Source organism: Triticum aestivum, chromosome 7A (genome assembly GCF_018294505.1).
Source record: "Triticum aestivum cultivar Chinese Spring chromosome 7A, IWGSC CS RefSeq v2.1, whole genome shotgun sequence".
Classification (NCBI taxonomy): Eukaryota; Viridiplantae; Streptophyta; class Magnoliopsida; order Poales; family Poaceae; genus Triticum; species Triticum aestivum.
This window is the reverse complement of record NC_057812.1, coordinates 320,768,250-320,840,338: the sequence shown is the minus strand read 5'-3', so window position 1 is coordinate 320,840,338 and position 72,089 is coordinate 320,768,250.

Below are 72,089 nucleotides of genomic sequence, written 5' to 3'. Positions count from 1 at the left end.
CCATGGGTGTTAGAATCATTACTATGTAATCTAGATTACTGACTCTAGTGCAAGTGGGAGACTGAAGGAAATATGCCCTAGAGGCAATAATAAAGTTGTTATTTATATCTCCTTATATCATGATAAATGTTTATTATTCATGCTAGAATTGTATTAACCGGAAAACTTAGTACATGTGTGAATACATAGACAAAATAGAGTGTCCTTAGTATGCCTCTACTTGACTAGCTCGTTAATCAAAGATGGTTAAGTTTCCTGACCATAGACATGCGTTGTCATTTGATGAACGGGATCACATCATTAGAATGATGTGATGGACAAGACCCATCCGTTAGCTTAGCAGAATGATCGTTAAGTTTTATTGCTATTGCTTTCTTCATGACTTATACATATTCCTCTGACTATGAGATTATGCAACTCCCGGATACCGGAGGAACACCTTGTGTGCTATCAAACGTCACAACGTAAATGGGTGATTATAAAGATGCTCTACTGATACGTCTCGAACGTATCTATAATTTTTGATTGCTCCATGCTATATTATCTACTGTTTTGGACATTATTGGGCTTTATTATCCACTTTTATATTATTTTTGGGACTAACCTATTAACCGGAGGCCCAGCCCAGAATTACAGTTTTTGCCTATTTCAGAGTTTCACAGAAAAGGAATATCAAACGGAGTCCAAATGGAATGAAACATTCGGGAACGTGATTTTCGGAACGAACATGACCCAGGATACTTGGACCCTACATCAAGAAATAAAGGAGGAAGCCACGAGGTAGGGGAGCGCACCTACCCCCCCAGGCGCGCCCTCCACCCTCGTGGGCCCTCTGTTGCTCCACTGACGTACTCCTTCCTCCTATATATACCTACGTACCCCCAAACGATCAGATACGGAGCCAAAAACCTAATTCCATCGCCGCAACCTTCTGTATCCATGAGATCCCATCTCGGGGCATGTTCCGGAGCTCTACCGGAGGGGGCATCCATCACGGAGGGCTTCTACATCAACTCCATAGCCTCTCCAATGAAGTGTGAGTAGTTTACCTTAGACCTTCGGGTCCATAGTTATTAGCTAGATGGCTTCTTATCTCTTTTTGGATCTCAGTACAATGTTCTCCCCCTCTCTTGTGGAGATCTATTCGATGTAATCTTCTTTTTGCGGTGTGTTTGTTGAGACCGATGAATTGTGGATTTATGATCAAGATTATCTATGAACAATATTTGAATCTTCTCTGAATTCTTTTATGTATGATTGGTTATCTTTGCAAGTCTCTTCGAATTATCGAATTATCAGTTTGGTTTGGCCTACTAGATTGATCTTTCTTGCAATGGGAGAAGTGCTTAGCTTTGGGTTCAATCTTGCGGTGTCCTTTCCCAGTGACAGTAGGGGCAGCAAGGCACATATTGTATTATTGCCATCGAGGATAACAAGATGGGTTTTTATCATATTGCATGAATTTATCCCTCTACATCATGTCATCTTGCTTAAGGCGTTACTCTGTTTTCATGAACTTAATACTCTAGATGTGTGCTGGATTGCAGTCGATGAGTGGAGTAATAGTAGTAGATGCAGGCAGGAGTCGGTCTACTTGTCTCAGACGTGATGCCTATACACATGATCATACCTAGATATTCTCATAACTATGCTCAATTCTGTCAATTGCTCAACAGTAATTCGTTCACCCATCATAAAATACTTATGCTCTTGAGAGAAGCCACTAGTGAAACCTATGGCCCCCGGGTCTATCTTCATCATATTAATCTTCCAATACTTAGTTATTTCCTTTGCTTTTTACTTTGCTTTTATTTTACTTTGCATCTTTATCACAAAAATACCAAAAATATTATCTTATCATAACTATCAGATCTCACTCTCGTAAGTGACCGTGAAGGGATTGACAACCCCTTATTGCGTTGGTTGCGAGGAGTTATTTGTTTTGTGCAGGTACGAGGGACTCGCGCATAGCCTCCTACTGGATTGATACCTTGGTTCTCAAAAACTGAGGGAAATACTTACGCTACTTTGCTGCATCATCCTTTCCTCTTCAAGGAAATCCAACACAGTGCTCAAGAGGTAGCAAGAAGATTTCTGGCACCGTTGCCAAGGAGGTTCGTGCAAGTCAAGATTTGACTCCCGACAACGAGCCATTTCTGGCTCCGTTGCCGGGGAGTCTACGCAAAAGTCAACATACCAAGTACCCATCACAACCCTTATCTCCTGCATTACATTATTTGCCATTTGCTTCTCGTTTTGCTCTCCCCCACTTCACCCTTGCTGTTTTATTCGCCCTCTCTCTCTATCCTCCCTCTCTTTCTCTATTTGCCTCTTTTCGCTCGCTTTTCCCTCACCATGTCGGAACCAAAAAGAATTGGGGGTTCTCTCCCAAGTTCTAGTGCTTTAGACAATCCCGCTATCTTATCTAAACACATAAATCGGAATGCTATGGAAAAACTTGCCGGAGTTATCAATGAGAACCTTAGTAATTTTGATGAAGATGATTCTGGATTTTCTCGTTGTTTACTTGATGAATCTTTGATAGATGCTTGGGATAGGCTGTTAAGGATCCGGGCTAGCTATGTACCCCAATATCAAATTGAGGTTTACTTAAAAGGCTTTTATGTTGGGATGCCCGCTTCGTTCAAACAAGTTTTAGATTCTATTTTCGAGGAGGGTTTTCTTGAAGGGGACCCCATAGATACCTATGAGAGGATGAAAACTATATTTGGGCACCCCATTAACGAGAAAGCTGAAATCACATCTCTTTTGCTTTCTTACCAAAACAAATCTATTAAAGAGATAAAAGCTAGCCTAGATGCCAATTTCCGCAACATTCTTAATCTTTCTTCTACCATTAATGGACATGTACTTTGTCAAAATAAAAAGATTAATTCCATATATAACAAGTTTTCTCTCTTTTTCCCTAAAACCAAAGATGGCAATACCTAGATCTATCCTTGCTTTTTTATGCCTAGCTAGGGGCGTTAAATGATAGCGCTTGTTGGGAGGCAACCCAATTTTTTTATTCCTTGCTTTTTTCTCCTGTTTAGTAATAAATAATTTACCTAGCCTCTGTTTTGGTTGTGATTTTTGTGTTTAATTAGTGTTTGTGCCAAGTAGAACCGTTGGGAAGACATGGGGAAAGTCTTGTTATCTCGCTGTAAAAAATAGAAACTTTAGCGTTCACGAGAACTGCTGCCATTTTTACTTGGAAAGTAATATTTAGATAATTCTTTTTGAAGATGATTAATAGATAAATTCCACACGTCCAGCAATTTATTTTAGAATTTTTGGGGTTCCAGATCTTGCGCTAGTTACAGATTAACTATTCTGTTTTAGACAGATTCTGTTTTTCGTGTGTTGTTTGCTTATTTTGATGAAACTATGGCTAGTAAAATAGTTTATAAACCATAGAGAAGTTGGAATAAAGTAGGTTTAACACCAATATAAATAAATAATGAGTTCATTACAGTACCTTGAGGTGGTATTTTCTTTCGCTAACGGAGCTCACGAGATTTTCTACTATAAGTTTTGTGTTGTGAAGTTTTCAAGTTTTGGGTAAAGATTTGATGGATTATGGAACAAGGAATGGCAAGAGCCTAAGCTTGGGGATGCCCATGGCACCCCCAAGATAATCTAAGGACACCTAAAAGCCAAAGCTTGGGGATTCCCCGGAAGGCATCCCCTCTTTCATCTACTTCCATCGGTAACTTTACTTGGAGCTATATTTTTATTCACCACATGATATGTGTTTTGCTTGGAGCGTCTTATATGATTTGAGTCTTTGCCTTTTAGTTTACCACAATCATACTTTCTGTACACACCTTTTGAGAGAGCCATACATGATTTGGAATTTGTTAGAATACTCTATGTGCTTCACTTATATCTTTTGAGTTATATAGTTTTGCTCTAGTACTTCACTTATATCTTTTAGAGCACGATGGTGGATTTGTTTTATAGAAACTATTGATCTCTCATGCTTCACTTAGATTATTTTGAGAGTCTTAAATAGCATGGTAAATTTGCTTAAATAATCCTAATATGCTAGGTATTCAAGATTAGTCAGAAATTTCTTATGAGTGTTTTGAATACTAAGAGAAGTTTGATGCTTGATGATTGTTTTGAGATATGGAGGTAATAATATCAAAGTCATGATAGTTGAGTAGTTGTGAATTTTAGAAATGCTTGTGTTGAAGTTTGCAAGTCCCGTAGCATGCACGTATGGTAAACGTTATGTAACAAATTTGAAACATGAGGTGTTCTTTGATTGTCCTCCTTATGAGTGGTGGTCGGGGACGAGCGATGGTCTTTTCCTACCAATCTATCCCCCTAGGAGCATGCGCGTAGTGCTTGGTTTTTGATGACTTGTAGATTTTTGCAATAAGTATGTGAGTTCTTTATGACTAATGTTGAGTCCATGGATTATACGCACTCTCACCCTTCCATCATTGCTAGCCTCTTCGGTACCGTGCATTGCCCTGTCTCACATTGAGAGTTGGTGCAAACTTCGCCGGTGCATCCAAACCCCGTGATATGATACGCTCTTTCACACATAAACCTCCTTATATCTTCCTCAAAACAGCCACCATACCTACCTATTATGGCATTTCCATAGCCATTCCGAGATATATTGCCATGCAACTTTCCACCATTCCGTTTATCATGACACATTCATCATTGTCATATTGCTTAGCATGATCATGTAGTGGACATATTATTTGTGGCAAAGCCACCGTTCATAATTCTTTCATACATGTCACTCTTGGTTCATTGCATATCCCGGTACACTGCCGGAGGCATTCATATAGAGTCATCTTTTGTTCTAGCATCGAGTTGTAATCATTGAGTTGTAAATAAATAGAAGTGTGATGATCATCATTTTCTAGAGCATTGTCCCAAGTGAGGAACTAAAAAAAGGAGAGAAAGTCCATAAAAAGAAGAAGAGAAGGCCCAAAAAAGGAGAAGAGAGAAAAAGAGAGAAGGGACAATGCTACTATCCTTTTCCACACTTGTGCTTCAAAGTAGCACCATAATCTTCATGATAGAGAGTCTTTTGTTTTGTCACTTTCATATACTAGTGGGAATTTTTCATTATAGAACTTGGCTTGTATATTCCAACAATGGGCCTCCTCAAGTGCCCTAGGTCTTCGTGAGCAAGCAAGTTGGATGCACACCCACTTAGTTTCTTTTGTTGAGCTTTCATACATTTATAGCTCTAGTGCATCCGTTGCATGGCAATCCCTACTCCTTGCATTAACATCAATCGATGGGCATCTCCATAGCCCATTGATTAGCCTCGTTGATGTGAGACTTTCTCCTTTTTTGTCTTGTCCACATAACCCCCATCATTCTATTCCACCCATAGTGTTATGTCCATGGCTCGCGCTCATATATTGCGTGAAAGTTTATAGGTTTGAGATTACTAAAGTATGAAACAATTGCTTGGCTTGTCATCGGGTTGTGCATGATGAGAGCATACTTGTGTGACGAAAATGGAGCATGACTAAACTATATGATTTTGTAGGGATGAACTTTCTTTGGCCATGTTATTTTGAGAAGACATAATTGCTTAGTTAGTATGCTTGAAGTATTATTATTTTTATGTCAATATGAACTTTTATCTTGAATCTTTCGGATCTGAATATTCATACCACAATTAAGAAGAATTACATTAAAATTATGCCAAGTAGCACTCCGCATCAAAATTATCTTTTTTATCATTTACCTACTCGAGGACGAGCAGGAATTAAGCTTGGGGATGCTTGATACATCTCCAACATATCTATAATTTTTGATTGCTCCATGCTATATTATCTACTGTTTTGGACATTATTGGGCTTTATTATCCACTTTTATATTATTTTTGGGACTAACCTATTAACCGGAGGCCCAGCCCAGAATTGCTGTTTTTTTGCCTATTTCAGAGTTTCGCAGAAAAGGAATATCAAACGGAGTCCAAATGGAATGAAACCTTCGGGAACGTGATTTTCGGAACGAACATGATCCAGCAGACTTGGACCCTATGTCAAGAAATAAAGGAGGAAGCCACGAGGTAGGGGGCGCGCCTACCCCCCAGGCGCGCCCTCCACCCTCGTGGGCCCCCTGTTGCTCCACCGACGTACTCCTTCCTCCTATATATACCTACGTACCCCCAAGCGATCAGATACGGAGCCAAAAACCTAATTCTACCACCGCAACCTTCTATATCCACGAGATCCCATCTTGGGGCCTGTTCCGGAGCTCCGCCAGAGGGGGCATCCATCATGGAGGGCTTCTACATCAACACCATAGCCTCTTCGATGAAGTGTGAGTAGTTTACCTCAGACCTTCGGGTCCATAGTTATTAGCTAGATGGCTTCTTCTCTCTTTTTGGATCTCAATACAATGTTCTCCCCCTCTCTTGTGGAGATCTATTCGATGTAATCTTCTTTTTGCGGTGTGTTTGTTGAGACCGATGAATTGTGGGTTTATGATCAAGATTATCTATGAACAATATTTGAATCTTCTCTGAATTCTTTTATGTATAATTGGTTATCTTTGCAAGTCTCTTCGAATTATCAGTTTGGTTTGGCCTACTAGATTGATCTTTCTTGCAATGGGAGAAGTGCTTAGCTTTGGGTTCAATCTTGTGGTGTCCTTTCCCAGTGACAGTAGGGGCAGCAAGGCACGTATTGTATTGTTGCCATCGAGGATAACAAGATGGGTTTTTATCATATTGCATGAATTTATCCCTCTACATCATGTCATCTTGCTTAAGGCGTTACTCTGTTTTCATGAACTTAATACTCTAGATGCATGCTGGATAGCGGTCGATGAGTGGAGTAATAGTAGTAGATGCAGGCAGGAGTCAGTCTATTTGTCTCGGACATGATGCCTATACACATGATCATACCTAGATATTCTCATAACTATGCTCACTTCTGTCAATTGCTCAACAGTAATTTGTTCACCCATCGTAAAATACTTATGTTCTTGAGAGAAGCCACTAGTGAAACCTATGGCCCCCGGGTCTATCTTCATCATATTAATCTTCCAATACTTAGTTATTTCCTTTGCTTTTTTCCTTTGCTTTTATTTTACTTTGCATCTTTATCACAAAAATACCAAAAATATTATCTTATCATATCTATCAGATCTCACTCTCGTAAGGGACCGTGAAGGGATTGACAACCCCTTATCGCGTTGGTTGCGAGGAGTTATTTGTTTTGTGCAGGTACGAGGGACTCGCGCGTAGCCTCCTACTGGATTGATACCTTGGTTCTCAAAAACTGAGGGAAATACTTACACTACTTTGCTGCATCATCCTTTCCTCTTCAAGGAAATCCAACACAGTGCTCAAGAGGTAGCATCTACAGGTGTCTCCGAAGGTGTTTGTTGGGTTGGCATACATCAAGATTAGGATTTGTCACTCCAAGTATCAGAGAGGTATCTCTGGGCCCTCTCGGTAATGCACATCACTATAATCCTAGCAAGCAATGTGACTAATGAGTTAGTTGTGGGATGATGCATTACAGAACGAGTAAAGAGACTTGCCGGTAACAAGATTGAACTAGGTATGGTGATACCGACGATCAAATCTCAGGCAAGTAACATACCGATGACAACGGGAATATCGTATGTTGTTATTGCGGTTTGACCGATAAAGATCATCATAGAATTTGTAGGAACCAATATGAGCATTAAGGTTCCACTATTGGTTATTGACCGGAGATGTGTCTCGGTCATGTCTACATTGTTCTCGAACCTGTAGGGTCCGCACGCTTAACGTTCGATGACGATTTGTATTATGAGTTATGTGTTTTGGTGACCGAAGTTTGTTCGGAGTCCCGGATGAGATCACGGACATGACGAGGAGTCTCAAAATGGTTGAGAGGTAAAGATTCATATATTGGAAGGTAGTATTCAGACATCGGAATGGTTTCGAGTGGTTCGGGTATTTTACCGGAGTACCGAGGGGTTACCGGAACCCCCCGGGGAAGTATTGGGCCTACATGGGCCTTAGTGGAGAGAGAGGAGGGCCATAAGGGGTGGCCTCATGCCCCCCATGGCAGTCCGGATTGGACTAGGGGAGGGCGCGGCGCCCCTTTCCCTCTCCCTCTCCCTCTCCTTCCTTTTCCCCTCTGGTAAGAAAGGAAAGGGGGGGGGGGCGAATCCTACTAGGAGTGGAGTCCTAGTAGGACCCCCTTCCCCCATGGCGCGCGCCTCCTGGCCGGCCGCCTCCTCCTCCTCTCCTTTATATACGGGGGCAGGGGCACCCATTGCATGTCAATTTTTCTCTTAGCCGTGTGTGGTGCCCCCTCCACAGTTTACTCCTCCGGTCATAGCATCATAGTACTTAGGTGAAGCCCTGCGCGGATCACATCACCATCACCATGCCGTCATGCTGACGGAACTCTCCCTCGACCCTCTGCTGGATCAAGAGTCCGAGGGACGTCATCGAGCTGAATGTGTGCTAACTCGGAGCTGTCGTACGTTCAGTACTTGATCGGTTGGATCGCGAAGTCGTTCGACTACATCAACCGCGTTAACCTAACGCTTCTGCTTTCGATCTACGAGGGTACGTGGACACACTCTCCCCCTCTCGTTGCTATGCATATCCTAGATATATCTTGCATGATCATAGGATTTTTTTTTTGAAATTGCACGCTACGTTCCCCAACAGGTTTCACTAGAGGCTTCTCTCAAGATAGAAAATATTATGATGGGTAAACAAATTACTGCCGAGCAATTGATAGAAAAGCGCAAAGTTATGACGATATCTAAGGCAATGATCATGAATATAGGCATCACGTCCGTATCAAGTAGACCGACTCCTGCCTGCATCTAACACTATTACTCCACACATCGACCGACTCATGCCTGCATCTAGAGTATTAAATTCATAAGAACAGAGTAACGCTTTAAGCAAGATGACATGATGTAGCGGGATAAACTCAAGCAATATGATGAAAACCCCATCTTGTTATCCTCGATGGCAACAATACAATATGTGCCTTGCTGCCCCTACTGTCACTGGGAAAGGACACCGCAAGATTGAACCCAAAGCTAAGCACTTCTCCCATTGCAAGAAAAACCAATCTAGTTGGCCAAACTAGACCGATAGTTCAAAGATAATTGCAAAGATATCAAATCAAGCATATAAGAATTCAGATAAGATTCATATAATATTCATAGACAAGCTGATCATAAATCCACAATTCATCAGATCTCGACAAACACACCGCAAAACAAGATTACATCGGATAGATCTCCAAGAACATCGAGGAGAACATGGTATTGAGAATCAAAGAGAGAGAAGAAGCCATCTAGCTACTAGCTATGGACCTGTAGGTCTGTGGTAAACTACTCACGCTTCATCGGAGAGGCAATAGTGTTGATGTAGAAGCCCTCCATGATCAAACCCCCCTCCAGCAGGACACCGAAAAAGGCCCCTAGATGGGATCTCACGGGTATAGAAGGTTGCGGCGGGGGAAAAGTGTTTTCGTGGCTCTCCTCATAGGTTTTGGAATATTTGAGAATATATAGGCGGAAGAAATAGGTCAGTGGAGTCACGAGGGGACCACAAGGGTGGGAGCGCGCACTCCGTCCTTGTGGCCGCCTCATGGCTTTCCTGACATGCACTCCAAGTCCTCTCGATGTCTTCTGGTCCAAGAAGAATCATCGCGAAAGTTTCATTCCGTTTGGACTCCGTTTGGTATTCCTTTTCTATGAAACTCTAAAACAAGGGAAAAAACAGAAACTGGCACTGGGATCTAGGTTAATAGGTTAGGTCCAAAAATCATATAAAATAGCATATTAATTGATGAGGACATCAATACCATTGTTACACCCACAACCCCTGCTGCTATACATACTGGACCAATTACTAGAGCTTGCACATGCCAATTAAATTATCAGGTACTTTCGTTTCTTGGTAATGATCCTAATGTTCAAGAGAATATGATGCTGCCTAAATTGGATACATTTGTTTTGCTTACAAATGAAGGGCCTGGCATGGATAAGAGGGATGAACACTGGAGCAAGACCAAGCATGGAGATGATGGCATGTGCAAGGGGATCCAGAATAGAGTTACAAGTGATGATTTCAGGACTTTGAAGGCACCATAAGGAGTGCATGAAGCCTTGGACGAAATATACAAGATGCCACTTCATAAATTTCGTCCATAGGCTATTCTAGGTGCTGCGTCACCTTATTATTGGGCCAGGCCCATGTATTTTCGAAATACTTAAGTACAGGCTGTTTTTAGAGTCCGTATGTGTGGGGAAACAAGAGTTAGGGTTGGTTTCGGACCCCTCCTCCAAGGGCCACGAAATTCCCCCCTCTTCCTCCATATATACAGCCCTTAAGGCATCGTTTAGACTTTGGGTTTTGTTTAGATTAAAGTTCGCCATAGCTGGAACTTCGTGTACTTCGTTTGAGTTCAACGACCAGACAAAGGCGTCACAGAACCCCACCTTGATCAATAAAGCTTTCCTCTTATATTCGCAATATCCAGATTGCAATCTCAATTTCTTGCTCGTTCTTTGTTTGCCTGCAGGAAACAGACCTTCGTGGTCAGGTTGATCGTGCTCTGGCGTGGTCAATAACCTCTCGGAGTTGGTTTAGCGATTGCTAAGGCGTGACGTCCTCGCACGTTCGTAGTCAGATCGTCAAAGTCGACTTCCTCCAAAACGATAGCCACCATCTCATTGAAAGGCAGAACACCTTTGGCTCTATCAAGTGGTATCATATTTCCAGGTTGCTCGGTGAGATTTTACAATTTTTCATAGTTTAGATTGAGTCTGTTCTTCATACCTACAGTCCATGAAAAAGCCAAAAAAATTAGGGTTAGTTCATCATATCCGAACCAATCTGAGCCTTTGCATAATATTTTTAGGGTTTTGCATTGTTGAATTTGTGGTTGCATCGTCGTGTCTAGTTGCTGGTCTTAGTGTCTAGTCCTTTAGAGTTTCGAGTTCTGTTCACAAGTTGTCACTCCGCCACTGCATCATCATCGTCACCGCTGCCATATACCACCATCATTGTCACCGTTGCCATATACCACCATCGTCATCACCGCTGCCATATATCACCATCGTCATCACCGCTGCCATATACCACATATCCACCGCCTTCACGATAATCCAAGTCCACCTCCATCACAGATTCGCCACCAGTCCATGTTCTAGCGCCCTACATATATCCGCCACCAGTTTGAGTTTTCACCAGATTCATCTCCGCCACCAGTCCTAGTCCGAGTCTAGTATTTGTTGCTTTGTTTTTGGTTTCTAGATCGCGCGATACTTCGAGTCGTGACCAAGTTGGACTCCCCAACTTTCATGCTACCCGCAGTAGAAAAATAGTTCCAAACTAAAAAAATGAAGTCTGGGAAATTCTGGCTAGGCAGTTTGTAGACCATTTGTAGACTTTTTCGAAAACAATTTGTTGCGGAGCAAAAAAACGAGGAAAAAGTGCAAAAAAGTAAAAAATAAAAAAATTCAGAGCGTGCTCCTCCCTTGTTTACGTGTAGCGTCGTGATTTTGTTAGTGTTCTAGACTCGCGTCTCTAGCACGGTCTAGCCTAGGACCAGCACAGTACCGTCGTTGAGCGTTTATTCAACTTTGCATCTCTGAATTGATTATTGCTGACCCTTTTTGCTACCATATTATAAGCCTTCCCAGCTCCACATACATGTACGTCGTGCGTTGGACTCTCCCTGGTAATCGCTCTATCCAAGCTTTGAGAGTTTTGACTAAGACGGTTGCCGATCACCGCCTGCTGCTGGGTAAGAACTGGTAAGAATTTGAGATTTGCTTGACGGATTTGTGACACCCACCACCACCTCTTATTAGTAGTTTGTAGGATCATATTCTTGTGTGTTTCTATTGTTGCTAACCATGGCAGCCTCACAAGACGACGAGACTGACTGGGAGAACATGATGAATAAGGAGTTGCATGATAAATTTCAGCAAATGATGAGTGGACAGGTGCAAGATGTGCTAAACAGATTTGAAGAGGCCATGGAGAAGATATATGGCATGGAGAAGATTTTCGAAACAAAGCTCGATAACAAGTTTAATGAATTTATCGCACGTCTTCCACCACCACCACCGGCTGCTCCTAACGCACCTCTACAACAACAACAACAACAACAACAACGACTACCTCCACATCGCGAAACAGCCCTCCACCGAGCGAGCCATGTCCCTCTTGTGCCTGGCCAAACTATTGGTGCTGCTGTTGATACTTCTGTGTCTCCTGCTGCTGATGCGGAGGAGGATGATTATGCAGGAGATTACGAGGATGAGGTTGATCAAAATCAGAACTACGTGCAACCACCAGCACCACAACCACCAGGCCGTCCACATGCAAATAATGGCAATGGTAGGGCTCCCCCTCAGGTACGAGATCATGACCATCTCCCTAAACTAAAATTTAATATTCCACCATTTGAGGGTAGATATGTTCTTGATATATATCTTACTTGGGAGTTAGAAACTGAACAACATTTTACATGTTTACAATATCCCGAGGAGAGACGTGTTCCTGCTGCTGTTTGTGCTTTCACTAGTTTTGCATGTGTTTGGTGGTCTGAACATTGTAGATTATATCCTATTCCAGCTACTTGGGCTGCCTTGAAAACTGCTATGCGTACTCGTTGGGTTCCACCATATTATCAACGTGAATTGCTTCAAAAATTACAACATTTAAGACAAGGAAAAAAATTCTATAGAAGAATATTACTAGGAATTACAAAGTGGCATGATTAGATGTGGTATTGTTGAGGAGAATGAAGCTATGCTTGCACGTTTTATGGGTGGATTAAATAGAGAGATTCAGACCATTCTAGAGTATAAGGAGTATAATAATATCACTCGTTTATTCCATCTTGCTTGTAAAGCTGAACAGGAAGTGCAGGATCGACATGCCTTGGCGCGAACTAACTTTTCTGCAGGTCGATCTTCATCATGGACACCACGTGCATCCTCTACTTCCACTACACCAGCACCTCCATCAGGTCCCACCTCCAGCCGTGATACAAGAAAGCAGGCACAACCACCACTATCTGCCAAGAGCACACCTGTCGGGCCTGTGCAGAGCTCTTCTTCTTCCATGGCATCAACATGGCACACAAGTGATATTATTTGTCGTCGTTGTAAGGGAAGAGGACATTTTGCGAGAGAATGCAAATCTCAGCGTGTGATGATTGCTACTGAGGATGGTGGGTATGAGTCCGCTAGTGACTATGATGAGGAGACTTTGGCTCTTATTACACACGAAGAACACGGTGGAGATGATTCTGATCATGAGACACAATACATGACTACTGAAGATGCTGACAGGTATGAATGTTTAGTTGCTCAACGTGTTTTGAGTGTGCATGTTACACAAGCTGAGCAAAATCAGAGGCATAATTTGTTCCATACAAAGGGAGTTGTGAAGGAACGTTCTGTTCGTGTCATCATAGATGGAGGGAGCTGCAACAACTTGGCTAGCATGGAGATGGTGTAGAATCCATCTCTCACGACAAGACCACATCCAAATCCTTACTACATCCAATGATTCAACAACAACGACAAGGTTAAGGTAACACGTACTGTTCGTGTGCATTTTAGTATCTCTACATATGCTGATTATGTTGATTGTGATGTGGTACCTATGCAAGCATGTTCCTTATTACTTGGTAGACCATGGCAATTTGATAAAAATTCTGTACGCCATGGTAGAAACAATCATTATACACTTGTTCATAAGGACAAAAATATTACTTTGCCTCCTATGACTCTTGATTCCATTTTGAAAGATGATATTAATAGAGCTAATAAAGCAAAACAAGAGCAAAATAAGAGTGAAAATCAGATCGTGGCAAAAGAATTAGAGCAACAAATGAAGCCTAATAATAATCCATCTACTGTTGCTTCTGAAATTAATTGAAAAGTGCATGTTCACTTGCCACCAAATCTGATATTGATGTTGGACGTGCCTTCCTCTTTGCCTCCTACTGTCACTAACATTTTGCAGGAGTTCACTGACGTCTTTCCACAAGACGTGCCACCGTGATTACCACCTATTCGAGGGATTGAGCATCAAATTGACTTAATTCCCGGTGCATCATTACCCAACCGTGCACCATATCGTACCAATCCAGAGGAGACGAAGGAGGTCATGTGTTAAGTACAAGAGCTGCTCGACAAAGGTTATATACGCGAATCCCTTAGTCCTTGTGTTGTTCCTATCATTTTAGTGCCGAAAAAGGATGGTACGTCGCGTATGTGCGTTGATTGTAGAGGCATTAATAATATTACTATTCGTTATCGTCATCCTATTCCTAGGCTTGATGATATGCTTGATGAATTGAGTGGCTCTACAATATTCTCCAAAGTTGATTTGCATAGTGGATACCATCAAATTCGTATGAAATTGGGAGATGAATGGAAAACAACATTTAAACTAAGTTTGGATTATATGAGTGGTTAGTCATGCCTTTTGGCTTAACTAATGCACCTAGTACTTTCATGAGATTAATGAATGAAGTTTTACGTCCTTTCATTGGCCGATTTGTGGTAGTTTACTTTGATGACATATTGATTTATAGCAAATCTTTGGAGGAACATTTACGTGCTGTTTTTATTGCTCTACGTGATGCACGTTTGTTTGGTAACCTTGGGAAGTGCACCTTTTGCACCGACCGAGTATCTTTTCTTGGCTATGTTGTTACTCCACAGGGAATTGAAGTTGATAAAGCCAAGATTGAAGCTATTGAGAGTTGGTCGCATCTCAAAACGGTCACACAAGTGAGGAGTTTCCTTGGCCTCGCTGGTTTCTATAGGCGTTTTGTGAGAGATTTCAGCACCATTGCTGCACCTCTCAACGAGCTTACAAAGAAGGATGTGCCTTTTGTTTGGGGTACCGCACAGGAAGAAGCCTTCATGGTATTGAAAGATAAGTTGACACATGCTCCTTTACTCCAACTTCCTAATTTTAATAAGACTTTTGACCTTGAATGCGATGCTAGTGGAATTGGATTAGGAGGTGTGTTATTACAAGATGGCAAACTTGTTGCATACTTTTCTGAAAAATTGAGTGGGCCTAGTCTGAACTATTCTACTTATGATAAAGAATTATATGCTCTTGTTCGAACCTTAGAAACATGGCAACATTATTTATGGCCCAAGGAATTTGTTATACATTCTGATCATTAATCTTTGAAACACATTAAAAGTCAAGCAAAACTGGACCGTAGACATGCTAAATGGGTTGAATTCATTGAGACTTTCCCTTATGTCATTAAACACAAGAAGGGTAAAGAAAATGTTATTGCTGATGCATTGTCTCGTCATTATACTATGCTTTCACAACTTTACTTTAAAATATTTGGTTTGGAGACCATCAAAGATCAATATGTGCATGATGCTGAATTTAAAGATGTATTGCAGAATTGTAAGGAAGGGAGAACTTGGAACAAGTTCATTCTTAACGATGGATTTGTGTTTCGTGCTAACAAGCTATGCATTCCAGCTAGCTCCGTTCATCTTTAGTTGTTGCAGGAGGCGCATGGAGGAGGATTAATGGGACACTTTGGCGTCAAGAAGACGGGGGATATACTTGCTACACATTTCTTTTGGCCAAAGATGAGATGGGATGTTGAGCGTTTTGTTGCTCGCTGCACTACATGTCAAAAAGCTAAGTCACGACTCAATCCTCATGGTTTATATATGCCTTTGCCTGTACCTAGTGTTCCTTGGGAGGATATATCTATGGACTTTGTTTTAGGTTTACCTCGAACAAAGAAGGGGAGGGATAGCATATTTGTTGTCGTGGATAGATTTTTGAAAATGGCACACTTCATACCATGTCATAAAAGCGATGATGCTGTTAATGTTGCTGATTTGTTCTTTTGTGAAATTATTCGCTTGCATGGTGTGCCAAATACTATTGTTTCAGATCGTGATACTAAATTTCTTAGCCACTTTTGGAGATGTTTATGGGCTAAGTTGGGGACTAAACTGCTTTTTAGTACTACTTGTCACCCCCAAACTGATGGACAAACCGAAGTAGTCAATAGAACATTGTCTACTATTCTTAGGTCTGTTTTGAAGAATAATAAGAAAATGTGGGAAGAATGCTTGCCTCATATTGAATTTGCTTATAATCGTTCATTGCATTCTACTACTAAGATGTGCCCTTTTGAAATTGTGTATGGTTTCCTACCTCATGCACCTATTGATTTGTTGCCTCTTCCATCTTCGGAGAAGGTTAATTTTGATGCTAAAGAACGTGTTGAATTGATTTTAAAAATGCATGAGTTAACTAAGGAAAACATTGAGCGTATGAATGCCATATATAAACTTTCTGGAGATAAGGGTAGAAAACATGTTGTGTTTGCACCTGGAGATCTTGTTTGGTTACATTTGCGTAAGGATAGATTCCTAATTTGCGCAAATCAAAGCTAATGCCATGTGCTGATGGTCCTTTTAAGGTGTTAGAGAAAATAAATGATAATGCATATAAACTTGAGCTGCTTGCAGATTTTGGGGTAAGTCTCACTTTTAACATTGCAGATTTGAAGCCTTATTTGGGTGAGGAAGATGAGCTTCCGTCGAGGACGACTTCATTTCAAGAAGGGGAGGATGATGAGGACATCAATACCATTGTTACACCCACAGCCCTTGCTGCTACACATAGTGGACCAATTGCTAGAGCTCGCGCACGCCAATTAAATTATCAGATACTTTCGTTTCTTGGTAATGATTCTAATGTTCATGAGAATATGATGTTGCCTAAATTGGATACATTTGTTTTGCTTACAAATGAAGGGCCTGGCATGGATAAGAGGGATGAACACTAGAGCAAGACCAAGCATGGAGATGATGGCATGCGCAAGGGGATCCAGAACGGAGTTACTAGTGATGATTTCAGGACTTTGAAGGCACCATAAGGAGTGCATGAAGCCTTGGACGAAATATACAAGACGCCACTTCATAAATTTCGTCCAAAGGCTATTCTAGGTGCTGCGTCACCTTATTATTGGGCTAGGCCCATGTATTTTCGAAATACTTAAGTATAGGCTGTTTTTAGAGTTTGTATGTGTGGGGAAACAAGAGTTAGGATTGGTTTCGGACCCCTCCTCCAAGGGCCACGAAATTCCCCCCTCTTCCTCCATATATACAGCCCTTAGGGCGTCGTTTAGACTTTGGGTTTTGTTTAGATTAAAGTTCGCCATAGCTGCAACTTCGTGCACTTCGTTTGTGTTCAACGACCAGACAAAGGCGTCATAGAACCCCACCTTGATCAATAAAGCTTTCCTCTTATATTCGCAATATCTAGATTGCAATCTCAGTTTCTTGCTCGTTCTTTGTTTGCCTGCAGGAAACAGACCTTCGTGGTCAGGTTGATCATGCTCCGGTGCGGTCAATAACCTCTCAGAGTTGGTTTAGCGATTGCGAAGGCGCGACGTCCTTGCACGTTCGTAGTCGGATCGTCAAAGTCGACTTACCCCAAAACGATAGCCACCATCTCATCGAAAGACGGGACACCTTTGCCTCTATCATTAATGCATATAAAACATCCAAAACAGATAATATAATAGCATGGAACAATCAAAAATTATAGATACGTTGGAGACGTATCAAGCATCCCCAAGCTTAATTCCCGCTCGTCCTCGAGTAGGTAAATGATAAAAATAGATTTTTTTGATGTGGAATGCTACCTAACATATTTATCCATGTAATTTTCTTTGTTGTGGCATGAATGTTCAGATCCGTATGATTCAAAACAAAAGTTTAGTATTGACATAAAAACAATAATACTTCAAGCATACTAACAACATAATTATGGCTTCTCAAAATAACATGGCCAAAGAAAGCTTATCCCTACAAAATCATATAGTTTGGCTATACTCCATCTTCACCACACAAAATATTCAAATCATGCACAACCCCGATGCCAAGCCAAGCAATTGTTTCATACTTTTGATGTTCTCATACCATTTCAACTTTCACGCAGTACATGAGCGTGAGCCATGGACATAACACTATAGGTGGAGTAGAAGGTGGTTGTGGAGAAGATAAAAGAGGGAGATAGTCTCACATCAACTAGGCATATCAACGGGCTATGGAGATGCCCATTAATAGATATCAATGCAAGTGAGTAGGGATTGCCATGCAATGAATGCACTAGAGCTATAAGTGTATGAAAGCTCAAAAAAGAAACTAAGTGGGTGTGCATCCAACTTGCTTTCTCACGAAGACCTAGGGAAATTTGAGGAATCCCCATCATTGGAATATACAAGCCAAGTTCTATAATGAAAAATTCCCACTAGTATATGAAAGTGACAATATAGTAGACTCTCTTATCATGAAGATCATGGTGCTACTTTGAAGAACAAGTGTGGTAAAAGGATAGTAGCATTGCCCCTTCTCTCTTTTGTCTCATTATTATTATTATTATTATTATTATTATTATTATTATTATTATTATTTGGGCCTTCTCTCATTTTTTGGCCTCTTTTTTTCGTCCGGAGTCTCATCCAGACTTGTGGGGGAATCATGGTCTCCATCATCCTTTCCTCACATGGGACAATGCTATAATAATGAAGATCATCACACTTTTATTTACTTACAACTCAAGAATTGCAACTTGATACTTAGAACAAAATATGACTCTATGTGAATGCCTCCGGCGGTGTACCAAGATGTGCAATGAATCAAGAGTGACATGTATGAAAGAATTATGAAGGGTGGCTTTGCCACAAATACGATCTCAACTACATGATCATGCAAAGCAATGTGACAATGATGAAGCGTGTCATAATAAACGGAATGGTGGAAAGTTGCATGGCAATATATCTCGGAATGGCTATGGAAATGCCATAATAGGTAGGTATGGTGGCTATTTTGAGCAAGGTATACGGTGGGTTTATGGTACCGGTGAAAGTTGCGCAGCACAAGAGATGCCATCAATGGTGGAAGGGTGATAGTGCGTATAATCCGTGGACTCAACATTAGTCATAGAGAACCCACATACTTATTGAAAAAATCTATTAGTTATCGAAATTAAGTACTACGTGATACGTCCATTTTGCATCATGCTTTTATATCGATATTTATTACATTATGGGATGTTATTGCACATTATGCCACAATACTTATGCCTATTCTCTCTTATTTTACAAGGTTTACATGAAGAGGGGGAATGCCGGCAACTAGAATTCTGGACTGGAAAAGGAGCAAATACTAGAGACCTATTCTGCACATCTCCAAAAGTCGTGAAACTTCACGGGAGCACATTTTAGAATATATAAAAAATAATGGGCGAAAGAAGTACCAGAGGGTGGCCACCCACTGTCCACGAGGGTAGGGGGCGCGCCCTACCCCCCTGAGTGCGCCCCCTGCCTCGTGGGCCCCCTGGCAGCCCTCTGATGCCCATCTTTGACTATATGGAGCCTTTCATTGAGAAAAAAAATCATAAGCAAGCTTTCAGGAAGAAACTCCGCCGCCATGAGGCGGAACCAATCTAGGGCTCCGGCGGAGCAGTTCTACGGGGAAACTTCCCTTCGGGAGGGGGAAATCATCACCATCGTCATCACCATCGATCCTCTCATCGGGAGGGGGTCAATCTCCATCAACATCTTCACCAGAACCATCTCATCTCAAACCCTAGTTCATCTCTTGTATCCAATCTTTGCCTCAAAGCTTCGGATTGGTACCTGTGGGTTGCTAGTAGTGTTGATTACTCCTTGTAGTTGATGCTAGTTGGTTTACTTGGTGGAAGATCATATGTTCAGATCCATTATGCCTATTAATACCCCTCTAATTATGAACATGAATATGATTTGTGCGTAGTTATGTTTGTTCCTGAGGACATGGGAGAAGTCTTGCTATAAGTAGTCATGTGAATTTGGTATTCGTTCGATTTTTTGATGACATGTATGTTATCTCTCCTCTAGTGGTGTCATGTGAACGTCGACTACATGACACTTCACAGTTGTTTGGGCGTAGGGGAAGGCATTGGTAAGTAATAAGTAGATGATGGGTTGCTAGAGTGACAGAAGCTTAAACCCTAGTTTATGAGTTGCTTCGTAAGGGGCTGATTTGGATCCATATGTTTCATGCTATGGTTAGGTTTACCTTAATACTTCTGTTGTAGTTGCGGATGCTTGCAATAGGGGTTAATCATAAGTGGGATGCTTGTCCAAGGAGGGACAATACCCAAGCACCGGTCCACCCACATATCAAATTATCAAAGTACCGAATGTGAATCATATGAGCGTGATGAAAACTAGCTTGACGATAATTCCCATGTGTCCTCGGGAGCACTTTACTTTATATAAGAGTTTGTCCAGGCTTGTCCTTTACTACAAAAAGGATTGGGCCATCTTGCTGCACCTTATTTACTTGCATTACTTGTTACTCATTACAAATTACCTTATCACGAAACTATCTGTTACCGATAATTTTAGTGCTTGCAGAGAATACCTTGCTGAAAACCGCTTATCATTTCCTTCTGCTCCTCATTGGGTTCGACACTCTTACTAATCGAAAAGGCTACGATACATCCCCTACACTTGTGGGTCATCAATACTCTTTTCTGGCGCCGTTGCCGGGGAGTGAAGCGCCTTTGGTAGGTGGAATTTGGTAAGGAAAAATTTATATAGTGTGCTGAAATTTACTGTCACTTGTTATTATGGAACATAATCCTTTGAGGGGCTTGTTCGGGGTATCTTCACCCCAACCAGTAGAGCAAAGAGTTGCTCCTCAACCTACTGAACCTACTAAAAATGTTTACTTTGAAATTGCTTCAGGTATGATAGAGAAACTGCTAGCTAATCCTTTTACAGGAGATGGAACATTGCATCCCGATTTGCACCTAATCTATGTGGATGAAGTCTGTGGATTATTTAAGCTTGCAGGTATGCCTGAGGATGTTATCAAAAAGAAGCTCTTCCCTTTATCTTTGAAGGGAGAGGAATTGGCATGGTTTAGGCTATGTGATGATATGGGATCATGGAACTACAACCGATTGAAATTGGAATTTCATCAGAAGTTTTATCCTATGCATCTTGTTCATCGTGATCGTAATTATATATATAATTTTTGGCCTCACAAAGGAGAAAGCATCGCTCAAGATTGGGGGAGGCTTATGTCAATGTTATATTCATGCCCCAATCATGAGCTCCCAAGAGAAATTATTTTTCAAAATTTTTATGCTCGGCTTTCTCTCGATAATCGCTCCATGCTCGATACTTCTTGTACTGGCTCTTTTATGATGAAGACTATTGAATTCAAATGGGATATATTGGAAAGAATTAAACGCAACTCTGAAGATTGGGATCTTGATGAAGGTAAGGAGTCAGGTATAACACCTAAGTTTGATTGTGTTAAATCTTTTATGGATACCAATGTTTTCCATGAATTTAGCACTAAATATGGACTTGACTCTGAGATAGTAGCTTCTTTCTGTGAATCCTTTGCTACTCATGTTGATCTCCCTAAGGAGAAGTGGTTTAAGCATAATCCTCCCATTGAAGTAAAAGTAGTTGAACCTATTAAAGTTGAAGAAAAGACTATCACTTATAATGATCCTGTTGTTCCCACTGCTTATATTGAGAAACCACCTTTTCCTGTTAGAATAAAGGATCATGCTAAAGCTTCAACTGTGGTTCGTAAGAGTAATACTAGAACACCTAATCCCTTTGAGCAAATTAAAGTTGAACCTAGTGTTGCTATGGTTAAAGATCTCTTGGCTGATAATAATGATGGGCATGTTATTTACTTCTGTAATGAAGCTACTAGAATTGCTAGACCTGATACTAAAAATAAACATAGACCAGTTGTAGGCATCCCTGTTATTTCTGTTAAAATAGGAGATCATTGCTATCATGGCTTATGTGATATGGGTGCTAGTGCAAGTGCAATACCTCATTCCTTATACAAAGAAATTATGCATGATATTGCACCTGCTGAGTTAGAAGAAATTGATGTTACTATTAAACTTGCCAATAGAGACACTATTTCCCCAGTTGGGATTGTTAGAGATGTTGAAGTCTTGTGTGGGAAAGTTAAATATCCTCCTGATTTTATTGTTCTTGGTTCCCCACAAGATGACTTTTGTCCCATTATATTTGGTAGACCCTTCTTGAATACTGTTAATGCTAAGATAGACTGCAATAAGGATATTGTTTCTGTTGGTTTAGGGGATATGTATCATGAGTTTAATTTTCCTAAGTTTCATAGACAACCCCATGATAAAGAATTTCCTAGTAAAGATGAAATTATTGGCCTTGCTTCTATTGCCGTGCCTCCTAATGATACTTTAGAACAATATTTGCTAGACCATGAAAATGATATGTTTATGAATGAATTCTTTAAATAGGGACCTATTTTGAAACACAACTTGCCTGTTGAAATCCTAGGGGATCCTCCTCCACCTAAGGGCAATCCCGTGTTTGAGCTTAAACCATTGCCCAATACTCTTAAATATGCTTATCTTGATGAGAAAGAGATATATACAGTTATTATTAGTGCTAACCTTTCAGAGCATGAAGAAAAGAAATTATTGAAAACTCTGAAGAAGAACCGTGCGGCTATTAGTTATACTCTTGATGATCTTATGGGCATTAGTCCCACTCTCTGCCAGCACAAAATAAAACTGGAGAAAGACGCGAAACGGGTTGTTGTTCACCAACGATGGTTAAATCCTAAGATGATAGAAGTGGTAAGAAAAGAAATACTAAAGCTTCTGGAGGCAGGTATAATTTATCCCGTTGCTGATAGTCAGTGGGTAATTCCTGTCCATTGTGTCCCTAAGAAGGGAGGTATTACTGTCGTTCCTAATGATAAAGATGAATTGATTCCACAAAGAATTGTTACAGGTTATAGAATGGTAATTGATTTCCGCAAATTAAATAAAGCTACTAAAAAGGATCATTACCCTTTACCTTTTATTGATCAAATGCTAGAAATATTATTCAAACACACGCATTTTTGCTTTCTAGATGGTTATTCTGGTTTCTCTCAAATACCTGTGAAAAAAGAGGATCAAGAAAAGACAACTTTCACTTTCCCTTTCGGTACCTTTGCTTATAGACGTATGCCTTTTGGTTTATGCAATGCACCTGCTACCTTTCAAAGATGTATGACTGCTATATTCTCTGACTTTTGTAAAAAGATTTTTTAGGTTTTCATGGATGATTTCTCTGTTTACGGAACCTCTTTTGATGATTGCTTAAGCAACCTTGATCGAGTTTTGCAGAGATGTGAAGAAACTAATCTTGTCTTGAATTGGGAGAAGTGCCACTTTATAGTTAATGAAGGTATTGTCTTGGGGCATAAAATTTCTGAAAGAGGTATTGAAGTTGATAAAGCTAAAGTTGATGCTATTGAAAAGATGCCGTGTCCTAAGGACATTAAAGGTATAAGAAGTTTCCTTGGTCATGCCGGTTTTTATAGGATGTTTATTAAGGACTTCTCTAAAATTTCTAGACCTCTGACTAATCTCTTACAAAAAGATGTTCCTTTTGTTTTTGATGATGACTGTGTAGAGGCATTTGATATACTTAAGAAAGCTTTGATTTCTGCACCTATTGTTCAGCCTCCTGATTGGAATTTACCATTTGAAATCATGTGTGATGCTAGTGATTATGCTATAGGGGCTTGAGGGAGTCCTGGATTAGGGGGTCTCCGGACAGCCGGACTATATCCTTTGGTCGGACTGTTGGACTATGAAGATACAAGATTGAAGACTTCGTCCCATGTCCGGATGGGACTCTCCTTGGCTTGGAAGGCAAGCTAGGCAATACGGATATGTAGATCTCCTCCCTTGTAACCGACTCTGTGTAGCCCTAGCCCCCTCCGGTGTCTATATAAACCTGAGGGTTTAGTCCGTAGGACAGGAGACAATCATACCATAGGCTAGCTTTTAGGGTTTAGCCTCTACAATCTCGTGGTAGATCAACTCTTGTAATACTCATATCATCAAGAACAATCAAGCAGGACGTAGGGTATTACCTCCATCAAGAGGGCCCGAACCTGGGTAAACATCGTGTCCCCTGCCTCCTGTTACCATCCGCCTTAGACGCATAGTTCGGGACCCCCTACCCGAGATCCGCCGGTTTTGACACCGACATTGGTGCTTTCATTGAGAGTTCCACTGTGTCGTCACCATAAGGCTTGATGGCTCCTTCGATCATCGGTAACGATGCGGTCCAGGGTGAGGTTTTTCTCCCCGGACAGATCTTCGTATTCGGCGGCTTTGCACTGCGGGCCAATTCACTTGGCCATCTGGAGCAGATCGAGAGCTATGCCCCTAGCCATCAGGTCAGATTCGGAAACTTAAACTACACTGCCGACATCCGCGGAGACTTGATCTTCGACGGATTCGAGCCTGTGTTAGGTGCGCCGCACAGTCACGACGAGCATGACGTAACTCTGCCATTGGATAGTGTTTGGGAGATCACATCTGCAACTACTCCGGCCTTCAATCCAGAGCAAATTGCTCCATACAAGGACGGAGGGATAGACCCCGCCAGGGAGGCCGCACTCTTAATGGCGATGGAGCCGGATACTAACTTCACCCCTTACGAGAGCCGTGTCGCCGAACCACTGGATTCGTCTCCGGCCATAGACTCCGAGCCGCCTGCATCCGTGCCTATCGAATCCGACTGGGCGCCGATCATGGAGTTCACCTCCGCGGATATCTAGTTCATTAAGGTCTCTTTCCTTGTCAGGAGAACCTTGGCCGAACTATGTCCGGCTAGAATGGGATGCGAACGACGAATAAATTCGCTGCCCACCCACCACCCACTTAGTAGCCACTGTCGACGACTTAACCGACATGCTCAAATTTGACTCCGAAGACATCGACGGCATGGACGAAGATGTAGGAGACGAACAGGAACTAGCGCCCACAGGGCGCCGGACAGCCATTTCATCACATGACATATACATGGTGGATACACCCAAAGAAGGCAATGGCGAAGAGACAGCGGAGGATGGCCCCTCCAAGAAGCAACCCAAGCGCCGACATCAGCAGCGCCGCTCTAAGTCCCGCCATAGCAAAAACAGCGATAACAGCGCAAGAGAAAATAACACTCTAGTCGACTCTAGAGGAAACGACGACCACATTGCCCCGGCGGCAGAGCATGATGAAGCTGCAAGCGGCGAACAAAGTACGGATCCGACGTCTGAACATGGCGACGCCGAGGATAAACCTCATCAAACCCCCTCTCGGGAGGAAAACAGTCCGGACGAAGATGCACACATCATCCCGGAAACGCACTTGGAGCAAGAGAACCTCCGCACAAGGCTTATTGCCACATCGAGGAGTCTGAAGAAGCAGAAGCAAAGGCTTAAGGCCGCACAAAATACGCTCAATAGCAGGTGGAACTAAGTGCTCGACAACGAAGCAAAGTACGGTGGAAGTTACCAGACAAAGAGCTATCCAAAGCGCAAGCTATTACCTGAATTTGATGGTGAGGCCTCAGAGCCCACACAACCAAAAAATGAAATGGCCAACCGGCCGGATCCACCACCTTGTGACCACGATAGAGCAACTAACAAAGTCACACATAAGTCAACACACGATCTACGTGAGGACTTGCGCCAAAAGTCCGGTACGACCAGATCCATCTATGGATCTAGGAAGCGCGCTCCAACACAAAATCAAAACCGAATACTACAACCGTCTGAACGCCATGGCACATCCCAATACAGGGGTGCCGCACACCCCCTATGTTTCACCGATGAGGTGCTGGACCATGAATTCCCAGAAGGATTCAAACCAGTGAACATAGAGGCATACGACAGGACCACAGACCCTGGGGTCTGGATTGAGGACTTTATCCTCCATATCAATATGGCTCGCGGAGACGATCTCCATGCCATCAAATACTTGCCCCTCAAGATTAAAGGACCAGCTCGGCACTGGCTGAAAAGCCTCCCCGAAAACTCAATTGGAAGTTGGGAGGAGCTCGAGGACGCTTTTCGGGCTAATTTTCAAGGGACCTATGCCCGATCTCCAGATGTAGACGATTTAAGCCATATAATTCAACAACCCAAAGAGTCCGCCCGAAAGCTTTGGAACAGGTTTCTCACTAAGAAGAACCAAATCGTCGACTGTCTGGATGCCGAAGCCTTAGCAGCTTTCAAACACAGCGTCCGAGATGAATGGCTTGCCAGACACCTCGGCCAAGAAAAACTGAGAACAATGGCAGCCCTAACAAGCCTCATGACCCGCTTTTGCGCGGGCGAAGATAGCTGGTTAGCCGGCAGTAGCACCAGCGACCCAAGCACATCCGAAGTCAGGGATGGCAATGGAAAACCACGACGCAATAAAAACAAGCATCAAAATAAATAAGATAGCCCAGATAATAGGGCGGTCAACGCCGGATTCAGGGGCTCTTGACCAGGTCAGCAGAAAAAGCCTTTCAAAGGCAGCAGAGACGGACCGTCTGGTCTAAACAAGATCCTTGACAAACTATGTCAGATTCATGGCACCCCCGATAAACCTACAAATCACACCCACAGAGAATGTTGGGTCTTCAAGCAGGCCGGTAAGCTAAACGCCGAACACAAAGGGGGGAGACACCAAGCGAAGACGAGGACGAACCTCGCCAGCAAAGCACTGGAGCACAGAAAAAATTCCCACCAGAGGTCAAAAGAGTAAACATGATCCATGTGACGAAGAGGAGAAGCAAATATGCACTCCGAGACACACGCTCCATAGAGCCCATCACCCCTAGGTTCAACCCCTGGTTAGCCTGCCCGATCATTTTTGATCACGGGGATCACGCGACAAGCATCCGACACGAAGGATTGGCTGCCTTGGTGTTAGACCCAATAATAAACAGATACCATCTCACACGAGTCCTCATGGATGGTGGTAGTGGTCTAAATCTGATATATCAGGATACAGTCTGTGAAATGGGGATAGACCCGACATAAATAAGCCACAGTAATACTACCTTTAAGGGAGTAATACCAAGCCAAGAGGCCCGCTGTACGGGCTCTCTATTGCTAGAGGTTGTATTCGGTTCTCCCGATAACTTCCGAAGTGAAAGGTTAACTTTCTACATCGCTCCATTCCGAAGTGGCTATCAAGCACTACTCGGAAGAACGGCTTTCGCTCGTTTTAATGCAATACCGCATTATGCTTCTCTCAAGCTTAAGATGCCCGGTCCACATGGCACCATCACAGTTAGCGGAAATATTGAGTGTTTTCTACGCGCGGAAGAGTGTGCGGTGGCGTTAACAGCCAAGCACTAGACGGCCTTGCTAACCAGAAAAAATGACAGCTCGTCAAGACCACGGGCACGGTTAGACGAGTCCGGTGCACCATTACATATACACGAGATTGGTTTGATAATCAAACCCTCCTAGACGGTACCAGGGGATTCCCGCGTGCAATCAGGGCTAGTCCGGCTCAACTTGACTTATCTTGAATTTTAATAGTTCATTGATAATAACCAATTTTTTGGCACGGCAACTTTCACCTAAGTTCTTCTCTTTTACAGATGACAATCATGCTACACCCATCTAGGACACGGCACAATGGAGACACAGGCGCAGATGTGCAGCAGGGACCCGCTCAAAGGTTTCTTTTCAGATTATGACCCTATGTAAACCTTTTTTTATTGTCTCTTATTGTTCACATCCTCCGGATGCTCAAAACAACCGAGAAGGATGCTGACGTTATTGGCATGTGGCCACGTTAGGATATTGCACGTACCTGGACACTCGGGGTTTATTATTAAGGGCCTCGTTCAGCCCGACATATGTTATAAAGACCGAATACCTTAGGGAGTGTTCGACGTCGCGAGTTTGGCCTTATATGCATCAGCTCTGAATCATGTCTTTGGTCAAATGTTGGGTTTGCCCGGCTCCCACGTTTTGGTACCTTACGTTTTGCTATATCGGCTAAGGTAGAACTGGGAGAACTACTACGATTGTGCCCTGGTTCATCTGGATGAGCACATCAGTAGAGAAAGCCGAAAACTGACTGTCATGATAAATCACGAGACTGGTCAGCCACTCGATGACTCAACGGAATCTTTGGGATTCCTCCGCATTAACGAAGGGCCGTTTCCCGGTCATGTATGTACGTGTCCCGTACTCGGACGAGCGCAGAAGTACCAGGGGCTATATAGTAGCCCCATCGTCAAACTCCTATGGCTAAGTGAAAGTGTTAAAGCAATATAGTCCGATTGCCTCGTTTGCTGCGCTACCACCTCCTTAATGGACCAAGACGTTGGATCAAGTGTGAATACACATTTTTTGCGAACACCCCCACATTATATGCGTGGGGGCGGAAGCCGACGACTGCAAACTTTCAGGTTATATACATATCTACATAAACGGCTGCATAGGAGGCATCATAATACTTTCAGGCAAAAGTATAAACATAGCCTTGATAACTCAATAAAACATTGTTTTTATAATGGGAGTACATGTCACTAGAACATAATATTCTTCGAGCACTAGGCCTCTATCGAACGAGCTCCTTCAAGGACCTCTTCAAAGTAGTGCTTGGCAGATACTCGGCCCACGGCCGAACCCTGTGTTGCAATAGCGGTGGCCTCCATATCTGCCAAGTATGTCTTGACACGGGCAAGTGCCATCCGCGCACCCTCTATGCACGCCGACCTCTTCATAGTGTCGATGTGCGGCACAAGGCCAAGGAATTGTTGTACTAAACTAAAGTAACTATTCGGCCTTGGCCCTCCTAGCCACAGATGATCCACAACAGACCTCATGGCAAGTGCGGACGACCTATGGATATTGGCCCACTCGGCCATCCGCTCATTCAACAGCAGCGGACGCACTGGAGCATGGAACTGTGACCAGAGCAGTCTCTCCACTTCACGATCTTTTTTATCCTTGAAGTACTCGGCCGCATCAGCAACACTTGCTGCCAAATCCACGTATGAGTCCGCAGAACTCCATAGTGGATCAAGAGGTGCATACCTCGGATCTCCGAACTTAGTCCGCAACAAAAAGGGCTTCCCAGCTGCGATATCTCCAACTTGATGCAGCTCCTCCTTCGTCACTCGTATTTATGAGCGGGCTTCCTTGGCTGCTACCATGGCCTTCTCCAGGTCCGCCACCTTCGCACGGCTTTCTTCTTCAAGAAGCTGGTAACGGTCGGTGGTATCTTTCAACTCAACGGCCATCTCGGCCATTCTTTCCTTGCTTTGGCATTGTGCGGCCTGTTCGGCCCTCAGCTCTTCGACCACCTTTAGAGCGGCCACATTACTATTCCTGGCTTGTTCCTTGGCTCGGGCAAGTTCTGCCCGGAGGGTCTCCATGGTGGCAGCTCCATCTGCAGGCGCAACATATTAAAGATACTGGCATCATGCTCCTCTTACTATGTGTTGATCACCGGAGAAATCACTTACCCTGTGCCTCGTCAAGCCGCTTGTTGACAAGCACGATGTCGGCATCTGCCGCATCAAGTTGCCGCTTTAGCTTGGCAAACTCATCAGTCCAGCTAGCCACCGGACCTTCAGCCACCTGCACATAAAGGCGGTCTGGTTATTACCTGGGACAATGATCCTATGTTTGCCGCCGTTTTCGACGACAACCAGAGTCTCAGGGGCTACTATCTGCATAGGGCACACCTAACGTGTGCGGTACTATCAAAAACATACACTATTTCACATACCTCAAAGTCTTTCAGCAGACTCATAAAAGCTTCATGACATCCGCTTTCAGCGGATAAAATCCTTTCAATCACCGTACCCATTAGCGTACGATGCGCTTCTGAGATGGCCGCTTGCTCCAAAAGACCCTTCAGTGCGTCCGACCGCACACTGTTGGTCCCGAACTCTTTCTGTTGCTCTCTTTAGGAGCCGAATACCAAGGACTCCGGGTAGCCAAAGGGTTACCCTCTGGCCTTGGCAGATTAGGAGAGACCCTCTGCGACGACACTTCAGGGTCGCCCGCCTCATGAGGCGGGGTGACAGGGGAGGCGTTTCGCTCTCCATCATCTCCGGAAGAAGATCCCCCGAAGATGAACTCTGTCGAGAAGGGCTATGATCCAAACTACAATATATAAGCTTCGGTTATTGTCTTCGGAATTAAGGTAGGATATTTTCACTATTAAGTACATTTTGATTACTTACAGCTCGGGTAGAGGGCTGACCCCCGTGGGAACATTGTGTGGCAAGAATACCCTACGAAGCAGGACCCTCTGGCGAAGATTTCTTCTCCTGTTTGGAAACCTTTGTTTCCGAATCTTCAGAGGTAGTCCTCTTCCTTCCTCGGGGAGAGGGAATGTCAGATTCTTCTCCCTGGTTATTCTTCCTCGCGGAGGCGCTCATTCCCCTGGTTGGGACGAGTAGCGAGTGAGGCCTGCTTTCGGCCTCTTTATTCCCCCCTTCATCTTCCTTTGAGGGCACCTGATAAGGCGCCGGCTCGAGCATTCGGTCCAGTACTGGATTGGCCAAGCCTTCGGGAAGGGGGGCCGAACACCTGATCATCTTCGCCTTTGTTATCCAGTCCTGGTCAAAGAGCGATTTTTCAGAATGATGTCATGATAAATAAAAGGACAGCATGTTCGGCCATGGGATTACTTACTTGGGTATCAGGGCGGTTGCAGCTCAGACCCGCATCCTCGGTGGTGTCCGGACACTCTATTTGGGGTCCGAAGAACAATTTGTACATCTCTTCGAGCGTCATGCCGAGGAAGTGCTGAATAGTTCGCGGTCCTTCCAGGTTGAATTCCCACATACGGAGGGATCGACGTTTGCAAGGCTGGACTCGACGAACTAGCATAACTTGCATTACCATAACCAGGCTGAAATCTCTCTCAAAGAGATCTCGGATGCGGCTCTGCAATATCGGCACGTCCTTTGCTGGACCCCAGCTCAGCCCCTGCTGATCCATGACGTCAGTTGTGGTGGGGGGCCCGAGTGAAAGGCAGGGGCGGCTACCCACTTGGAACTTCGGGGAGCTGTGATATAAAACCACTCCCGCTGCCACAAACTGGACACCTCTGGGAAGGAACCCTCTGGCCATGGAGCGTCAGCGCTTTTTCTTATTACGGCGCCTCCGCACTCTGCGTGGCGCCCCTCGATCATCTTCGGCTTCACATTGAAGGTCTTGAGCCATAGGCTGAAGTGAGGGGTAATGCGGAGGAAGGCCTCACATACGACGATGAACGACGAGATGTGAAGGAGGGAATCCGGGGCCAGATGATGGAAATCGAGCCCATAATAGAACATGAGCCCCCTAACAAAGGGATCCAGAGTGAGGCCTAGTCCTCGGAGGAAGTGAGAGATGAACACAACACTCTCGTTGAGTTCGGGAGTGGGGATGACCTACCCTCGGGTGGGCAGCCTGTGCGAAATTTGGGTAGTCAGATATCTGGCCTCTCTCAGCTTCTTGATGTCCTCCTCTATGACAGAGGAAGGCATCCACCGACCTTGGAGGTTGGATCCGGACATGGCTAAAGGTTCGAAGCGCCTGACCTAAGCCTGGGGTGTTGGAACTCGAGGCAGGGGAGGGATTCGATTGAGCACGAGAGGAAAAAAGGACAGGTCTTGGACTCTTTATAAAGAGGGTGAATATCAAGCGTCCTCCTCGCGGCCGTTTTGGACTCGCCTAAAATCGAGGAGTCATGCCAACATGCACGAGTGGGTTACCCACGTCCATATTGATGAGAATCCCGTAATAAGGGGGACACGATCTGTGCTTTGACAAGACGTGTCAAGAAAACCGCCCCGCGTTATGTGCGGTGCTGGTTAAGAAAAACGGTTCGAATAATGACCGGGCCATGACGTGATGTCATGTTGTCAAACGTGTCAGCAGATTGGATTTGTGGAAATATTATTCTGTCTATGGTAGTATGTGGAACTTGTTTTGCAGAGTCGGACACTATTCTGGTGTTCAAAATCTTCTATGGAGTATTCGGAGGAGGAACTCGCCTTGCAATGCCGAAGACAATACTGCGCGCGGACTCATCGTCATTGAAGCCTGGTTCAGGGGCTACTGAGGGAGTCCTGGATTAGGGGGTCTCTGGACAGCCAGACTATATCCTTTGGCCGGACTGTTAGACTATGAAGATACAAGATTGAAGACTTCGTCCCGTGTCCGGATGGGACTCTCCTTGGCGTGGAAGGCAAGCTAGGCAATACGGATATGTAAATCTCCTCCCTTGTAACCGACTCTGTGTAACCCTAGCCCCCTCCGGTGTCTATATAAACCGGAGGGTTTAGTCCGTAGGACAGGAGACAATCATACCATAGGCTAGCTTTTAGGGTTTAGCCTCCATGATCTCGTGGTAGAACAACTCTTGTAATACTCATATCATCAAGAACAATCAAGCAGGATGTAGGGTATTACCTCCATCAAGAGGGCCCGAACCTGGGTAAACATCGTGTCCCCTGCCTCCTGTTACCATCCGCCTTAGACGCACAGTTTGGGACCCCCTACCCGAGATCCGCCGGTTTTGACACCAACAGGGCTGTTCTAGGACAAAGAGTTGATAAGAAATTAAATGTTATTCAATATGCTAGTAAGACTCTAGACAATGCTCAAAGAAATTATGCTACTACTGAAAAAGAATTTTTAGCAGTTGTATTTGCTTGTGATAAGTTCAGACCTTATATTGTTGATTCCAAAGTAACTGTTCACACTGATCATGCTGCTATTAAATATCTTATGGAAAGAAAGATGCTAAACCTAGACTTATTAGATGGGTTCTCTTGCTAGAAGAATTTGATTTGCATATTATTGATAGAAAGGGAGCTGAGAATCCCGTTGCAGACAACTTGTCTAGGTTAGAGAATGTTCTTGATGACCCACTACCTATTGATGATAGCTATCCTGATGAACAATTGGCTGTGATAAATGCTTCTCGTACTGCTCCATGGTATGCTGGTTATGCTAATTATATTGTTGCTAAGTTTATACCACCTAGTTTCACATACCAGCAAAAGAAAAAGTTCTTCTATGATTTAAGACATTACTTTTGGGATTACCCACATCTTTATAAAGGAGTAAATGGTGTTATTAGACATTGTGTACCTGAGCATGAATTGGAACAGATCCTATGCAAGTGTCACTCTGAAGCTTATGGAGGACACCATGCTGGAGACAGAACTACACATAAGGTATTGCAATCCGGTTTTTATTGTCCTACTCTCTTCAAGGATGCCCATAAGTTTGTTTTGTCTTGTGATGAATGTCAAAGAATTGGTAATATTAGTAGACGTCAAGAAATGCCTATGAATTATTCACTTGTTATTGAACCATTTGATGTATGGGGCTTTGATTATATGGGACCTTTTCCTTCCTCTAATGGGTACACACATATTTTAGTTGCTGTTGATTCCGTTACTAAGTGGGTAGAAGCTATTCCAACTAGTAGTGCTGATCATAAAACCTCTATTAAGATGCTTAAAGAAGTTATTTTTCCTAGGTTTGGAGTCCGTAGATACTTAATGACTGATGGTGGTTCACATTTCATTCATGGTGCTTTTCGTAAAATGCTTGCTAAGTATGATGTTAATCATAGAATTGCATCTCCTTATCACCCACAGTCTAGTGGTCAAGTGGAACCTAGAAATAGAGAGCTTAAATTAATTTTGCAAAAGACTGTTAATAGATCTAGAAAGAATTGGTCCAAGAAACTTGATGATGCATTATGGGCCTATAGAACTGCATATAAAAATCCTATGGGTATGTCTACGTATAAAATGGTTTATGGAAAGGCATGTCACTTACCTCTTGAACTAGAACATAAGGCATATTGGGCCTTTAAAGAGCTCAATTATGATTTCAAACTTGCCAGTGAGAAGAGGCTTTTTGACATAAGCTCACTTGATAAATGGAGAACCCAGGCTTATGAGAATGCCAAACTGTTTAAAGAAAAGGTTAAAAGATGGCATGACAAAAGAATACAAGAAACGGGAGTTTAATGTAGGTGATTATGTATTATTATACAACTCTCATTTAAGATTTTTTGCAGGAAAACTCCTCTCTAAATGGGAAGGTCCTTACGTTATCAAGGAGGTCTATCGTTCCGGTGCCATAAAAATCAACAACTTCGAAGGCACAAATCCGAGAGTAGTAAACGATCAAAGAATCAAACATTATATCTCAGGTAATCCCATAAATGTTGAAACCAATGTTATTGAAACCGTAACCCCGGAGGAATACATAAGGGACACTTTCCAGAATGTTTCAGACTCCGAAAAAGAATAGGTACGTGGTACGGTAAGTAAACCGACTCCAAAACAGTTCTAATGGAAATTTTCCCCGGTTTTGGAATATTTAAGAAAATATAAAAATAAGAAGCAGTCCGGGAAGGACACGAGGAGTTCACGAGGGTGGAGGGCGTGCCCCCTGCCTCGTGTGCTCTCCGCACTCCGTTTTCTTGCACGATACTTCTTTTGGTTGGTAAAAATTCTTCATATAATCTCCTGAAGGTTTTGACCACCGTATCACGCAAATATCTTCTATGCTTGTTTTGAGCAGTTTTTCTGATAGATCTAGATCGCCATGGCGTCTTCAAGTGCCCCCAAGGACAAGTTCTTCGAGAAGGTCATCAACCCCTACCTCGCGGAGGTGCTGCAACACCCTCAAACCATTGAGATGCGTGAGGGGTTGCTGCACATCCGCGATGTTGAGGGACCAAGGAGGACCGGAAGCGTGGAGACAAGGCTCGAGGCAATGGAGCAACAAGTTTTCAAGTGCCAGGAGATGGTGGAACGTGGACTCGACTCCAATCATATAATGATCACGGACTTCACCAATAACCACAAGCTGGATGACAAGAACATTGGGGAGGCCATCTTCAAGCTTCATGAGAAAATCGAGCGGCTCCAAGCCCAGATCTATGACCTACAAAACCAAAACTGTGAGTATGAATATAGATTCAAGAGGATGAGTTTGGCTGCAGATTTTAGGATCCCGGAGACTTGATCATCCTTCTATGATGGTGAGGCTATGCCTTGGAAGATGGAAGACAAGCCCACATCATCAACAACCCCATCATCACCACCTCCAAGGAAGGAGACATAAACACATGGGTATGGGCATTCCCCTTGGCAACTGCCAAGCTCGGGGGAGTGCCCCGGTATCGTATCACCATCACTTTTATCTTTACCGCTTTTCATAGTTTGATCCTTTTGGTAATATCTTGATATAGTAGAATAAAGTCTTAGTATGATCTAGTTTTGAGTTTTGCTTTATGATCCTTCTATGTAACCAAGTCCGTGAACTATATATAATAAATATTAGTGTTGAGTCAAGGGCTTGATTATTTTGCTATGATCTTTAGGGAATAGATAAAAGAGAAAGAATAAAAAGAAATAAAGAGATCATATGGATCTTATGGAGAGTAATGACTTAACATATAAAGAGTATGATGAATAAAAATTGTTGAGAGTTGACAAGCATAGTTTTGGTCATCGTTGCAATTAATAGGAAGTAATAAAGAAAGAGAGGTTTTCACATATAAATATACTATCTTGGACATCTTTTATGATTGTGAGCACTCATTAAAATATGACATGCTAAAGAGTTGACGTTGGACAAGGAAGACAACGTAATGGGTTATGTTTTCTTACATCTGAAATAAATTATATTGTCATGGATAATCCAACATGTTGAGCTTGCCTTTCCCTCTCATGCTAGCCAAATTCTTTGCACCAAGTAGAGATACTACTTGTGCTTCCAAACATCCTTAAACCTAGTTTTGCCATGAGAGTCCACTATATCTACCTATGGATTGAGTAAGATCCTTCAAGTAAGTTGTCATCGTTGCAAGCAATAAAAATTGCTCTCTAAATATGTATGATTTATTATTTTGGAGAAAATGAGCTTTATACGATCTTGTGATGTGTAAGAAATAAAAGCGACTGACTGCATAATAAAGGTCCATATCACAAGTGGCAATATAAAGTGACGTTCTTTCGCATTAAGATTTTGTGCATCCAACCATAAAAGCACATGACAACCTCTGCTTCCCTCTGCGAAGGGGCTATCTTTTATTCTTGTCTTATACTTCTTATAAGAGTCATGGTGATCTTCACCTTTCCTTTTTACATTTTATCCTTTGGCAAGCACAATGTGTTGGAAAGATCCTGATATATATACTTAATTGGATGTGAGTTTTCATGAACTATTATTGTTGACATTACCCTTGAGGTAAAAGGTTGGGAGGCAAAACTATAAGCCCCTATCTTTCTTTGTGTTCGATTAAAACTTCATAACCATAAATATCGCGTGAGTGCTAGCAATTGTGAAAGACTAAATGATAGTTGAGTATGTGGACTTGCTGAAAAGCTCTTATTGACTCTTTCTGATGTTATGATAAATTGCAATTGCCTCAATGACCGAGATTATAGATTGTTGGTTCTCAATGAAGTTCATGATTCATACTTGAAATTGTGATTGAATTGTTACTTTAGCATAAGAGATCATATGACAATATATGTATATGTTGCTGTTCTAAGAATGATCATGATGCCCTCATGTTCGTATTTTATTTTATCGACACCTCTATCTCTACACATGTGGATATATTTTTCGATTTCGGCTTTCGCTTGAGGACAGGCGAGGTCTAAGCTTGGGGGAGTTGTTACGTCCATTTTGCATCATGCTTTTATATCGATATTTATTAGACTATGGGCTGTTATTACACATTATGTCACAATACTTATGCCTGTTGTCGGCGTCAAAACCGGCGGATCTCGGGTAGGGGGTCCCGAACTGTGCGTCTAGGCTGGATGGTAATAGGAGGCAGGGGACACGATGTTTTACCCAGGTTCGGGCCCTCTTGATGGAGGTAAAACCCTACGTCCTGCTTGATTGATATTGATGATATGGGTAGTACAAGAGTAGATCTACCACGAGATCAGAGAGGCTAAACCCTAGAAGCTAGCCTATGGTATGATTGTTGTTCCTACGGACTAAAATCCTCCGGTTTATATAGACACCGGAGAGGGCTAGGGTTACACAGAGTCGGTTACAATGGTAGGAGATCTACATATCCGTATCACCAAGCTTGCCTTCCATGCCAAGGAAAGTCCCTTCCGGACACGGGACAAAGTCTTCAATCTTGTATCTTCATAGTCCAGGAGTCCGGCCGAAGGTATAGTTCGGCTATCCGGACACCCCCTAATCCAGGACTCCCTTAGTAGCCCCCGAACCAGGCTTCAATGACGACAAGTCCGACGCGCAAATTGTCTTCGGCATTGCAAGGCGGGTTCTCCTCCAAATTCCGTGTACCTGTTGAATAGTGTCCGGTTTCTTGTAAATGTAGCACTCCTTGGCTTCTACGCCCAATAATGGCCGTCTTCCACGTGTCAAAGGAATACGAAAAGTCAGGATGTTTTTTTATATTTACACCCCCAGCCGCGTGAATGAGCCGCCTATTTAAGGGGACGAGGATTTAGATCCAAACCACACCTTCTCCCCTCCGCGAGTATTCATCAGAGCGTATCCGACAGAGGTCCATTCTATCATGGCCGGCCACCGCAGCTCCTCCTCTCGCCCTTCCAGCCCTCAACCTGGAGATTGGAAGAGGTGCTCCATCCCGCACAGCGAGCTAGTGACGCTCCAGACCAAGGGATTTCTCCCCCCGGCCTATATGGTCCCAGTTCGAGCCGGACTTGCCACCCATAATGGCGGAGAGCACGTGGAGAGCGCCCCAAATCCCTCCAAAGGAGAGCGGGTATGCCTTGTCCCTTACTTAATAAGAGGGCTCGGATTTCCAATTCATCTATTTCTTCGGGGGCTCTTGGAGTTCTATGGCCTCCAGCTGCACAACCTCACGCCTGCCTCCATATTGCATATCGCGGGCTTCGTAGCCCTTTGCGAGCTGTTTTTGGGCTGCGAGGCTCATTTCACGCTGTGGAAAAGGCTATTCCGCCTCGTGCCCCATTCTAAGAAGGGGTCAATATATCAAGTGGGCGGAGCCGAAGTGTGGCGCATCGCCGGGACTGGATATCTATCCGGAACCCCAAAGAAGGCGTCCGAAGACTGGCCTTCGGAATGGATTTACATAGAGGACGTCCCGCTGCCAGATCCTGTCCGGATCGGCCTCCCTGAGTTCGACAGTGCTCCCCTAAAGAAGCGCCTAAGATGGCGCCCACGGAGCCCTCAGAGAGAAAGCGACATGGACGTTCTTTACCTGATGGGCCGGATAAGATTGTTAGCTCATTCCGGACTGACCATGATTGGGGTCATGGCCGCATGCATCATGCAAGGGGTGCAACCGCTTCAGTATAGAGGCCGCCCCATGTGGGACTTCAACGGGGAGGACGACGCCACCCGCTACGGTCGTAAGGGGCTGGATTCGGCTGCCGCTCTAATAAAGACCTTGTCCGCTTTGTACAAGGGAGAAGAGGAGGAATTTCTCCGCGTCAACCCACAAGGTGGATTTTCTATGTACAATCCCCCAAGTTGGGTAAGTGGAAACTTTTACTTGCCCATCCGTTTTATATTCCCATTGTTAAATATTCAGTCTAATGACTTCAACGCAGGAACTGCGCCAGGCTGTTAAAGAAATAAACAGCCCTCCTCCACAACCCGAGGATCCGGGACGGTCCCTCGACCCGGCCTCTCAAGAGGATCCGGACTTATCTGTGGAGCTGATTGATGGGGTGTTTCATCAATTGAGCAAGGACAACGCCTTGGTGGCCATTACGGCCGATTACCCAAGGCTACTCCCAGCCTCACAGGTAACTGAGACCGAAGTCCCAGCACTGCGGCGACTAGCCAACGAGGGACGGCAAGGCCCCGGGGGCTGAAAAGAAGTACGGTTCGGACTGAGACGCCGGCGCAAAGGTATAGCGTGCCATCTTATTCCCAGGTGTTATTCCTTCAAGGCATACTAACACTCGTGCTCTCTTCAGGACGAAGAGACCTCGTCGGACTGTATCCGGAGAGGCTGCCAATTGTGCCTCCACCTGCCAGGCTCTAAAGCCTGGTCCGGAAGCGGAGGCGAACACGAGGCGCGCACCGGACGCTCCTCCGACAGAGGATGCAGACAGGCTGTCTGCCACCAATTCTGAGGTGGAGAGTGCCATGAACCACAGGCGTCGCCGGACAGTTCTTCGCGACGCTTGTTTCTCCCAAGAGGCATTGTATGCCTTCAATTAGGGAGATGCGTACCTCCATGCCGCTCAAAATGGTCTAGCCAGAGCCACGGAGCAATATGTAAAAGACATACGGGTAAGAAAATTTTGGTAATTATATATATACCAGTAGCCACAAAAGGCGACATGTTCAATAGTTAGGTGTGGCGGAGATGCGTATGTTGAGATGGATGTGTGGCCACACGAGGAAGGATCGAGTCCGGAATGATGATATACGAAATAGAGTTGGGGTAGCACCAATTGAGGAGAAGCTTGTCCAACATTGTCTGAGATGGTTTGGGCATATTCAGCGCAGGCCTCCAGAAGCTCCAGTGCATAGCGGACGGCTAAAGCGTGCAGAGAATGTCAAGAGAGGGTGGGGTAGACCGAATTTGACATGGGAGGAGTCCGTTAAGAGAGACCTGAAGGATTGGAGTATCACCAAAGAGCTAGCTATGGACAGGGGTGCGTGGAAGCTTGCTATCCATGTGCCAGAGCCATGAGTTGGTTGCGAGATCTTATGGGTTTCACCTCTAGCCTACCCCAACTTGTTTGGGGCTAAAGCCTTTGTTGTTGTTGTTGTTGTATATATATACCAGTAGCCCCCGAGACTTGAAACAGTTAGAATAACTGATTTAAGGTTCATCTGTTATGCAGGTTCTTACAGAAAAGAATACCCTACTGTCCCAGGAGCTGGAAGAGTGCAAAGCCCAGCTTGAGGCCGCACTAGCCGCGGCAGGGGAGCCCAAGGAGACCCCCTCTGGTAATATACACTTCGAAAGATAAGTATTTTGCGAAGTGCGGTGTGGGTGCAAATCTGACAAATGAAATTGCAGATGGCGCTAGATTAAATCCGAAAGAGCAACAACTCCGACGCCAGCTGAAGGCTGGTGAGAGCGTGCTGACAAAGGTGAGGCGGGAGAAGAAAGATCTCCAAGATGCCAACACCAAGCTGCGCATTGAACTGAAGGATGTTCGTGGCCAGCTGTTGGACTCCGTGAAGGAGAATCAGTAAGTGCTTAAACAAACTTTGGAAAAAGAGTTCGGCGGGGAAGTCGACTAACAGAGGAATGTCTGTAGGCATGCTAACAGGGCGTCCTGCAAAGGAAATGCCCGGTTCTACGGGTGACCTTCTTCCCAAGCTCTCACAACTGCACGAGCGAGTTCGGCAGGTGATGCAAAGCATCGCCCAGGCCTTGTGGCCATCCGTCTCCATGCCCGAAGGCCTTGGAGAGCTTGTAGAGAAGCTGAAGGGAGCACGGTGGCGCTTCCGATTGTGGAAGATGTCGGCCTGCCGTCAAGGCGCCAGGGAGGCCTGGGCCATGGTGAAGAAGCGCTACACGAAGGCTGACCCGAACCACATGGCCGAGGTCGGACCCGTGGGGCCCGATGGGAAGGATTTCCCTGTGAGCTTAGTATACGGCCAAGTAGAATTGGCCGCAAAGTATTCCCAACAGGACTGTAAACTAGACAGCCTGTTAGATGGTATTGAAGAGGAATACAATCAGTCAGATTGACTATGTAATTATAATTGACATGTGTAATGCCTTCTAGACGGATTGTAGATTGTTTGTCATGGCCGACCTTTTCACTTCAACCTCGGGAACTGACGGTCCGGAGTGTGTCCGAATACCCTCGCGGTTATATAAGAACCGGGGTATGCATGGAGACCAGGCGTAGGGGTCATTAGTGCTTGAACAGACAAGTGCCCAACTAGTTATGTTATATTACATGGTTAGTAAGAAACATCTTTCAGGGAGAATAGTTCCGTTAGGGGTTCCTTTCCCTGGGAGGCTGTCACACCCTAGTTAGCCATGCATTAGAGTGTTGCATCATGTTTACTCTTTCATCAGAAACCTGAAATGGGGATGACAGAACCCCCAGTCCCCTCTGAAACCAATTAGGGTTTACTAAAAACTTTTTCAATGAACCTGAAATGCCCTTCTAAAATGCCCATCATTTTTGTCTTGGTTCAGAACCTCTGCCAAAAGTGATGCACATTTTCCTAGGCCATCTTAGGGTTTTTGAATTAAATCATAAATATTTGAATTTGGGCATTTAAAATTATATAAAATATTAAAATGCTCAAATATCTCCAAACTAAAATGTTTCATGTTGGAAATAATCCAACTATGGACCAGGAGTAGTTTGGTGATTTTAGGAGTTGCCTAAGTATTTTATTTAATTCAACAAAGTTGCAGAAGTATTAAAAAAACAGAAAACAGAAAGAAAATGGAAAAACTAACCTGACGCCTGCTCCCGGCCCACCTGCCGGCCCAGCCCAGCGCCGCTCCAGCGAGCTGCTTGCCGGCCAGGCAGGCAGGCAGGTGCCCGACGGCGACCGCAGCGCGCGCCACGCACCTGCTCGCCGCCTCGCCGCTCCCCGCGCCCGGTGACGTCGTGGATCAGCCTCCCTCGCTCCCCCGAACCCCCCAGACACCCCCTCTCCTCTCCAGCTCCTCCCCCTCGCGCTCCCCCGCCATGACCGACGGCACCATCGCCGTGCCTTCGTCGTAGCCGTGCTCCCCGCCGCCCGTGCGTCCTCTCATCATGTCCAGGAGCTCCGCCGCTGTCCACTCCATCGAGCAAGCCGAGCCCCGAGCGCTCGCAACGCCCGAGTCCACCGCAACGACCTCGCCCGAACCGCCATCGCCGGAGATCCCCTTCAACGCCGTCGTCACTCCGGTCCATCCCCGGCCGCACCAAGGGCTTCGTCGCACTCACTGTGAGCTTAGCCATCTTTCCCCCCCTCCTTCTCTTGCTCCCGAGCTGTGTAGCGACCTCCCGAAGCTCAACCGCACCCACCGCCATGGAGCTCGTCGCCGACGTGCTCCCGGTCACCCTCCGACCACACCACGGTGTCCATCATACCCACCGTGTCACGTAGCACCTAGCTAGCTACTCCCCGCGCCTCACTGACCCCTCTAGCGTCAAGTTCGTCTTCGGCCGAACCCCGGTGGCCGCCAAAGTCGTCGCCGGCGCCAACTCCGGCCACCCCGACCCCAACGGACTCCACCAAGAGCTGCGGCTCGTCCTCAGCTCCACTCCGGTGGTCCCCGCGACCCATTTGGTGGCCAAAACAGCCAAAACCACTTCCGCCGCCGCGTCGGACTCGCCGGCGGCTAAACGCCGGTGCAGCCGACCCGGGTTTGACCACGGGTGGGCCCTGGTTGACTCCCCTGAGTCAATGACAGGTGGGGCCCAGCCCTGTTAATTAAACAGGTTTAGTTTTAATTAAAACTTTAATTAATCCAATCACACTGACACGCGGGACCCACTGTCAGGTTTGACCCGGACGTGTCCCGTTGACCTGCTGACGTCACACTGACGTCAGGTTGACGCAATAATTGATTTTCTGGAATTAATCTAATATAGGAAATTCCAGAATATAGTTTAAACTTCAAAAATTCATAACTTTTATTCTGTAACTCCAAATCAGACAAATTATATATGAAAAATGATCAGAAAAATCCAATCTATCAATCTGTACTATTTTCATGCATGATTAAACAAGTTAACCTGATGTTTAATGCAGAACAAGGAAAAACACTTTAAAAGGCCATGTTTGAGTTTGAAATTTGAATCTTTGATTCAAATTGGTTCAAACCCTTCTGGTCTTAGTTGCATTAGCCCAACACACTCATATTGCTATGTTTCATGCATGCATCATATTGTTGCACATTGTTTGGTGATGGTCGTCTGTCGATGTTCTTTGCGGCAGGTTCTGCCTCCGAGGAGTACCGTGATTACCCTAACGAAGAACCGTATCAGTGCATCGAACCATCAGGCAAGCAACCAACCATTTGATCATATCGATACAATCCCATGTTCTCGCTCCTGCTTTTTTTTACTGCATTAAGACAACACATTTCAAACTGCTGTGTGCTACGGTAGTTGAACCCACTTCCTCTGCATGACCTGTCATTGCCACAGTAACTAGACGAAACCCACTAGCATGTGTAGGAATTGATTGAGCCATATGTATGTGTTGTTCCTACCTTGCTATGCCTGCTATGCTTAGAGTCGTGTCAGGTCTGGTTCATCTAGGTGATGGGCTAGAGTGAAATGATTATGTCGGTAATGAGAGTGGTGTGGTGAACACGATTTGGTAAAGGTATCGATGAGAGGCCATGTAGGAGTACATGGTGGGTTGTTTCATTGAAGCCGACCTTAAGCACTGAGATCTGTATGTGTGATTTAAGAATCAGCTACTACCATGCATTGGGCCCGAAACCAATGGACCCTCTCGGCTTCTTATTCACCCTAGTTCTCCGTCCAGGAGTTGCAAGTAGTTTCTGGTGTTTGTAGCCTACTGGAGGCCGTGGACAGTGCTGACCGTAGGGGTGGGCTGTGATGCGGTAGGTACGTGGCCGGGTGTACCGAATACCCGTTAGGTATTTCGGGAACCCTGTTCACATCGTTCGGGGCCGTATGGGAAACCTCGGCCGGACTCCCTACGGATGGAACCTGGATAGGCGATAAACCTGGACTGGAGGCTTAGGTGATTAGGTAGGTCGTGGCCGACACCCACGTTGGGCTTCCGCTTGAAGGTTGCCGAGTACATGTCGTGTAAACGACGGTAAGTGGTGAGAGCGTGTATGAAGAAGTACACCCCTGCAGGGTTATCATGATCTATTAGAATAGCCGCGTCCGCGGTAAAGGACTACTTGGTTGCCTATATAGTTCATAGACAAGTAAATGGAAACTACTAAAAGCCTCAAGATAAGTGTGAGTGCCGAGGAGGGCTCTTTCGCAGGAAGACGGAGGTGAATCCTCGGTAGTGTATTGAAGTGGTGAGTAGCGGACTCGTGTGCGCAAAACCATTTCAAGTTGGAGTCTCGTAGGTTAGCCTAGCCAAGAGTCAAAGCTGGCTTGCTGCAATAACTCCACCAACCCTTCTTGATAATATGCATGTATGTAGGATCTGATGTAAGTCTTGCTGAGTACCTTTGTACTCATGTTGCTATAATTTACATTTTTACAGAAGACGCTGCAACCCCTTCTGATGGGTTCTACGTAGACGTTGACATCAATGAGTAGGCTAAGGCCCAGGTGGTGATCCTGAGGTTGTGAAGGACCTCGTAGTATAGCTAGGCTTTCCAAGCCTCTTTTATTTTTCTAGTTGTCTGTACTCAGACAAGTTACTTCCGCTGCTGGTTTGTATGACTGTATGACTTGAATGCTGGGTCGTGTGACCCGTACCTTTGTGTATGTTATGTATGGCTCTCTGAGCCTTAAATAAAGTACTTGTGTCATAGAGTCATGTTGTGATGCCTTGTTGTATTTGCACATATCGAGCATATTGTGTGTATGATTGAAATGCTTGGTATGTGTGGGATCTGACTATCTAGTTGTTTATCCTTAGTAGCCTCTCTTACCGGGAAATGTCTCCTAGTGTTACCGCTGAGCCATGGTAGCTTGCTACTGCTCTGGAACACTTAGGCTGGCCGGCATGTGTCCTTCTTCGTTCCGGTGTCTGTCCCTTCGGGGAAATGTCACGCATTGAGTACCGGAGTCCTGTTAGCCCGCTACAGCCCGGTTTACCGGAGTCCTGCTAGCCCAGTGCTACAGCCCGGACCCACTTGCTGATGACCGACACGTTCGAAGCTGGGTCATGGATGCCTGTCCCTGTAAGTCCGTGCCACTTTGGGTTTACAACTAGTCATGTCAGCCCGGGCTCCTTAACATATGGATGCTAGCGACACTATCATATACGTGAGCCAAAAGGCGCAAACGGTCCCGGGCAAAGGTAAGGCGACACCCGTGGGGATACCGTGCGTGAGGCCGCAAAGTGATATGAGGTGTTACAGGCTAGATCGATGTGTCATCGAGTCGGGGTCCTGACAGCGTTGGCATCAGAGCCGGACTGCCTGTAGGTTCTCCAAGCCAAACTGGTCGATGTTGAGTCTAGAAATTCTTTAGTTATATGTAGGGGAATTGTTTGTGGGTGGAACGTAAGGCTCTTTTTACTCCTTTATCTTATGACATTCTGATCTGAGTCAGTCTATTCTTCCACCGGGGGTTAAGGAATTAGGATCTATTCTCTCTATCAGGATCACGTGTTACTAATCAGTAGTACCTTATAGGGTTGATGGATACAAGCCTAGTTCAGTTCTACTACCACGTTATGTTGTTAGGATGGACTCAGAACTTTGATATGATGATGTTGAGTGTGTATGAAATCCTTTGTCAAATGTCTCAAAATCCTTCTTGAGCATTTACAGCTGTTATGCTGCCGAAATTTTGCTAGAAATTCTAATGCCTTTGCATTATGATTGTGTTTTCAGATGGCCACTCGCGACCTCAATCAAGTGGTTCGCCTGACTCGATGCCTAGATGTACCCGGCCATACTGCCATGTTGGTCAGGGTAATGACTGAGGCTGGATACCGTTGGTATCCTGAGTACACGGTCGAAGAGCAATTCCGAGACTTTAATCAAAGCCAGTATCTCTGCACTGTCAGGATATTTCCATCTTATCCTGGGTCCACCGAGCCCCTTCACTGCTCCTATGGACTCGGGGTTACTATTGAGATGGCTGTGCAGGACGCCGCCTACTCTATGATGACCATCATGCGAGTCAGGTCTGGCCTATTTCGGGACTCTGATTTCCGGTATATGCCAGGATCACTTCCGGGAGCACAAGGGTATCTCCAGGCTATCTATGCTGACCCCACCCAGGAGGATTCACGGACTCGCACCACTGCTGAGATGCTCGAGGATAAGGACCGTGAAAATCGGGCCTTGAGGTTAGAGCTCTTCAATACCCGTGCTGACCACTGGGCCACATTGACTCGGTTTGCACCGGCGGTGCAAGCTGGATATTCGGATATGCGCGATCTCTATCCTGTGAGATCTGCTCTGCCAGACGTGATGGGTTGGCGTGATGTAGGAGGCATCACCCCACCTCGCGGTCCCCGCAGGCCACCGTCTGTTGGTCCAAGACCTCATCCTAGCCCCTATGGTCCACAAGCTCCGCGAGATCGTCTGTTTCCGGATGATCATGTTGAGCTTCCAGGCTATGGAGGTGACTTCTACGAGGACTACTACGGATCGGTCTGAGTTAGTGGTAGTATCACTAGTTCGTGTTAGCTGTGTCGTCTATCGTCCTGCGTGACTCGTGGGATATGACCTAGCTGTATCGCCTTCCGGAGGTGTAGAAAATAATGTATAGGAGCTGGGAATGCCTCCGATGAGATGTAATCCTCTTTTCACCGTAATAGTACCTTGTTTGGTCTTGTACTAAACCCTGTATGGTGTGTATGACGATGGAATAAAGAAGCAGTTTCTGTATCTACCATGTCATACGGATGATCATCTTGCATTCCGAGTTATTCCTTACATTCTGTATCCTATGTCGGAATTTTATCATTCTGACTGAATCATTGTCTTGTTTACCTAGGATGGTCAACACGCGCACTAACCCTGCTCCTCAAGAGCAGGCCGAAGGCAGTGAAGTCAGGAATGCAAATCTGCCTCATCCTCCTTCCCTAGCCGAGGTTATGATGGAAGCCGAAAGAAACAAGCGGGAGACCAACCGTTTGTTGGAGCGTATTGAACAGAACACAGGACATCATCAGAGGACTAATGTGGTGTCACTCAGTGATTTTATCAAGTTACATCCACCCACGTTCCACCACTCCGTCGAGCCTCTCGACGCTGATGACTGGCTTCGCAGTATCTCTCACAAGCTGCGTTCCGCGCTAGTAGCTGAGGCTGACAAGGTCACCTTTGCTGCATATCATCTTGAAGGCCCCGCCAGTCTATGGTGGGAGAATTATGGAGCTATGCGCCCAGCGGGCCATGTCACTACTTGGGCTGAATTCAGCGAGGCTTTCCGTGAACATCACATTCCGGAGGGTCTCATGGACCGTAAACGTGAGGAATTTTGCAGTTTCACTCAGGGCCGACTCTCTGTGGATGCTTACAGCAGGGAGTTCGGTAACCTCGCACGATATGCAACTGAGGAAGTTTCTACTGATGCCAAGAAGCAAGCAAGGTTCCGTAAGGGACTTAGTCCTGAGCTTCGCCGCGACCTCCGTCTGCATGAGTGCACATCTTTTCAGAAACTTGTTAACAAGGCCATCAGTGCTGAGACTGGTCAGACTGATTATGACGCAACACGCAAGCATGGCCGTGACATGGGTTCCTCATCCGGTGCGGGTCCTCAGAAGCGCCGCGTGTGGGTGCCCAACACTGCTCTGCCACCTAGGTTCACACCGAGGCCATCCTTCCAGGCGCCTCGCCCCGTTCAACAGTCTGCACCAGCCAAGCCCTATGGGGGTCCAACCAACAATGCTCCTCCACGCACCAGTTCCGTGACTTGTTTCAAGTGTGGGGAATCTGGCCACTATACGCGTGAGTGTCCCCAGACCAACCCCAACCAATCTGCTAAAGCTGTTGACCGTGGCAAGCCGACAGGGAAAGTGTTCCACGCCAAGCCGGCCACCGCTACACATGGCCATGTCAACTGTATCTCTGCCGAAGAAGCTCAAGAGGATCCCAACGTCGTTCTCGGTACGCTCCTTGTTAATTGCCACCCGGCATCTGTTCTTTTCGATACAGGAGCCTCTCATTCATTTATATCCGAGAACTATGCTCGTTTGCATAACACCGCATTCTGTGACATGCCATCCACTATGGAAATTTCTACTCCCGGTTCTAGATGGCAGACCTCCAGGGTAAGTTATGGAAATGAAATCCAAGTCGACAGACTTGTTTTCCTTGCATCTTTGATAGCTCTCAAATTTTCAGATATTAACATCATTTTGGGTATGGACTGGATGTCAGCTCATCATGCCAAAATTGATTGCTTCTCTAGGACTGTTCAACTCACTCATCCTTCGGGCAAGATAGTCAATGTCTTGACCCGGTTAGCCGAGCGACAATTATATTCTCTTAACGCCAGCACTTTGCTAGACCTTGAGGACGTTCCGGTAGTCCGTGACTTCCCGGATGTCTTCCCAGAGGAATTGCCAGGTGTTCCACCTGACAGGGATGTTGAGTTCGTAATAGACCTCATTCCAGGAACCGTCCCGATTGCTAGAAGACCCTATAAGATGGCACCACTAGAACTAGCCGAGCTTAAGAAACAACTCGATGAGTCCTTGAAAAAGGGTTTCATCCGACCTAGTTCATCTCCGTGGGCTTGCCCCGTCCTATTCGTCAAGAAGAAGGATGGTACGGACCGGATGGTTGTAGACTATCGACCTGTCAATTTGGTCACAATCAAGAACAAATATCTGCTCCCCAGGATCAACGACCTTTATGATCAGCTCGCTGGATCCTCAGTCTTCTCCAAGATGGATTTGAGGTTGGGCTACCATCAAATCAAAATCAGAAACGGGGACATTCCTAAAACGGCCTTTGTTACTCGTTATGGCCAATACGAGTACACCGTCATGTCCTTCGGTTTAACCAACGCTCCAGCCACCTTTTCTCGGTTAATGAACTCAATCTTCATGGAGTATTTGGATAAATTCGTCGTGGTTTATCTCGATGATATACTCATCTACTCCAAGAACGAGGAAGAACATGCCGAACATCTAAGGCTAGTGTTGAAGAAACTTCGAGAGCATCGCCTTTATGCCAAATTTTCTAAATGTGAATTCTGGTTGTCGGAAGTGACCTATCTGGGTCATGTAATATCTGGTAAAGGTATTGCTGTTAACCCTGAACGAGTTCAAGCCGTCCTTAATTGGACTCCACCTAAATCGGTCAAGCAAGTTCGGAGTTTTCTAGGCTTAGCGAGCTATTGCCGTCGCTTTGTCGAAAACTTCTCCAAAGTTGCTAAACCTCTAACCGAACTCCTCAAGAAAGATAAAAAGTTCGAATGGACTCCACAATGTGAGCACAGCTTTCAGGAACTGAAAAGACGCCTGACTTCTGCTCCCGTACTGGTACCGCCAGACTTCTCCAAGGACTTTGTTATCTACTGCGACGCCTCGCGACAAGGACTAGGTTGCATTCTCATGCAAGATCGACACGTAATTGCTTACACTTCATGGCAATTGCACCCACATGAGGAGAATTATCCTACTCATGATCTAGAGCTTGCAGCCGTAGTCTATGCACTTAAGACCTGGCGACATTACCTCCTCGGTAACCGTTGCGAAATATTCACTGATCACCAAAGTCTGAAGTACATTTTCACCCAACCGGATTCGAATCTCAGGCAAAGACGTTGGGTTGAGTTGATCACAGATTTCGACTTAGGAATAACTTACACCCCAGGGAAAGCCAACGTCATGGCTGATGCGCTAAGTCGTAAATCTTATTGTAACAACCTAATGTTACAACAAAGTCAACCGCTTCTCCATGAGGAATTTCGGAAGCTTAACCTTCACATTGTTCCTCAAGGTTTCCTTTCCACCTTGGTGGCGAAACCTACCCTTACGGACCAGATCGTCAAGGCACAGAAGGTAGATCCGGGAATTTCCCGCATCAAGAGAAACATCAAGAAAGGAGTTGCGAATTGTTTCTCCATTAATGATCAAGGGGTCGTATACTTCGGGAATCGACTAGTGGTTCCCAAAGTGCGAAACCTGAGGCGATTGATCCTTAAGGAGGCTCATGAATCTCCTCTCACCATTCATCCCGGTAGTACTAAGATGTATCAGGACCTACGCCAGAGGTTCTGGTGGACTAGGATGAAGAGAGAAATTGCTCAGTATATTGCTAATTGCGACGTCTGTCGTCGTGTAAAAGCAGAGCATCAACGGCCTGCTGGCACCCTTCAACCCTTAGCTATTCCTAAATGGAAATGGGATAAAATTGGTATGGATTTCATTACCGGTTTTCCCAGGACCAAGAGAGGGAATAATGCTATCTTCGTCATTGTCGATCGTCTTTCCAAAGTAGCCCATTTCCTACCTGTTCGTGAGAGTATAACCGCTAGTCAATTGGCAGACTTATACATCTCCCGGATAGTGTCTCTCCATGGTGTTCCTTTGGAAATTAACTCGGATCGAGGAAGTCTTTTCACCTCTCGATTTTGGGAAAGTTTCCAAAATGCTATGGGAACCCGTCTCTCCTTTAGCACCGCTTTCCACCCTCAGTCGAGTGGTCAAGTGGAACGTGTTAACCAGATTCTAGAAGACATGCTTCGAGCCTCTGTTATCTCATTAGGAATGGATTGGGAGAAGTGCCTTCCATTTGCCGAATTCGCTTACAACAACAGCTATCAATCTAGCTTGGGTAAAGCCCCTTTTGAAGTTCTCTATGGACGACGGTGTCGAACACCCCTTAACTGGTCAGAGACCGGGGAAAGACAATTCTTTGGCCCGGATATGATTCAGGAAGCAGAAGAGCAAGTTCGCATTGTTCGTGAAAAGTTGAAAACAGCCCAATCTCGTCAAAAGAGTCAATATGACCGAAAACATAAGGCTATGACTTTCGAGGTTGATGAGAAGGCTTATCTTCGGGTTACCCCTCTGAAGGGAACCCATCGCTTCGGTATCAAAGGCAAATTGGCTCCTCGTTACATTGGACCTTTTCGCATTCTCGCTAAACGAGGAGAAGTTGCCTACCAGTTGGAACTACCTCCGCACCTCTCCAGAGTCCATGATGTCTTCCACGTTTCTCAACTCAGGCATTGCTTCTCGGATCCTATCCGTGGAGTGGACCACGAAACGCTTGATCTCCAAGATAATCTTACATATCGAGAGTACCCCATTCGTATCCTCGATCAGGCCGAGCGTACCACTCGACGTCATAATATCAAGTTTCTCAAAGTACAATGGTCGCACCATTCTGAGGATGAAGCAACTTGGGAAAGGGAGGATCGTCTTCGACTTGAGTATCCCGCTTTCTTTCCGGAGGAACCCAAATCTCGGGACGAGATTCTTTTGAATGGGGGTGAGTTGTCACACCCTAGTTAGCCATGCATTAGAGTGTTGCATCATGTTTACTCTTTCATCAGAAACCTGAAATGGGGATGACAGAACCCCCAGTCCCCTCTGAAACCAATTAGGGTTTACTAAAAACTTTTTCAATGAACCTGAAATGCCCTTCTAAAATGCCCATCATTTTTGTCTTGGTTCAGAACCTCTGCCAAAAGTGATGCACATTTTCCTAGGCCATCTTAGGGTTTTTGAATTAAATCATAAATATTTGAATTTGGGCATTTAAAATTATATAAAATATTTAAATGCTCAAATATCTCCAAACTAAAATGTTTCATGTTGGAAATAATCCAACTATGGACCAGGAGTAGTTTGGTGATTTTAGGAGTTGCCTAAGTATTTTATTTAATTCAACAAAGTTGCAGAAGTATTAAAAAACAGAAACAGAAAGAAAATGGAAAAACTTACCTGACGCCTGCTCCCGGCCCACCTGCCGGCCCAGCCCAGCGCCGCTCCAGCGAGCTGCTTGCCGGCCAGGCAGGCAGGCAGGTGCCCGACGGCGACCGCAGCGCGCGCCACGCACCTGCTCGCCGCCTCGCCGCTCCCCGCGCCCGGTGACGTCGTGGATCAGCCTCCCTCGCTCCCCCGAACCCCCCAGACACCCCCTCTCCTCTCCAGCTCCTCCCCCTCGCGCTCCCCCGCCATGACCGACGCCACCATCGTCGTGCCTTCGTCGTAGCCGTGCTCCCCGCCGCCCGTGCGTCCTCTCATCGTGTCCAGGAGCTCCGCCGCTGTCCACTCCATCGAGCAAGCCGAGCCCCGAGCGCTCGCAACGCCCGAGTCCACCGCAATGACCTCGCCCGAACCGCCGTCGCCGGAGATCCCCTTCAACGCCGTCGTCACTCCGGTCCATCCCCGGCCGCACCAAGGGCTTCGTCGCACTCACTGTGAGCTTAGCCATCTTTCCCCCCCTCCTTCTCTTGCTCCCGAGCTGTGTAGCGACCTCCCGGAGCTCAACCGCACCCACCGCCGTGGAGCTCGTCGCCGACGTGCTCCCGGTCACCCTCCGACCACTCCACGGTGTCCATCATACCCACCGTGTCACGCAGCACCTAGCTAGCTACTCCCCGCGCCTCACTGACCCCTGTAGCGTCAAGTTCGTCTTCGGCCGAACCCTGGTGGCCGCCAAAGTCGTCGCCGGCGCCAACTCTGGCCACCCCGACCCCAACGGACTCCACCAAGAGCTGCGGCTCGTCCTCAGCTCCACTCCGGTGGTCCCCGCCACCCATTTGGTGGCCGAAACAGCCAAAACCACTTCCGCCGCCGCATCGGACTCGCCGGCGGCTAAACGCCGGTGCAGCCGACCCGGGTTTGACCACGGGTGGGCCCTGGTTGACTCCCCTGAGTCAATGACAGGTGGGGCCCAGCCCTGTTAATTAAACAGGTTTAGTTTTAATTAAAACTTTAATTAATCCAATCACACTGACACGCGGGACCCACTGTCAGGTTTGACCCGGACGTGTCCCATTGACCTGCTGACGTCACACTGACGTCAGGCTGACGCAATAATTGATTTTCTGGAATTAATCTAATATAGGAAATTCCAGAATATAGTTTAAACTTCAAAAATTCGTAACTTTTATTCTGTAACTCCAAATCAGACAAATTATATATGAAAAATGATCAGAAAAATCCAATCTATCCATCTGTACTATTTTCATGCATGATTAAACAAGTTAACCTGATGTTTAATGCAGAACAAGGAAAACACTTTAAAAGGCCATGTTTGAGTTTGAAATTTGAATCTTTGATTCAAATTGGTTCAAACCCTTCTGGTCTTAGTTGCATTAGCCCAACACACTCATATTTCTATGTTTCATGCATGCATCATATTGTTGCACATTGTTTGGTGATGGTCGTGTGTCGATGTTCTTTGCGGCAGGTTCTGCCTCCGAGGAGTACCGTGATTACCCTAACGAAGAACCGTATCAGTGCATCGAACCATCAGGCAAGCAACCAACCATTTGATCATATCGATACAATCCCATGTTCTCGCTCCTGCTTTTTTTTACTGTATTAAGACAACGCGTTTCAAACTGCTGTGTGCTACGGTAGTTGAACCCACTTCCTCTGCATGACCTGTCATTGCCACAGTAACTAGACGAAACCCACTAGCATGTGTAGGAATTGATTGAGCCATATGTATGTGTTGTTCCTACCTTGCTATGCCTGCTATGCTTAGAGTCGTGTCAGGTCTGGTTCATCTGGGTGATGGGCTAGAGTGAAATGATTATGTCGGTAATGAGAGTGGTGTGGTGAACACGATTTGGTAAAGGTATCGATGAGAGGCCATGTAGGAGTACATGGTGGGTTGTTTCATTGAAGCCGACCTTAAGCACTGAGATCTGTATGTGTGATTTAAGAATCAGCTACTACCATGCATTGGGCCCGAAACCAATGGACCCTCTCGGCTTCTTATTCACCCTAGTTCTCCATCCAGGAGTTGCAAGTAGTTTCTGGTGTTTGTAGCCTACTGGAGGCCGTGGACAGCGCTGACCGTAGGGGTGGGCTGTGATGCGGTAGGTACGTGGCCGGGTGTACCGAATACCCGTTAGGTATTTCGGGAACCCTGTTCACATCGTTCGGGGCCGTATGGGAAACCTCGGCCGGACTCCCTACGGATGGAACCTGGATAGGCGATAAACCTGGACTGGAGGCTTAGGTGATTAGGTAGGTCGTGGCCGACACCCACGTTGGGCTTCCGCTTGAAGGTTGCCGAGTACATGTCGTGTAAACGATGGTAAGTGGTGAGAGCGTGTATGAAGAAGTACACCCCTGCAGGGTTATCATGATCTATTCGAATAGCCGCGTCCGCGGTAAAGGACTACTTGGTTGCCTATATAGTTCATAGACAAGTAAATGGAAACTACTAAAAGCCTCAAGATAAGTGTGAGTGCCGAGGAGGGCTCTTTCGCAGGAAGACGGAGGTGAATCCTCGGTAGTGTATTGAAGTGGTGAGTAGCGGACTCGTGTGCGCAAAACCATTTCAAGTTGGAGTCTCGTAGGTTAGCCTAGCCAAGAGTCAAAGCTGGCTTGCTGCAATAACTCCACCAACCCTTCTTGATAATATGCATGTATGTAGGATCTGATGTAAGTCTTGCTGAGTACCTTTGTACTCATGTTGCTATAATTTACATTTTTACAGAAGACACTGCAACCCCTTCTGATGGGTTCTACGTAGACGTTGACATCAATGAGTAGGCTAAGGCCCAGGTGGTGATCCTGAGGTTGTGAAGGACCTCGTAGTATAGCTAGGCTTTCCAAGCCTCTTTTATTTTCTAGTTGTCTGTACTCAGACAAGTTACTTCCGCTGCTGGTTTGTATGACTGTATGACTTGAATGCTGGGTCGTGTGACCCGTACCTTTGTGTATGTTATGTATGGCTCTCTGAGCCTTAAATAAAGTACTTGTGTCATAGAGTCATGTTGTGATGCCTTGTTGTATTTGCACATATCGAGCATATTGTGTGTATGATTGAAATGCTTGGTATGTGTGGGATCTGACTATCTAGTTGTTTATCCTTAGTAGCCTCTCTTACCGGGAAATGTCTCCTAGTGTTACCGCTGAGCCATGGTAGCTTGCTACTGCTCTGGAACACTTAGGCTGGCCGGCATGTGTCCTTCTTCGTTCCGGTGTCTGTCCCTTCGGGGAAATGTCACGCATTGAGTACCGGAGTCCTGTTAGCCCGCTACAGCCCGGTTTACCAGAGTCCTGCTAGCCCAGTGCTACAGCCCGGACCCACTTGCTGATGACCGACACGTTCGAAGCTGGGTCATGGATGCCTGTCCCTGTAAGTCCGTGCCACTTTGGGTTTACAACTAGTCATGTCAGCCCGGGCTCCTTAACATATGGATGCTAGCGACACTATCATATACGTGAGCCAAAAGGCGCAAACGGTCCCGGGCAAAGGTAAGGCGACACCCGTGGGGATACCGTGCGTGAGGCCGCAAAGTGATATGAGGTGTTACAGGCTAGATCGATGTGTCATCGAGTCGGGGTCCTGACAGAGGCATGCCCTAAAGTGCATGTCCATTCTGCGAAAAGAGACGCAGGAAAAACATCTGGGGGCGTATAGATAAATAAGTGAAAAAGATCATCTTTAGTTCACCGACCGAATATTCCCTTAAGAACGCTAGCTTTCGGCTTCACCCAGTCTGAGGTACACATCCGGATAACAATCACAGAGGTGCTCCCTTTACCACCTAGTTGAACAATCGGGAACATAGGGGTAAGCACAGGAGCCAGGCAACCCATCTTGGCCAAAACTTAAGTCATATCGATGCATATAATGGTGAATAAAAGGTACATGCGGAAGTGTGACACATGTGTTGGGCATGAAGCCCGTATAAATAAGCTTCTGTTTAAAGAAGCCCCCAGGTTTAATGAGCGCGGATAGCGCGTCACTTTATGAGCCTTTGAAGGCTATAAGAGAAAGAGAGGAGAAGGAGAGAAATGTAAGACAGAAAGTATATAAAAAATGGACAGAGGAAGGAGACGAACACAGAGTCCGGCGCTAGGCATAGAATCTTCGGAGACGGGCTGCGTTCCATGGGTTCGGCTCGAGTCGGTTATCCCATGCATCTCGTAGGCGATATGCTCCACCAGTCAGGACTTTGTCAATTATGAAGGGACCTTCCCACTTGGGCTTGAGTTTGTCCTTTTTCTTGTCCGGCAGGCGTAGAACTAATTCGCCAACGTTGTAATTTTTGGCCCGTACTTCTCTGCTTTGGTATCTTCGAGCCTGCTGTTGATAGAATGCGGAACGGGCTTTTGCCACGTCTCACTCTTCCTCCAAGGCGTCCAAACTGTCCTGCCGATCGAGCTCGGCTTCTCTTTCTTCGTACATGCGCACTCAAGGTGAGTCGTGAATTATGTCGCAGGGCACAACTGCCTCTGCGCCGTACACCATGAAGAATGGTGTGTATCCGGTGGTGCAATTCGGGGTGGTCCGCAGCCCCCAGAGTATGGAGTGGAGCTCCTCTACCCAGTGCGTATTAGATTCCTTAGGGACCGCACTAATCTGGGTTTGATGCCGCTCATGATAAGACCATTTGCACGTTCGACCTGGCCGTTAGTTTGTGGGTGATAGACGGAAGCATAATCGAGCTTGATGCCCATGTTTTTGCACCAGAGTTTTACCTCATCGGCCATAAAGTTCATGCCATTGTCAGTGATGATGCTGTGGGGGATGCCGCAACGGTGTACAACACCGGATATAAAGTCTATCACTGGTCCGGATTCGGCCGTCTTAACAGGATTGGCTTCTATCCATTTGGTGAACTTATCCACCATGACCAGTAAGTATTTTTCTTGTGGGTTCCGCCTTTAAGGGGTCCAACCATGTCAAGCCCCCAGACCGCGAAGGGCCAAGTGATGGGGATAGTTTGGAGGGCGGTGGGTGTCATATGGCTTTGGTTTGCAAAAAGCTGGCAACTGACGCATCGTTGGACTAAGTCCTGGGCGTCTGCCCGGGCCATCGGCCAATAAAAGCCTGTACGGAAGGCCTTGCTTACAAGGGACCGAGCTGCAGCGTGATGACCGCCGAGTCCGGCATGAATTTCAGCCAGGAGGTTCCGCCCTTCCTCTTCGGAGATGCACCTTTGAAGGACTCCGGTAGTGCTTTTCTTATAAAGCTCTCCCTCATGGACTTTATAGGCTTTAGATCGCCGCACTATGCAGCGTGCCTCATTTTGGTCCTCAGGGAGTTCCTGGCTGGTAAGGTAGGCGAGGAATGGTTCTGTCCACGGGGCGATGACGGCCATTATTACGTGGGCTGAAGGTGTTATTTCATTGGCAGAGCCTCCAATTATGTCAGAGTGTTCGGTGTCGGGCAGTGCGGTTGGGTCCGAGCTGTTATTGCCAGGTTCCCCTTCCCATACTATGGACGGCTTGAACAACCTTTCCAAGAAGATGTTGGGGGGGGGACTACATCGCGTTTTGCGCCGATGCGTGCCAGGACATCTGCCGCCTGATTATTTTCCCGGGCTATATGGTGAAATTCGAGCCCTTCGAACCGAGCTGACATTTTTAGGACGGCATTGCAATAAGCTGCCATTTTTGGATCCTTGGCATCAAAGTCTCCATTTATTTGGGATATTGCGAGGTTCGAGTCCCCGCGCACCTCTAGGCGTTGAATGTGTTGTTGTAGTCTGTGTTGTTGTAGTCTGTGTAAAAGGGCATCATATTCGGCTCTGTTGTTGTAGTCTGTGTACATTATCTGGAGTACGTATTGAACTATGTATCCTATGGGGGACGTCAAAACGACGCCAGCCCCTAGACCGGCCAACATTTTGGAGCCGTCAAAGTGCATGACCCAGTTTGAATATGTGCCGTACTCTTTAGGGAGTTCGGCCTCCGTCCATTCTGTGACGAAGTCGGCCAAAACTTGCGACTTGATAGCTCGCCGTGGCTTGTAAGTTATGTCGAATGGGAGGAGCTCAATGGCCCATTTTGCAATCTGGCCCGTCGCGTCGCGGTTGTTTATAATATCGTTAAGTGGCACTTCCGAGGCTACTGTTATTGAACACTCTTGAAAGTAGTGTCGCAGCTTCCGGGATGCCATAAATACCGCGTACGCAATCTTTTGATAATGCGGGTACCGTGACTTGCACGGAGTAAGGACAGTGGACACATAGTAGACCGGCTTTTGAAGGGGGAATTTGTGTCCGTCCGTTTCTCGTTCGACGACGAGCACTGCGCTTACGACCTGATGGGTTGCTGCAATGTATAATAGCATTGGTTCGCCAATGTTTGGCGCGGCCAGGACTGGGTTTGTTGCCAAGATGGCTTTTATTTCGTCGAGTCCGTCCATGGCTGCATCCGTCCACTCGAAGTGTTTGGTGCGCCGAAGGAGGCGGTAAAGGGGTAGGGCCTTTTCTCCTAAGCGGGAGATAAAACGGCTTAGAGCGGCCACGCACCCGGTTAATTTTTCTATTTGTTTGAGGTCCTTCGGGATATCCAATTGTGACAGAGCTCGGATCTTGGCTGGATTTGTTTCAATTCCTCTACCGGACACAATGAAGCCCAAGAGCTTTCCAGCTGGAACGCCGAAAACGCATTTTTCTGGGTTGAGCTTGATGTCGTATGTTCGGAGGTTATCGAATGTTAGCCTCAAGTTGTCTACTAGAGATTCGACATGTCTTGTTTTAACGACCACATCATCTATGTATGCCTCCACTGTTTTGCTGATTTGGTTTGCCAAACATGTCTGAATCATGCGCTGATATGTTGCGCCAACGTTTTTGAGCCCGAAGGGCATTGTGTTGAAGCAGAATGGGCCGTATGGTGTGATGAATGCCGTTGCGGCTTGGTCTGACTCTGCCATCTTTATTTGATGGTAGCCGGAGTATGCGTCGAGGAAACACAACGAATCGTGTCCTACGGTAGCGTCGATAATTTGATCGATGCGGGGGAGAGGGAAGGGATCCTTTGGGAAAGCCTTGTTAAGGTCTTTGAAATCAACGCACAGGCGCCAGGATTTGTCCTTCTTTGGTACCATCACCAAGTTTGCTAGCCAGTCCGGGTGTTTTATATCTTTGATGAATCCGGCCTCCAATAGCTTGGCTAGTTCCTCTCCCATGGCCTGTCTCTTAGGTTCGGAAAAACGCCGAAGAGCCTGTTTGACTGGCTTGAATCCTTTTAGGATATTTAAGCTGTGTTCGGCCAGCCTGCGTGGGATTCCTGGCATGTTTGAAGGGTGCCAGGCGAAAATGTCCCAGTTCTTTCGTAGGAACTCTTGCAGTGCGGCGTCTACATCAGGGTTTAACTGTGCCCCGATGGAAGCTGTTTTATTGGGGTCCGTTGGATGGACCTGGAATTTGACTATTTCGTCCGCCAGTTTAAAGGAGGTGGACTTGGATCTTTTATCGAGTATCACATCGTCCCTATTCACCGTGGAGCGCAGCGTAGTCAGTTCCTCAGCCGCTAGGGCTTCGGATAGCGCCTCAAGGGCCAGTGCGGCTGTCTTGTTTTTGGCGCGGAGTGCTATGTCCGGATCACTAGCGAGAGTGATGATTCCGTTAGGCCCGGGCATCTTGAGCTTCATGTACCCGTAATGGGGTATTGCTTGGAAGACTGTAAACGCTTCCCGCCCTAGCAGAGCGTGATATCCGCTACTGAATGAGGCCACCTGGAACGTGACCTCTTCGGACCTGTAATTATCCGGCGTGCCGAACACCACATCTAGTGTGATTTTTCCTGTACAGCGCACTTCCCAACTGGGGATTATTCCTCTAAAGGTTGTGCTGCTTCGCTCAATGTGGTTCCAGTCTATTTCCATTTTTTGAAGGGTTTCCTCATAAATGAGGTTCAATCCGTTGCCGCCATCCATGAGTACCTTGGTAAGACGAAAGCCGTCCACTATTGGACTGAGGACCAATGCGGCTGGTGCTCGGGCTGTTCGGAATTTAGGTTCATCACTGGCGTTGAAAGTAATAGCCGTGTCACTCCATGGGTTTATTGTTGCTACTTGGTAGACTTTGGCAAGGCCGCGGAGTGTTCTTTTTCGCATATTATTTGATGCGAAAGTCTCGAAGACTGTTAATACTGTACTGGTTTCTCTGGGGTGGCTTTTTGTGGCTTCTGGAATTAGAAGATCTTCGCCAATTTTTGCCACCTGCTGGAGTATCCAACATGCTCTAAGGCTGTGAGTTGGTGTGGCACCCTCTGCACTGTGAATTTTATAGGGTCCATCAAGCCATCCTTCCAGTACGGTTCCGTGCCCTGTAGAGGGCTTTTGCTTTTTGGTATTGAACCCGGGTGTCTGGCGATGATGCACCCTTTTATTTCGGACTGGGTTTGTATTCAAGGCCGGATTGTCCCAAAATTTTATTTCGGTTTTCCAAGCGCTTTCCATCGCACAGTACTTCCGTACTATGGACGCCAAGTCAGCGAAGCGTGTAATATCACGGCGACTTATGGCGTTGAGGATTCCCTTGTCCGTGCAATTATTGCAGAAGAATGAAATTGCATCTTCCTCGCAGCAGTCCTTTATCCTGTTCATAACCAGGAGGAATCTGGCCCAGTAATGATGTACTGTTTCTTCGGTCTCTTGCCTAGTTTGGGATAGATCGCTTATGTACGTGTGGGTGGGTGGAATCAAATCCGAAACCTCACCCAATCTGAGACCCAGGGGCCAAGGAGTTTCCGAACTCGGAAGTTTGGATTCTTGGATGCTGCCTAATGAATCTAGCCCGTCGCCTGAATTTAAGTTCAGGTCTTGAGTGATGTCCTCCCCTCCGCGGGTTTAGGCTTAGAGGGATCAGGAATCCGGACATAGCTAGTCCTTAAGATAGATGAAGGGTCGCCGCACTGTCCCTCTACCACGACAACGTGATGGGTGACCTGGGGAGAGTTAATCTCTCTCAGATCGGGTTTAGGCCCAATCTGGTCATAATCCGTAGCGACTCCCAGGGCGGCGACGCGATCCAAGAGCTCATTTAGGGAAGAGAGCTCCATTGGATCTAGCTGCTCGGAGAATTCCGAGCTGACGTGAAGATTGCTTTCGATGACCCAAGAGGTCATCATCGGCGCAGCAGCCGAACAGGCGGTCATAAGGAAACCACCTAGCCGGAGAGTTTGGTCGACAGCCAAAGCTCCCTTAGCAACGGTGCCGTCTTTAAAGACGGGATGAAGCATCCTTCCTGATGGCGACGACACAGAGGAACTCTCAATGAAAGCACCAATGTCGGTGTCAAAACCGGCGGATCTCGGGTAGGGGGTCCCGAACTGTGCGTCTAGGCCGGATGGTAACAGGAGGCAGGGGACACGATGTTTTACCCAGGTTCGGGCCCTCTTGATGGAGGTAAAACCCTACGTCCTGCTTGATTGATATTGATGATATGGGTAGTACAAGAGTAGATCTACCACGAGATCAGAGAGGCTAAACCCTAGAAGCTAGCCTATGGTATGATTGTTGTTCCTACGGACTAAAACCCTCCGGTTTATATAGACACCGGAGAGGGCTAGGGTTACACAGAGTCGGTTACAATGGTAGGAGATCTACATATCCGTATCGCCAAGCTTGCCTTCTTCCGGACACGGGACGAAGTCTTCAATCTTGTATCTTCATAGTCCAGGAGTCCGGCCGAAGGTATAGTTCGGCTATCCGGACACCCCCTAATCCAGGATTCCCTCACCCATTCTCTCTTATTTTACAACGTTTACATGAAGAGGGGGAATGCCGGTAGCTGGAATTCTGGACTGGAAAAGGAGCAAATATTAGAGACCTATTCTGCACATCTCCAAAAGTCCTGAAACTTCACGGGAGCACGTTTACGAATATGTAAAAAATATTGGGCGAAATAAGTACCAGAGGGGGGCCACCCACTGTCCACGAGGGTGGGGGACATGCCCTACCCCCTGGGTCCACCCCCTGCCTCGTGGGCCCCCTGGCAGCCCTCTGATGCCCATCTTTGGCTATATAGAGTGTTTCGTCGAGAACAAAATCATAAGCAAGCTTTCGGGAAGAAACTCCGCTGCCATGAGGCGGAACCATGGCAGAACCAATCTAGGGCTCCGGCGGAGCTGTTCTGCCGGGGAAACTTCCCTCCGGGAGGGGGAAATCATCACCATCTTCATCACCATCGATCCTCGCATCGGGAGGGGGTCAATCTCCATCAACATCTTCACCAGCACCATCTCATCGCAAACCCTAGTTCATATCTTGTATCCAATCTTTGTCTCAAAGCCTCAGATTGGTACATGTGGGTTGCTAGTAGTGTTGATTACTCCTTGTAGTTGATGCTAGTTGGTTTACTTGGTGGAAGATCATATGTTCAGATCCATTATGCATATTAATACCCCTCTGATTATGAACATGAATATGATTTGTGAGTAGTTACGTTTGTTCCTGAGGACATGGGAGAAGTCTTGCTATAAGTAGTCATGTGAATTTGGTATTGGTTCGATATTTTGATGAGATGTATGTTGTCTTTCCTCTAGTGGTGTCATGTAAACGTCGACTACATGACACTTCAGCATTGTTTGGGCCTAGAGGAGGTCATTGGGAAGTAATAAGTAGATGATGTGTTGCCAGAGTGACAGAAGCTTAAACCCTAGTTTATGAGTTGCTTCGTAAGGGGTTGATTTGGATCCATATGTTTCATGCTATGGTTAGGTTTACCTTAATACTTCTGTTGTAGTTGCAGATTCTTGCAATATGGGTTAATCATAAGTGGGATGCTTGTCCAAGGAAGGACAGTACCCAAGCACCGGTCCACCCACACATCGAATTATTAAAGTACCGAACGCGAATCATATGAGCGTGATGAAAACTAGCTTGACGATAATTCCCATGTGTCCTTGGGAGCGCTTTCCTTTATATAAGAGTTTGTCCAGGCTTGTCCTTTGCTACAAAAAGGATTGGGACATCTTGCTTCACCTTATTTACTTGCATTAATTGTTACTCGTTACAAATTATCTTATCACGAAATATCTGTTACCGATAATTTCAGTGCTTGCAGAGAATACCTTGCAGAAAATCGCTTATCATTTCCTTCTGCTCCTCATTGGGTTGAACACTCTTACTTATCGAAAAGGCTACGATAGATCCCCTACACTTGTTTGTCATCACTACGCATGCTCCTAGGGGGATAGATTGGTAGGAAAAGACCATCGCTCGTCCCCGACCGCCACTCATAAGGAATACAATAAATAAATAAATCATGCTCCGACTTCATCACATAACGGTTCACCATACGTGTATGCTACGAGAACCACAAACTTTAACACAAGTATTTCTCAAATTCACAATTACTTACTAGCATGACTCTAATATCACCATCTTCATATCTCAAAACAATCATAAGGAATCAAACTTCTCATAGTATTCAATGCACTTTGTATGAAAGTTTTTATTATATCCCTCTTGGATGCCTATGATATTAGGACAAAATTTATAACAGAAGAAAATTACCATGATGTTTAGAGACTCTCAAAATAATATAAGTGAAGCACAAGAGTTCATCTATTTCTATAAAATAAAACCATGACCATGCTCTAAAAAGATATAAGTGAAGCACTAGAGCAATATAGCCTAGCTCAAAAGATATAAGTGAAGCACATAGAATATTCTAATAAATCACGATTCATGCGTGTCTCTCTCAAAAGGTGTGTACAGCAAGGATGATTGTGTCAAACTAAAAGTGTAACACCCTCGATGCGGCTATATCTCCCACGTGTCGAAGCACGACTTAGAGGCATAGCCACATTGAAAGCAATGTCGCAAGTGAGGTAATCTTCACAACAACCCATGTAATAAATAAGGGAAAAGATACATAGTTGGCTTACACTCGCCACATCACACAAATAGCATAAACATAATTACATTCATCTAGTTACACTCAAGGTCCGACTATGGAACCAAAATAAAGAACAACCCCAAAAGTGACAAAGTCCCCGATCGCCCCAACTGGGCACCACTACTGATCGTCTGGAAAGGAAATGTAGTATCGTCCCGAGTCCTCATTGAACTCCCACTTGAGCTCAGTCGAATCACCTGGAGCGGTATCATCGGTCCCTGCATCTGGTTTTGAAGTAATCTGTGAGTCACGGGGACTCAGCAATCTCACACCCTCGCGATCAAGACTATTTAAGCTTATAGGAAGGGTAAAAAGGTATGAGGTGGAGCTACAGCAAGCGACTAGCATATATGGTGGCTAACATACGCAAATGAGAGCGATAAGGGAAGGCAAAGGCACGGTCGAGCAACTATGATCAAGAAGTGATCCTAGGACAACCTACGATCAAGCATAACCCGGGACCGTGTTCTCTTCCCGGACTCCGCCGAAAATAGACCATCACGGACACACACTCTGTTGATTCAGTTTAATTAAGCTTAAGTTTAAGGTCTTCTACAACCGGACATTAACAAATTCCCATCTGCCCATAACCGCGGGCACAGCTTTTGAAAGCTCAAATGCCTGCAGGGGAGTCCCAACTTAGCCCATCACAAGCTCTCACGGTCAACGAAGGATATTACTTCTCCCAAGACAATCCGATCAGACTCGGAATCCCGGTTACAAGACATCTCGACAATGGTAAAACTAAACCAGCAAAGCCACCCGAATGTGCCGGCAAATCCCGATAGGAGCTGCACATATCTCGTTCTCAGGGCACACCAGATTGTCCAAACTTCTGGTAGGCCAGCCCAGAGTTGCCCCTGGTGGCCACCGGCGGCTGACAGGTTGGATCAACACTCAGAGGAGCACTGGCCCGGGGGTTTAAATAAAGATGACCCTTGAGTCCGCGGAACCCAAGGGAAAAAGAGGCTAGGTGGCAAATGGTAAAACCAATGTTGGGCATTGCTGGAGGAGTTTTATTCAAGGCGAACTGTCAAGGGGTTCCCATTATAACCCAACCGTGTAAGGAACGCAAAATCAAGGAACATAACACCGGTATGACAGAAACTAGGGCGGCAAGAGTGGAACAAAACACCAGGCATAAGGCCGAGCCTTCCACCCTTTACCAAGTATATAGGTGCATTAAAAATAGACAAGATATAATAATGATATCCCAACAATAAACATGTTCCAACAAGGAACAAACTCCAATCTTCACCTGCAACTAGCAACGCTATAAGAGGGGCTAAGCAAAGCGGTAACATAGCCAAACAACGGTTTGCTAGGACAAGGTGGGTTAGAGGTTTGACATGGCAATATGGGAGGCATGATAAGCAAGTGGTAGGTATCATAGCATAGTCATAGCAAAAGAGCGAGCATCTAGCAAGCAAAGATAGAAGTGATTTCGAGGGTATGGTCATCTTGCCTGCAAAGTACTCCGAGTTGACGTTTGCTTGATCCTCGTAAACATACTCAACGGGCTCCTCGATCACGTACTCGTCTCCCGGCTCTACCCAAGCAAGAACAACAAGCAAAGGGAGACACAATCAACCACGTGCAATGCTCAAACAACATGATGCAAAACATGGCATGATATGCGGGATGCGATATGTGATGCATATGCATGATTTGGAAAGGAATGATTGAACTCGGCCTCAACTTGGAAAACTAAGAGTGCCACTGGAAAGAGGAGTTGATTTCGGTCGAAATCGATATAAAGATCACCGGAATCGGATGCACGGTTTGGAAATGACAAACAAAACGAATATGGCACCGGTCTGCGATTAACAGCACGAGGCCCTCTAAATGCATCAAGAACAACATGCTACAACACTCTAACATGACAACAAAATACATGGCAGGGATCCACTCAAGATGCTTGACAAAATATGAACACTGAGCTACGGCTAATTCACTCAATAGCAGGTTCAAACAAGCATGGCAAAAGTGCAAAATATAACATGTTACAGACTTAGTGAAAATAACAACATGCCAGGAATTTAACATCAGGAAGCAATGTTTAGAGCACGATAATGACATGCTACAGGAATATATCATGGCAAAAAAAAGCATGGCATGAAGCTACTCAAAGCATACAACAAAAGTCCCTTACTGACCATAAGCCAAAAGGGATCAGAAAATACAATGGCATCCATGTGAACATAGCAATTGTCGTTAACCGATTCAGACTTAGTGAAAAACTGGAACATGGCAAAACAAATATCGAGTAGGCATGTATACAAGCTCGATGCACTCACTACAAGGCATTTCATGATAAATAAGCATACACCCAGCAAGTAGACATGGCATGAAAGCTATACATGGCGAGAACAACAACATAACATGCACGGATCAACTACAACAACCTCGGCAAAATTGCTAAACAAGTTAACAATCTGCTAGGAGCATTTTATAGAAAAAGTAGAGCTCGATTGAGTCAAGCTAGGGTGCTCCATAAGTGCAAACAAAGACATGGATGGATAGAGCACCACAATATCTACAAAACATCCTTACTGATCATGCTCAAAAGATGCACGGATCACTTGGTAGCAACATGAACATATGGCATAAAAATAAAAATAGGGCAGAGACTTAGAATATTTCGAAGTCCCTGAAATCAGCAACAATAAGTAAGCTACTTTGCATGCTTGTGCTAGTAACCATAGAGTTCAAAAAATACATGGCATATACCCCTGTAAAGATGGCATGGCATACTTCAAATCACATGTAGAGCTCAAGATCATAGCATGCACACATTAATCATGGCAAAAATGACAAAAGTGCATTTGCTGATAATAATATGAAACTAACATCACATATCCCTCTTCCAACAGCATTTCGGGCATTAATATGAGCTCAAATGAAAATGATGCAATGAGATGAAATGATGTACTCGTCGAGGCGAACATTTCGATATGCTACACGCACGAATCGGAGCAATGGTGATGAAGTTATGAGCTGATGAACAAGTGCAAAAAATATTAGGGAGGAAGGAAAAAGTCAACCCTAGGTTAGATCCAGATCGGGATCTTGCCGGGTACTGTAGCTCGTGAGGAACTCGCCGGAACAGGAGCTGTCGTCGGACTTGCCGAAGTTGCCGGAGGAGGGGTTCGCCGGATCCGGCCGGGAGGAGGACGGAGAGGTCGCCGGATGGCGAGGAGGGCGGTGAGGCGCGACGGAGCAGGGTGGACGGAGCAGTGGCGACCCGGTGGCGGAGCTCGCCGACGCGGTTGATGGCAGTGCCTCGCTGGAGCGACGAGGCCGACAATGGCGCGTGGCGGTCGGCGCTAACTCCGGGCGGCGGCGGAAGAGAGAGGCGGCGGCGCGGGCGAACAGAGGCGCGGGGCCTCGGTTGGCGGCGGCTCGGGCCGGGGGGGCCGGTGCGGGCTCGGCGGGCCGCACGGCGGGGGAGAGCCGGCGTGCCATGTGGCGCACTGCTATTGGCTCGGGGCGGCGGCGCGAAGCGTCCGGCCGGAAACGGACGTGTCCGGCGGCGGCGCGAGCGGATTTTTAGGGTTAGGAGTGGAGGAGACCCGGGATCTTCGGGGAGAGACCTATTTATAGAGGTAGAGGGAGCTAGGAGGCTCCAAATTGAGCACGGTTTGCGGCCACGTGATCGTGATCGAATGACCTAGGTGATGGAGGAGGCTTAGGTGGGTTTTGGGCCACTTTGGAGGGGTGTTGGGCTGCAACAGACACGAGGCCCTTTCGGTTCCTCGGTTAACCGTTGGAGTATCAAACGAAGTCCAAATGGCACGAAACTTGGCAGGCGGTCTACCGGTAGTAAACCAAGGCCGCATGGCAAGTCTCGGTCTAATCCGAAAACGTTTAACACCCGCACACGAAAAGAGGTAGAAAGGGACACTGAAGGACATATGAGCGCCGGAATGCAAAACGGACAACGGGGAAATGCTCGGATGCATGAGACGAACACATATGCAAATGCGATGCACATGATGACATGATATGAGATGCATGACAAAGACAAAATAACACGAAGACAAAAACCCGACAACAAGGAAATAAAATAACTTAGTGCCGGAAATGGCAAGAGTTGGAATACAATTATGGCATGTTACATATGGGGTGTTGCAAAAAGGCAAAGACTCAAATCATACAAGACGCTCCAAGCAAAACACAGATCATGTGGTGAATAAAAATATAGCCTCAAGTAAAGTTATCGATAGACGAAGGCGAAAGAGGGGATGCCTTCCGAGGCATCCCCAAGCTTATGCTCTTTGTTATCCTTGAATATTACCTTGGAGTGCCTTGGGCATCCCCGAGCTTAGGCTCTTGCCACCCTTTATTCCATATTCCATAAAATCCTTACCCAAAACTTGAAAACTCCACAACACAAAATTCAACAGAAAATCTCATAAGCTCCGTTAGTATAAGAAAATAAATCACCAGTTTTGGTACTATTGTGAACTCATTATTTATTTATATAGGTGTAATATCTACTGTATTCTAACTTCTCGATGGTTGATACCCCCAGATACTAGCCATATATTCATCAAAATAAGCAAACAACACATAGAAAATGGAATCTATCAAAAACAGAACAGTCTGTAGCAATCTGGATATTTCGAATACTTCTATAACTCCAAAAAGTCTGAATAGTTATGACGACCTAAGAAATTTGTTTATTAATCTTCGTCAAAAATAATCAGTATTTTATCGCGCTTCTGCTAAAAATGAAAATTAATTTCCTGAGCACAAAAGTTTCTATTTTTTAGCAAGATCAAATCAACTATCACCGTAAGCTATCCCAAAGGTCTTACTTGGCACAAACACTAATTAAAACACAAAACTACATCTAACCAGAGTCTAGATGAATTATTTATTCAAAAACAGAAAGGAAATATATTGGGTTGTCTCCCAACAAGCGCTTTTCTTTAAAGCCTTTTAGCTAGGCATTGATAATTTTAATGATGCTCACATGAAAGATAGCAATTGGAACATGAAGAGACCATCATGTAGCATGTGAAAAACACATCTAAGTCTAACATACTTCCCATGCATAGGCTTCTTATAAGAAAACAAATTATCAAGGCAAGCAAAAAATAGCATATGCAAGGAAGGAGAAAGGCACAATAGCAATCTCAACATAATGAGAGGTAATTTGGTAACATGAAGATTTCTACAACCATATATTACTCTCTCATAATAATTGAATGCGGTATCATATTCAAATTCAAAAATATATCTATCACATAAATTTTTCTCTACATGATCCACGTGCATGCAAAGTTGACACTCTTCCAAAATAGTGGGAATATCAATAAATAAAGTCATGGCCTCTCCAAACCCACTTTTATCAAAAATTTCAGAAGATTGAACACTCTCCAAATATGTGGGATTTCTTTTACTTAAAGTTGACACTCTTCCAAACCCACTTTCAATATTATCGCAAACATATTCATCATGAGGCTTAAATAAAATTTCAAGATCAAAAGAACAATCACCCCAATCATGATCATTACCTTAAGTAGTGGACATAGAAAAAATAACATCCCCAGGCTTAGGGTTTTGCAAATTATTAGCATAATTGACATTAATAGGATTTATAATAACATCATTGCAATCATGCTTTTGATTCAAGGAACTATCAAGTATGGGTGCAATAGCAACAATCTCATGTTTAACATAAGGAACTATATCAATTTGATCTCCATAAATATTGGCATCATGGCCATAAGAATAGCAAGCATCATGTTCATCAAGGGATATTTCAATCAAATCATCGGAGTCATAATTATCTATAGATTCACGCATATCATTATTTTCTTCCAAAGCAACGGTCATTCTCTCAATAAATTCCTTAACATAGGCATTATGAGCATAGTTTTCATAGCAATATTTAAGTATGTCGGAATTTTCGGATTTCTAGAGAGTAATATCATTCTTTTCAATCAAAGAAGCAACTTCATGAGCACCCTTAAAAGCAACAAATTCTTCAATTTGTTCGATATCATAGTAACTATAAACACCCTTTTCATAAGAAGATAAGATTTCATTATTATTAAACTCGCAAAGGTAGGGAAGGTGTTTTTTAGGGTTCTTAGAGCAACAAGTAAAACCATAAATTTCACAAAGATTCTAAGCATAACACATCAAAGAGTTTATTTAATTCCATAAGAGTCTCCCTTTTTCAGACAAACGGTGACGCACAAAATGAGCATGCTCATCTAAAGATTTTCCCTCAACTAAACTAGTTGGGGTTTCAGCACGAGCACAAATAGATCGAAGATGATCCAAGTAGAACACTTTAAGTGGATCCATATCAATTGATTTTTAGCAAGCAAAGATGCAAGCAAATAGAAGGCACACGGAAACACAAACAAAAATACATATTGTAAGAAGGGGAAGAAAAGGCAAATCTGTTCGAAAATCATTTTAGAAGTGGGGGGAGAGGAAAACGAGAGGTGAATGGTGAATAATGTAATGCAAGAGATGAGGTTTATGATGGGTACTTCGTATGTCTTGACTTGGCGTAGATCTCCCCGACAACGGTGCCGGAAATTCTTCCTGCTACTTGTTGAGCTTGCGTTGGTTTTTCCCTTGAAGAGGAAAGGGTGATGCAGCAAAGTAGAGTAAGTATTTCCATCAGTTTTGAGAACCAAGGTATCAATCCAGTAGGAGATAACACACAAGTCACCGAATACCTATACAAATAAACACCAACTTGCACCAACATGATAAAGGGGTTGTCAATCCCTTCACGGTTATTTGCAAAATGAGATCTGATAGACATGGATAAACGGTAAAGTAATGTTTTGGTATTTTTGGTTTATGGAACAGAAAGTTAAAGATTGCAAAGAAAGTAAAAAGGAAACTAAGATTGCAGATTGGAAAATATGATGGGAAGTAGACCCGTGGGCCATAGGTTTCACTGGAGGCTTCTCTTAAGATAGAAAATATTTTGGTGGGTAAAAAAATTACTGTCGAGCAATTGATAGAAAAGTGCAAAGTTATGATGATATCTAAGGCAATGATCATGAATATAGGCATCATGCCCGTATCAAGTAGACCGACTCCTGCCTGCATCAACTACTATTACTCCACACATCGACGGACTCCTGCCTGCATCTAGAGTATTAAGTTCATAAGAAAAGAGTAACACTTTAAGCAAGATGACATGATGTAGCGGGATAAACTCAAGTACACTACTGCAGGATGCTGCTAACGCGATACTACAATCAGAGACCCTTCAAGAAACTGTGTGCGATGCAATAATCGCAAATGGTGCTGTATGAAAACCGTTGGAAATGTATAAAACATTTGCGATGACGGATGCATCAAACACGGTTCAGGTTTTAGTTGAGTGTGCGATGAAGGGCATACGGTTCAATTCAATTAACTATTTGCGATGAGGAGGAACAAAAGAAACGGGCAGCAGATGAAGGCGTGTGCGATACACATCATACGGTTCACTCGGATGAACTGTTTGTGATTAGGCAACACAAAAGAAACGGTCAGCTAGATCAAGGTGTGTGTGATTGTGGGCATATGCTTCAGAAGGATTAACTATTTGCAATTAGGCAACAGAACATAAATGGGTCAGCCAGATCAAAGTGTCTGCAATTGATGGCATACACTTCACATGGATGAACTATTTGCGATTAGCCACAACAAACTGAAACAGTTAGATAGATCAACGTGTGTGCGCTAGACGGGTACACACATTCTAATTAAAAAAAACGTGCATGATGGTGCTGACATTGCCTATTGCGGTCCACCCTATGGTGCAAACGCCACGTACGCGGCCAAGAAGGCATACGTGCCCATGTTACGCCTTCCGGGAATAGTGCCACACTTATAACCGTCAGTAAATTTTGAGCATGCGTCCCGTCACATTCCAAATTGCAAACCTGTTCACACCGATCAAAACCTAAACGGGTTCCCACTTAGGAGCGTATTACTACACGATTATAAATACTACTACTCCAAGATGACTGCACATTCCTCCTCAACTCCTCATCCACAAAAAGTCGAAAACAAAAAAGTCATTCATCATCGTTCCCTTGCGTCCGTCATGGCCAGCGTGAGTTCTAGGTCGAGAGATTGCCACCAGGGAGAGGCGAGCCTGGAAGCGGGAGCACGAGAGATGTCAAGCCTCGCTGCGAAAGCAGCCAACATGTCCCGCCGCATGGCCGTAGTAGCAGAGAGGTCCAGCCGCGCCACCGAAGCAGCACGGAGGACCCGCCGCATCGTCGATGCAGCAGACTGGTCTTGCCGCGCCGCAGAAGCAGAAGAGATGTCCCACCGCACCGCGAATGCAGCAGAGATGTCCTCCCACGCCGCGGCGGCCTGGGAAATTGCCTCGTGAGCAGGCGAGGACTCTTACAGGCGCATGCGTGCCCTCGTCCTCAGGCAGATGGATTAGATCTCGAGGTGGGCGAGGTTGCAGGATGACCTGCAAGCCTCGTTTGAACAGTCTACCGACGTCATCCGGCAACTAAATGAGAGCAATGCGAAGCTCCGGGCCGAGCACGACCTGCTGAGGGCGAAGATCGTCGGAAGTGCAGAGCAGCAGGAGCAGACCACTGCCTTATTGAAGAGGACTGGCGTCATCATCGAGAAACTTATGGATGAGAATGCCATGCTACGCATCGAGCGCAGAAGGCTGGTGGAGGAATCTGTGGATGCTCTCAACCAGCATCTTGAGGACAAGAAAGAGCTCGTCGCCGCCCGTCGCGGAGACTAGTTCCTGCTGTGGCTTCCTTCTTCTTTTGCCCTTGTGTATATCGGTGTTGCCGCATGTGGCTTTTTTTAATTATGTTT